The 57748-nt window shown below is 38.0% G+C and overlaps 1 protein-coding gene across 3 annotated transcripts; it reads left to right on the top strand.

Moving 5' to 3' along the window:
• Window positions 1-3229: 3229 nt before the first annotated feature.
• On the top strand, window positions 3230-57338 carry XRCC5 (X-ray repair cross complementing 5). Of its 3 annotated transcripts, none has more exons than XM_061370144.1 (21): window positions 3230-3304; window positions 6389-6502; window positions 7061-7244; window positions 8421-8469; window positions 9975-10097; window positions 13017-13133; window positions 18803-18917; window positions 20595-20733; window positions 23325-23437; window positions 26173-26235; window positions 26924-27061; window positions 28393-28483; window positions 29734-29867; window positions 34679-34875; window positions 39220-39313; window positions 40746-40815; window positions 48461-48570; window positions 49079-49175; window positions 51107-51174; window positions 55017-55088; window positions 55887-57338. In XM_061370144.1, the coding sequence occupies exons 1-21, from the start codon at window positions 3287-3289 to the stop codon at window positions 55899-55901; spliced, it is 2121 nt and encodes a 706-aa protein (XP_061226128.1). In that variant the 5' UTR covers window positions 3230-3286; the 3' UTR covers window positions 55902-57338. The 3 variants fall into 3 exon arrangements, with proteins under 3 accessions (XP_061226128.1, XP_061226127.1, XP_061226129.1); XM_061370143.1 differs by having other exon boundaries at window positions 3231-3304; window positions 12945-13133; XM_061370145.1 differs by lacking the exons at window positions 3230-3304; window positions 7061-7244 and having other exon boundaries at window positions 12945-13133.
• Window positions 57339-57748: the final 410 nt, after the last annotated feature.

Genomic DNA, 57748 nt, shown 5'->3' on the forward strand with positions numbered 1-57748 from the left:
GGACTTACAGCTTCAGTTTTGCTTTAGAGACTGAAGCCTGTGTTTGACATCTTTTCCCTGCAGATGTATTCCACATAAGCAACTAAGCAAAGACTGTGTTAGGTTTATATCTCTTGGGAAGGACCATCAGCAATCACTAAATAGACATCATAAATACTAGGGCTGGTCTGCACCACAGATTTGGTATGAGCTTTCAAGCAGGTGTTTGGAAACACCTCTTGGGAGAAGACAACTGTGCACACCTCATGAAGGCCAACACAGGAAGACACTAACAGCTGTGCTTCTAAGTCTGCTTTGCTCTGGGTGCCAATTTTCTGTCTACTTTGTCTTCCAGCTTGCTGCCAAGCTTGTACTGGTAGAAATACAAAGCTGATTGGTGTCACAGTGTCCTTGCCTTGCTTTGATTATTTCTGTAGGAAATTCAGTTAATAACTCCAATTAGTGCCTACTTCTACATATAAACGCAGGCACAGAATAGGTAATGATTGAGAAATTAACTCTTCTGTGGACAGTTCTGCTCCATGTATCTATTTCAGTGATGCTATTGAACAAGATCCCAGATGGCAATGGTGTTTTATTCCTCTTGGAATGCCACCAGGCATTTATCCAAAATTTTACCCTGTAGGCAATTGCTCCAGGAGGGAGAAAGGCCAAGTCATCTTTCTACTTTTACACTGAAGCCATTTGCATTTGCTCGGAGCAGCCATAAGCAGCTGGGTCTCAGCTGCAATTCTCTGGGAAACACATTCCTTCTTATAATAAAACGCGGAAGCCATTTTTGTTGCTGCCTTGCAAAGGCACAGAGTTAAGCACAAGGCAGGCCCCTCACTGCTATTTTCCAAGAGCATGCTTATTTAATCCAGGCTTAGTTTTCTGAGGGGAAGACAAAAAAGGAGTAACAGCAATGAGTGGGAACCTCAACTGGGACTGAGGTCTGAATCGCTTCATTGCAAATGAGATTACAGCTGATCACCCTGGATGCTGAGTCCTCTGAGATGTCACATATTTATTATTTATGTATTTGACATTCTGCAAAATGGAAATGGCCAATTAATCACAAGCATCTTTTGGCAAGCATTTACAAGCAAAGATTGTCAAATCTTACTCCCAGCTAACGAAGTGCCAGTGCCCCCAGTGGAATTGGTTAGTTGGATCTGATGGCTATCTATAAGGGAGCTCTGTGGAGAGCTGTGAAAGGAAAAGAAATAGGGGCTAAAGTTTCATTCAGAAATTATTAGCCAGTTTTCCTTTGAATAGTTGAAATTGCTCCGAGGAAATCTGGCAGCATGAAGGTGCAAAGGGGGAATGTTTTGTTTTATTGTTTGTGTATTTTGTGATAAGAGTGCTAAGACCCCATTTATGCCAGACCAAGAGCTAATGGATAGGAAGATCACACATAGAGTTTCACGATTACAGGTGTCTTTAGTTTCACTCAAACTTTGTAAGGGAACAGGGCTCCACACCTGGGCTGGGCATGCCAATCTTCCTGCAAAGCCAAGTTCATGCCCAAATTAGCTCCTCTGAGTAGTATTTGCAATTCCAGCTTCAGCTATGAGAGTTTGGCCCAAAGCCTGGGATTCAGCTTTTATGTCAAATATAGGATTCAGAGAGGACTATCAAGGGTTTTACTTCCCAACCCTGGCATAAAAATAAAGTGTTCATTGTTTATGGTGCCTTGCAAAATGTTTCTGCTGGTGTGAGAAAAACCGTTGCTGATGAAGTTGATCAATTTTTGTTTCTCTGTTTTTCACATTTGTATGTGTGTGTGTGCACATCTTTTGTCTCATGCCTAGACTGCAAGATACGTCAGAAATCAGCTGGGGTGGCGGGCTGCCTGATTGCTAGCCCAATGGGAGGCTTTAGGTATGTGGCAAGCACTCCTAGGAACAGAGGTAACATCAGGAACAATAATAATAACCAGACCTGATTTTCTTGGTTGATTAGTCTGAAATCCCCTTAGAGACATTCAGGAAGACAATGCATGCCTTTCTCTCGCAATTGCTGGCTTTTTTTTTTTTGTCTACCCATTTCCCATAAAATGTTTGTCACATTGCCAAGCTGCTGTGTTCCTTTGATATGCAAAGTGCTTTGAAGGGAAAATCCCTCAATTACCAATATTCCCAAAGCATGGCAATGTAGTAAAGAGGGGAAGTCCATTTTTGTCTTAAGACATCACTCAGTATGAAAGGGGAACGCTTGCGTTTGAGGGGTCAGTCTGCTGGTACAAGGTTTTTGAAATGTTCATCTGAGGTTTACCCTTTTGTAGCTATACTGGTATCACCACTTTGCACTGTTTTGAGAATAATTTTAGATGATAATGTGGGTTTTGAGATACACTGAGAATATAAAGAACAGCAGTAATGATATTCTTAAAGGATACAACAAAGGTACTAAAGAACAAGAAGTACCCAATATATGTGATGAAATATTTGCCATTCTCTATACATCTCTGCTGGTGATTTAACATCAAACAGGAGCCAAGATACATGTGATACACAGCAGCTATTATACTTGGAGTTTTTAAGGTCAGCAGGTTTCCATTTAATCAGAGCCTGGATGTAATGCTGTTCCAAAATTCTCTCTGCTGTTAATGCTGAGAGATAGCTAGTGTTGTGTCAATGTTTAATGAAAGAATCCTGTCCCACTGCTGATCCATGGGCAGAATGTGACTTTATCAAACACTTCCACCCCAAAGGTCTGTCCTATGGTGAAGGAGAATGGCTGCTCCCTCTTCTGCAGGACTCCTGGTTGCTGTGAAGAGGCTGGAGTAGATGATCCCTGTGGGGTGGGTGATGGATGGGGTCAGTCAGGAGGTGCTCAGAGGCAGGAGAGGATAGCAGGACTTTGCTTGCCCTGCTGCTGCCTCTCCTCAGGGGCCCCTGTACACCTGCACAGGGCTTGTCCTTGGCTCTGCTCCACTGCTCACCCTATGGCCAAATTCCCAGGGACAGTAGAGCCTGCGAGATGGGGCACTCTTAGGGTGATGGCCTGAAGAGAAAGATGAGGGGCCACCCCACACCTCCCTTTCCTCTCACCCAGCTGTGCCACTTCCAGCCCAGCTTCTACCCTGCGCCCCGCATCAGTCACCCCCAACTCGAGACCATGGCTGAGGCGGCAGCGTCCCGGCAAGGCCCGCCTTTGCCGCCTCTTACCACTGGGTGGCGCTGCCCTCCCCAGCGCGGAACGCGAGGCTCCGCTTCTGTGTTCCCGGGGGGACGTGGAGCGGGCAGGGCGCGTCGCCTGCCGGAGCGCTGAACGGAGCGCACCGCTTCCCGGAACGAGCGCGATGGCGCGCAGCAGCAAGGTGAGGGAGGGGGGGTCTAATAGGATCCCCGCATCCCTTTGGCATTTCTTACCCCGTTTTGTCTGCCATCTCTCCCCGGCTGGAGCCACCGTTGCCCGCCTGTAACGGGAGCGCTGTTTAAGCTTTGGCCCTGGGCGGTGGGTGTTGGCGCGACCCCGTGGTCGCTGTGTGGGGCTTCTTAGGGCGCCGCGGAGTCGTTCCGGTACTGCTGCCTCTCTGGGAGCTGAACGTGGCCGATTCTCTTATGCTCACCTGGGGGAAACGGCTTTACGGCTATTAGGCGGCTTGTCTGTGCTGGCTTGGAAAGGGCGTGGAGCAGCCTAGTTTAGTGGAAGATATCCCTGCGCAAGGCAGACGGTGTGGAACTAGATGACCTTTAAGTCCCCCCCAAACCATTCTGTGATTCCGTGGTACCGCAGTCAGCATGGGGTTTAACTGGCCTGGTTTACCTTCAGTGAGATAACTTCGAGGTTAGTAGCAAACAGCACAACAGCCGCGGCTGCAAAGCCTGGCTCTGAAACCAAGTAACTCCTCCCTTTGCCGACCCCCGAGCTGCTGTGGGTACAAAAGATGTCTATTTCAAAGGAACGTCAGTGTTTCCATCTTGGAGGCAGCTGTGATGTTGAGCGCTGTGCAGCTACCACAGTAGTAGTATTCTGTTCTTGGTAGGATAATAGTAGAAATGGTTTTGCCCTGTTAGAAATGCAGTTTGTTTGGTATGTTTAAGGAATCCTGTTGGTGAAACCTGTGTTAAGATCTTTTTTGATATTCGGTATCTGTAAAGCACAGGTTTCATCTGTATGGCCTGCTAAAGTCCTGCTGTAGCCATGTCTTGTAGCTTAATTATAACTAGCTTCAGCAGTAAGGTTAAAGGCAGCTTGTTCCATTTTCACCCTTATCAGTACTCGAGCAAAACAGATGGAGATTAGCACAGGTGTGACAGTGTTGTCCCACAATCACACATGCTGTGCATCTTAAAAGCTTTGCTTAGTAGGCTGCACCTGAAAATGGCAGCACTGAATGCTCAGGTGAGATGCTCAGAAGTTAATAACAAATGAAAAGACATATGAAGGATTACCAAAAGAGAGACTTGCTGTCTTCGAGAAGGAGAATTCCACATACCTGAATACACACCAGGCTTGGAGTTTTACTGCCTTCTAGAAAAGCGTGTTAGCACTTGACACTTGATCGTTTTCTTCTTAAGCAAAACAGCAGCTCTTGACTGGCTACTTTGCTGTCATCTTTCCAGCTCTGAAGAGCATTTTACCTGTCTGAGACAGCAGAATTAATGCAACTGCCAGCCGTTGTGTGTCTTGAGGCAGGACTGCAATAAGCAAAGGGTCTGCAGTTGCTGGTAGAGTAATTCCTCAGGCTGGCAGGTGAGCAGTAACAAGGCTCTTGTGAGAACGTCGTGCAGCCTCAGTTAGTGTCCCTATTTTGCTCTAAGCTGCAGACCTAGCAGACTCAGAGGCATTAATTCCTAGCTCCCAGTCAAGCCAGCAGCAAAAGCAGAGTGATGAGTAGTGCTGAGAATGAGTGGAACGTGCTGGACATCTTGTAGAACCCTGTTGCTTAGCCTTTTTTCTTTCTTCCTCTTGTCCTGGAAGGATGTAGGGAGTTAAAACAGTGCTTGTTAAAATGACAGGGGAGATGCACAATATATTCTGGTAAAAGGAAGAGGATAAGAAAATAATTTTGGAGCTTTAATACAGAGGATTAGACAGGTAGTCTGGGCAAATTATTCATGTTCATTAAACTTGTTATTTAGAATTATCTATTTGGGTGACAAAAAGAATCAGGTTTTCTTTTGGTTGATGTTTAAAAAGGTACTTGGAATTATTTGACCAGCCATTTGCAAAAGAGCTTAGACCAACATCTTTTCTTTCTGTTCATCCCTTTTGCTTTGCAAAAGCAGACTATACATCTCATATTGCTTGACAGTCTCCTAATTTGATTTATTGCTCACATCTTTTGGCAGCTTCAGTTCTTGGAGAATTGAATATATTTTGTATTTTAAAACAAGGTGACTGTTTTCAGCCTAGGTAATACCTAACTTTCCTGTGTTCTGGCTAACAGTAAGTTTTTGAAGGCAGTGTAATTTAAGTTATTGACAATCCACCAGGCAAGGTTTTGATCTATATTTAAAGAATCTTGGTTTAATTAGTGACAATAACTTTCAGCTGGCTTTTTGTAAGTGTCCTGCAAGATGCAGGGCATAATTTTACTGAATTCTTCTTGCATAATTCAGCTGCATGGTAAAATTACTCAGGTTAATGAAGGTAAGCAGAGTCTGTGGAAGAACTTGAAAGGAACTTAGCAACGGTTGAACAAGAGAAACGGTTGAACATGAAGAAATTTTATTCACATGCTAGTTTATAAATCAGTTAAGGGGAAGACTTGGGCAGTGTTACATGCAGTTACATACATACAGTTAAAGCAATGATCAGAAATGTGAACACATAGATAGCTCATGGGATTTAAGCCCCTAAATTCAAATTGTAATTTATCCTTCCAAGGCATTAATAGCATAGCTGCATGGTGCAGGCACCTGCAGTAGCATAAATGTTGTGGCTGTCCCTGGGAACTATAGGAGCGGTATCATTCTTACTGTGCTTGAGTTAGACCAAAGACTGGTCTCTGCAGCTATTCTGAGCTTACTGTGAGGGGTGGATGTAGCTGTAGACTTTCGGAAACAATCTTTACGTTGTGTCGTGCAGGTATGTTGTATTGTGTTGTGCTTATAATTGTCAACCAAAACATCTCTGCTTTATTTCCTTACTGTAGAAGACCTCTGAAATTGCTAAGGTGTTTGTTAGGTTATACAGAAATTGTCCATCTCAAGAGATTATTGAGAAACATAGGATTTCTTGTATTTTCCACAGAGATGTCTGGAACATCATGCAGGATTAAATGATGCTCAGTTCTGTGCAGTTGTACTGGTTCTGTTCTTCCCTATTGTCTCCTATTAGCAGTTACTGTAAAAGAAACCAGTAGTGATGTAGCTTGATTTTTAGGTTTTGTACGTACCCTTTTAAATAATTATGCTCATATTTACCCTTTGCATGCATTCTGTTTCACTTCTAGGTGGCCATAGTGCTGTGCCTGGATGTAGGGTTTACAATGAGCAGTTCTGCCCCTGGTGAGGAGTCTTCACTTGAACAAGCCAAGAAGGTTATGACAAAGTTTGTGCAGCGACAGGTTTGTGTGACTTTACACGTGGTAAAAAACTTGTTAAAAAGGGAGAGGAAGCAATAACGTGTGAAATATTTTCCTTATTTGCTAATAATTGAAATAAATGGGAAATGAGTATGGATTAGACTATTTTTTATGAAGGAGTGACAGATCAGTGCTCTTTGTTTCAGCTGTACTTTTGTGTGAGATATAGCAGTTGAATTGGTAATTCGTTTTCTTCAGGGCAATAGAAACTTTTAGGGGAAACAAGTGCTCTTTCTCTAAAATGCTTCAACATTTTTAAGATCTGCCACAATGAAGATTCATTTTAAGGACTGTGTCAACTGTATTTGTTTTATCCCAGATATCATCGTATCAATCTGTTAGTTTTAATTATATCTGAATTAGTGACCCCTCTGTAAGTTTACATTTGGGTACTATAGCGCTGAAAACGTAAAAAAAAAGTAAATTCACTGCACTTGACATTGTGTCAAAATTAGTTTCGCTTGCTGGAGTCTGTGTAACATAGTTGTGTATGAATCTACCTGTGTTTTTATACCTATTTTTTATTTTCTGTGTTTCCAGGTTTTTGCTGAGAGTAAAGATGAGGTCGCTGTAGTTTTGTTTGGCACTGATGGTACTAGGAATGACCTTGCCAGTAGAGATCAATACCAAAACATTACTGTACATAGATCACTAATGCTGCCAGATTTTGATTTGCTGGAAGACATTCAAGATGTGATTAAACCAGGCTCTGAACAAGCAGACTGTATCCTTTCTTTGTACAGCATTTCTTGATTCAGCTGCATAGGATAAAGGAAGTTAGTGTTGTGAAATAGGCTCAGATTTGGATCCAAAATTTTAGCTACTGTAATATCCAGCTAATTTGTGGCTATAAGTTTGTTCCAAAGCAGATTAGCTGCTTTTTTACATTTGTTTAGGCTAGCAGAATGGAGTCTTGGCCTTAGAGGGTCATTGCTTTCATGAAATGTTCTGCTAATTAAAAAGAATGAATATAGCAATAATATTTTTTTTTGGCCTCAAATAAGGCATCTTTTTTTAAATCAATGTTGCAGAACTTGGTTTATGCTTATTCATAAAATAAAAATACTGTTTATGAAATACGTTATCAGAAGTACTAGAAGCCATACAAAGCAGAGGAGAAGTTTATTAGATTGATTTCTATATGAAGTATTTCTAACATTGCTGGTTTGAATGTTGTTCATATTTGAACGTATTCTTTTGTTAGTTGCATAAGGTGAACAGTTTTAAAATAAGACAACCTATATAGAGTCCCTTAGTGTGTTTCATTTATGTGCTGTTAAACTTCCATGTGTTGTCTTTCCTCATTCTGGCCATCAAATGATTGTTCTGAGCTAGAGCTCAGAACAGACTGTCAGAGCTGTTTCAGAGAAGTGTGCAGCCAGTCAGCTGTATTATTAGCAGAAGTAGTCATGTTCCTTCTTCAATGGGTGGGCAGGTTTGTGCTCAGTGATAAAAATAGATTCCTCAATGGAAATTTTGATGAGAAAAGAGCTATAAAGAGGTTTGCCAGATGCAGATGTTTTGAAGGAAAACTTGCATGAGAAAACAGTATCATGTATTGAAAGTACAAATAAGTTTTGTTTGTGGATTCGAAGTAATTTTGTGATGATTAGATTGCTCTTTTGTTGTACTTGATCCTCCTCACTGGGCCCTGAGGCAGCCTTTTTACTTTTCCATCAGATAAATAGGGAAGAGACAAGATCTCAAAACCGGCAAGTTAAACAGTAACTTGCACAGTAGATACTTGGAGAGTACTTGTCTCAAAAGATAGTTTGCTTGTTAACTAAAATGCATGTTTGTCAGTATTTGGGAGGGGGTGGAAACAAAAGATTGTTTCATAGGAAAAGGACTTCTGTGCATGATTCATGTTCTAAATGAGATTTTTCTTAAATTTGCTTAGTTCTGGATGCAATTATTGTGTGCATGGACTTGCTTCAGAAGCAAACAATGTGAGTATGTCACCCAAAGCCTTTTACGGAATTCTGAACTTGCACTTTTGAGCTGATCTGATTTCTTGTCAGTATTATATTTCCAGTATTGTATAAATATGAAAAATGCTTTCAAAACAAACTAACTAAACCAAAACACATTAAAACCAAACCACACTCAACGGGAGTCTGTCCCTGAAGAATCTGCAGGAGACGTGTAGCTTCTCTTAAGAGCTGTCTGATGCCACTAGGAACTTTGCAGTAGATTTATGAATACTTATTAATACAGAGAATATTAATACTAAGTCACAAAGACTTCACTTAATGTCACACATTGCGTGATCCGTTTTCAAAAAATATTAATTCATATGTTTAAAGTGCATAGAAAAGGGCTACCAAACTTATCATGGTGATGGCATATCTCACAAAGAAGAGAAAAAGAGCAGAACTAGAAAGGTTTGTTCAGCCTAGCAAATTAAAGGCTCTTGGAGATAAGTTGGCTTTTTGTAAATATGCAGGCTTGGGAGATAAATGTGCAGTAGGAAAAAACACTGTTTAAGCTGAAAGAAAACATTGGCCCCAAGCATTACAAAGTTGTCAGCGAATGTGCTTAAACTGGCAATATACTATTTCTAATATGTGGTGAACTGATGGTCCAAGGAAAGAAAGATACTCTTATTTCCTCTCAAAACAGAGATTGAACATGATGTTAAAGATATTGTATGATCTAATTGTGAATGCAGAAGACTAGACTTAGTGATGCAGTTTGTATTTTTATGAATAAAATCTAATCAGCATGAAAAGCTGTATCAGTTTAATGTCTGAAACTGAGTTGTGAGTTAAATCACTGTATTTGTAACAGTATAACCTTGAATGCCTATGGAGCAACTGCTTTTGTTATCCTGTGGATAAGTTGCTTGTATGCATCAAGCCTTTTGATATGGGGTTTAATGTCAGTTGAGGAAATATTATCAGGTGAAAATTTGAGAAAATCACCCTTATGCTTAAATATCCAGAAAAACAGTATCGGTTTAACTGAACTTTGTTCTGTAGCTGGCAGAACTTTCTGATGCTTATTGTTACTACTTCTTAACATGTTAAGTAGGGTTTATAGTCCATCTTATCCAATGAATTTACTAAATTAGCTTACTAAAATGGAACGGACACCAACACCAGTAATTTAAAAATACATTTTCCATTTTCGTAAGGACACACAGCTGCAAAGGAGATATCCAGTATAATGAATAAAGCACCTAACGTTTTATTAGTATTTTGTCATCATTGGTGAAAATTGGCAGAATTCCGTTCATTTAGATATAGTTAGTGACTTATCCAGTCACAGGGCTAGAGTCTTCAATTTTAGAAGATAGGAGTGAGTAGGGGGATTCCTACAAAGATAAAAACTTATCATAACAACCAGTGACAGGACAACGTCTACCAAGTAGGTTTGTTTGTAGCAAAAAATTAGAAAAAGGCCTTATAGATTGTATTTCCTATATATGTAAATGGTCTTTTTGTATTTCAAGAGGCAAGAAATATGAGAAGAGATATATTGAACTGTTTACAGACCTTTGTAGTACTGTCAGTGAGGATCAGCTGGAAATTATCATTGCTAATTTGAAGAAAACAGGAATTTCACTTCAGTTTTTGTAAGTATGGAAGTGGCTGTTACACACTATACCTTTTGGGTTTTTTTTTAAGGGAAATGTTTATTCTTTCTTAATAATGATCTTGAAGAAGCTGATGATCTGTTGGTGTATTGTTTCTATAAAGGTGTACCAGTATATAATATGATTAAGTACTTCTATCAATTACATATGCCATGAATTCCAGTTATGAAACAAGTCCCTTTTATTACGTGATGTGCAAATACATGGTAAAATGACGGCTTCTTGTTCAGTTAGAGCCAAAGCTGAAAATGGGTGACAAAATTGCTGTAAAAGCAGAGAACTGGGAAACAATGAGCCAGAAATAGAAACAGTAACAGAAACTTGGAAACAGTAGTTTTGTCACAACAGCAGCCTACATACTTTTAGATAAGGTTGTTACTGGGAAGAAATAAAGAGGTAGTGTTGCAGATGTTTATAGCCTGATTCTGGTGTCAGTAGAAAAGCAAGTCTGAACAGTTATAATCACAGTGATGGACTTGGAAAATGGAAGCGATATCTTAAGTGTTATGACAGGAATCCCATGGCTGTATAGGTATAGGCATTGATCTGAAGAATCACTGATGGTGCTGAGATCTGTATTAGATGTTGCACATGATGGTAACATAGGAAGCTGTAAGCCTTCTAGTAGGAGTTTATTTAAAAACAAGACTTTGTGTGAACATTAATGTTTGCTGCTTATAACAATTTCACAGGAGGAAGTTAAAGCCACTGTTTTACTTCTCTCCATTTTAATATTTACTTTCACTTAGGTCCAGCATTCTGTAAGGAGCAATGTTAAGAATTTGATGAATTCATTAAAACCATTTGCAGACCCACCTGCAAGATAACAGAGGGGTTAGATAGGAAAAAGTGACTAAAAATCATGGGCTGATCCTACACCAAAAAGTTCTTTTCTACTTGTGCTTGGGAGAGGCTGAGTGTAAAACAGTCAGACTATTCTCAGGTTCTCTACACAGTAAAAGAAGGTATGCTTGCAACATGCCTTGACATGGCCTTCTAGCTTATTGAGCTCTTGTTGATCCTGGAGGGAGGCAGTGGCAACAACACCATAAATCTGAGTACATCGTGCAGCTACCTTATCTCCGCACCTGTAGATTGCCATGCAGAGTAGCACTAGCTAACACCACAAGTTAACTTTGCAGTTTTATTCTGTGAAATTTCTGATACATCTTTACATTTTTTTGCCTGTAATGCAGCAAAGGAAAAGCCCTGTGGCTAATAGAAGCATCAGAGAAGTTTTGCTGTTATAGCAGTAGCTGCAAATTTATACCGTCTCCCAGCCACACTGGCAGATGATGCTTGAGAAATACATGTACAAATGTAAAATACTCAGAATAGTGGTTTAAAAATAATGTTTTGCTAAAGCATGTCCTTTTGTTATCACCCATGCTTGTAACTCTTATACCCTGTTTATTGATTAGATTATAACTTGTGGCAGATAGTTGATCTTCCTCCCTGTTGCCAAGTACCAAGTGCATGCTGAACACTGTATAGCTTTGGGTATTATACCATTCTCATCACATGAGTCTCTAAGCACTGCATGATGAAAGTAATCTTACTTTTGTGTATCAGAGGTTTGAAGCTTTTTGCTGCCTAACAGCTTTAAAGTAGTTTCTCTATTCGTCAGTGGATGCTGCTTCCTAAAAAGGTACCAAACACTTTGTTGAAGTTTGGTCTTAATTCTGCTATATGTGACACTGTTGTGCATATTGTTAACTGATTATTATGTGTTGCTTCACAGATAAGTTTAGTGAGGACTAATGAGGAGAAAGCATGGTAGAGATCTGTAGGCTGCTTTCTTGAAAACATAATACAAAGCCAAATTTCTTTTACTTTGTGGAAATGTGGTAAAAGGTGTCATGTGGTTCATTCAAAATTGGATTAGATGAAAGATCATTTAAAAAGTCTGCAGGCATTGTCAGGAGCACAGAGTAGAGGATCTTACTCATCTCTTTTCTGTGGTTATTACACTTTGTTAGCTCTGTGTTATTTTGAAGAGCATCAGCATCATTTTATCTATAACCCCTGGCTGAATTTTTAAATCTGATTCTTAAATGCAGGGAAGAGTGTCATCTTCAGTCAGAAATTCACCTAGTGTGTAAGCTATTAAAATCTCAAAGAGTAACATATATTCCAGAAATAACTAGCAGCTCCACTGCAGAGAAAGTCCTGTTTGCTGGCATATGGAGCCGTTACAGAATCACAAGCCTGGAGTGGCTTTTAACAAGTCATCTAGAGCTATCCTCTACTTCAGATAGGGTCATTTGTGTGTATGTCATTGCTGAGTGGTGTTTGTCTAATCTTTATAAGTATTTCCAGTGATGCAGACTTTTCTATCTCCTTAGGGAGTTGGTTTTAGCGATTATGGTTTGAAATGTCTGTATCAGTTTTTGGAATATCTGCCTGACTCCATGATGCAATTTGAGTGCAAGCTGAGTATGTAAGGCTGATTGTTCCCTTACCCTCTGCAACAGCAGGCTTATATTTAAGACTGTCTTGCCCTCTGGCTCCCTTCTCTATGGGCTTTATTTTGTTCAGTCTGTTTTCATAGCTGATTTCTAATCTGCATTGTCTGTACTGCCTAATCCCTTCCCATATGTGGACATCTTTATTGTTGTATGATGCCCAGAACTGTTGCAGCACCCTGGTGAAGATGTTACCAACGCCAAGTAGACTTGAAATACTACTTAATGTGTTTCACAAGCCATGTGGCTCTTTATACATCTGACAGCAGCTAGATAGAAACTTTTCATACAATTTTTGTTTTGGTTTGTTATTTTAATTAAGAAGAAAGTAAAAATTAGCTGCTTCTGCTTGTATTCTTAGTCTGCCATTTCCAGTGGATGTTGATGATGGAGGTAGAGATACAAGTGCCAGTGTACATCCTCATATTCACAGAAACCCTTTTCCAAGAAAGGGTTTAACTGAGCAACAGAAGGAAGGCATTGATGTGGTGAGGAAACTGATGCATAATTTGGATGAAGAAGGAGGGCTGGAAGAAACTTATACTTTCAGGTAAACTTGGCTAATCCTCGTTATCATACTTTAAATTTACTTTCTGATTTCTTCCCCAAAGGATGAAATTAATTAAATAATCAGTCACTTGAAATCCAGTTTCACTGAAGTCAGTGAATTTTATAACTTATTGTACACACAGTACTTTTCAAACAGCTTTTTCTGTGGCTTCATAGTAGGCAGAAAAGATATCAGTAGAAAAATGAATTTTCTATCTCTGTATTTAAAGAAAAAGAAATACATTTTCTTCCATCTGTGGAATTTGGATAAGTTTTGGTAGATTTTGGAGAGAAGGTTTCTATAAATGAGACTGCAAAAGCATGGTTTGGAAAGTACATTTGCATTTAATGGTAGCCTTTGTTCTTTGTTCTTTTAGCTCACTAGTTTATCGAACTCCCACTAATGTTTTGAGTAATCATAGAATCATAGAATAGTTAGGGCTGGAAAGACCTTAAGATCATCTAGCTCCGACCCCCCTGCCATGGGCAGGGACACCTCCCACTAAATCATGCCTCCCAGGGCTCTGTCCAGCCTGGCCTTGAGCACTGCCAGGAATGGAGCATTCACAACTTCCCTGGGCAACCCATTCCAGTGCCTCACCACCCTATCAGTAAAGAATTTCTTCCTTATATCCAGCCTAAACTTGCCCTGTTTAAGTTTTAACTCATTACCCCTTGTCCTATCACTACAGTCCCTAATGGAAAGTCCATCCCCAGCATCCCTATAGCCTTCAGATACAGGAAGACTGTTATGAGGTCTCCACACAGCCTTCTCTTCTCCAGGCTGAACAGCCCCAGCTTTCTCAAGCCGTCTTCATATGGGAGGTGCTTTAGTCCCCTGATCATCCTTGTGGCCCTCCTCTGCACTTGTTTCAACAGTTTAATGTGCTTTGTAATGTTGCTTGTTGAATCATAAAATGATTAGGGTTGGAAAGGACCTTAAGATCATCTAGTTCCCTGGACTTTAATCAGAGACTACTGTGCTGTTGTGCCAAACAATACACTTTTTTAGAGGTTGAAAGATGGTTTTTCACTTCATGTTTCCCCAGTGAAAGAATGCAAATATATGTTTGTGTCTGAAAAACTGTAGTTAATGATATATCCAACACTTTCCCATGGAGGTGTTGTCTCAGTTGGGAAAGAAGCAAAATGCGTCTGTGTGCTTTATAGAAGTCTGATATTACTGTCTTAGTAATTCTGTTCTACAATTATGGAGTGCCATCTTTATGTAATCTGTTTTTCAGGAATCTTAGTAAACCTTAACTGTAATGTGATTATCAAGTGTAATGTTTAGATGAGGTTTGTACCTTGAGGTTTGCATGTTATTATTCATAATTTTATTTGTGGGGTTTCCTTCTCTCACCCTGCCCAACTGATCTGCTTTGCATCTCAGCAGCCAGTTAAACAGATATTTTGCATTAGTGTGGATTAGTGAAGAAAAATGTATTACTGTGTATGTACTTCATATTAGTCAACATGGAATCAGTCTGCAGAAGAAAGCAAGCTTTGTCAGTTGTCAAAAGGCTGCATGGAAAAGCAGTATCTTTCTGGGCCCGTTTATCCATTAGGATAATCCATATGCATGAAGCTACTACATGGCTTGTCACCTTCTTTATATATTTTTTTTGAATCACAGGTCCGTGCTATTGTGTTAGCTGTCTTTGTGCCATGCTTTCAGGGAAAAGCCAGAATCTTTGGATAAATACACATATGACCAATAGATTAAAGCTTTAGTTGTTTAAAAATATGTGAGATTTTAGATGCGCTTAAGTTACTTATCAAGGTTTAAGAAGCGGTAGAGCAGTTGATGTCATCTACCTGGATTTGTGTAAAGCGTTCGACACTGTCCCACATGACATCCTTGTCTCTAAATTGGAGAGAAGTCAATTTGATGAATGGACCACTTGGTGGATAAAGAACTGGCTGGACGGCCGCACACAAAGAGTTGTGGTCAGTGGCTCAATGTCCAGCTGGAGACCTGTAACAAGTGGTGTTCCTCAGGAATTGGTGTTGGGACTGGTCTTGTTTAACATCTTCGTTACTGACATGGACAGTGGGATTGAGTGCGCCCTCAGCAAGTTTGCTGATGACACCAAGCTGTGTGGTTCGGTTGATAAGCTGGAGGGAAGGAATGCCATCCAGAGGGACCTTGACATGCTTGTGAGGTGGGCTGATGCCAACCTCATGAAGTTTAACCATGCCAAGTGCAAGGTCCTACACCTGGATCGGAGCAATCCCAGGCACAGCTACAGGTTGGGCAGAGAAGAGATTCAGAGCAGCCCTGCGGAGAAGGACTTGGGGGTGCTGGTCGATGAGAAAATGAACATGAGCTGGCAGCGTGCGCTTGCAGCCCAGAAAGCCAACTGTATCCTGGGCTGCATAAAAAAGAGCATGACCAACAGGTCGAGGGAGGTGATCCTGCCCCTCTACTCTGCTCTCTTGAGACCTCACTTGGAGTATTGTGTACAGTTCTGGTGTCCTCAACATAAAAAGGACATGGAACTGTTGGAACAAGTCCAGAGGAGGGCCACGAGGATGATCAGGGGACTGGAGCACCTCCCATATGAAGACAGGCTGAGGAAGTTGGGGCTGTTCAGCCTGAAGAAGAGAAGGCTGCGTGGCGACCTCATAGCAGCCTTCCGGTATCTGAAGGGGGCATATAGGGATGCTGGTTAGGGACTGTTCATTAGGGACTGTAGTGATAGGACAAGGGGTAATGGGTTAAAACTTAAACAGGGCAAGTTTAGATTGGATATAAGGAAGAAATTCTTTCCTGTTAGGGTAGTTAGGAACTGGAGTAGGTTGCCCAGCGAGGTTGTGAATGCTCCATCCCTGGCAGTGTTTAAGGCCAGGTTGGACGAGGCCTTGGGTGATACGGTTTAGTGTGAGGTATCCCTGCCCATGGCAGGGGGGTTGGAACTTGATGATCTTAAGGTCCTTTCCAACCCGAACTATTCTATGATTCTAAGTTAGCTTCGCAAATCTGTCATGATAATTTACTAACTGGGATACATTCTCTGTTTTCTTATATATCATTATTCATGCTGGTAAAAATATTTCAACTCTTGTGAAAATAAATTATTCATGCCAAGAAAGTAAATGAGCAATTTTTTATTTTTTTTTTTTAAAGGGTTTGATATTCTGATTGTTGTACAGGAGGTATTTCTGCTGCCTCTGGATTTTGGGGGAAGGGATTGGAGAGCAGAGACAAGACATTTTTTAAAAGCACAAGTTGAAATGTGCGTTTAGTAGGGTTTTATTGACTACATCTTTGATAAGATGGAGCATTTTTCCTCTCGAAGTGTAAGGTATTAAAAGGGCAGAGTTCATAAATTGAGCTTAAATGACATTTTTAGGCATTTGACATGTTTGATTTTCACACATTCTTGAATGTATGTTGAAAACTTTTACTGATGTCGTAACAGGTTCTTTTTAAAAATCCTGTATTTATGTCTTTATTGCTTCCTTTCCATAAGGAAAAAACAAAATACAATGTGGACTTGTGCAAAGTGTTATTCACTGTCCCGCATGACATCCTTGTCTCTAAATTGGAGAGACATCAATTTGATAGGTGGACCACTCTATGGCTAAAGAACTGGCTGGAGGGCCGCACACGAAGAGTTGTGGTCAATGACTCAATGTCCGCCTTGAGACCAGTAACGAGTGGTGTCCCTCAGGGATCGGTGTTGGGACCGGTCTCGTTCAACATCTTCGTCGCTGACACGAACAGTGGGATTGAGTGCGCCCTCAGCAAGTTTGCTGATGACACCAAGCTGTGTGGTTCGGTTGATACGCTGGAGGGAAGGAATGTCATCCAGAGGGACCTTGACACATTTGTGAGGTGGGCTGATGCCTACCTCATGAAGTTTAACCATGCCAAGTGCAAGGTCCTACACCTGGGTCAAAGCAATCCCAGGCACAGCTACAGGCTGGGCAGAGAAGAGATTCAGAGCAGCCCTGTGGAGGAGGACTTGGGGGTGTTGGTTGATGAGAAAATGAACATGAGCCGGCTTCCATGTGCGCTCGCAGCCCAGAAAGCCAACTGTATCCTGGGCTGCATCAAAAAGAGCATGACCAACAGGTCGAGGGAGGTGATCCTGCCCCTCTACTCTGCTTTCTTGAGACCTCACTTGGAGTATTGTGTACAGTTCTGGTGTCCTCAACATAAAAAGGACATGGAACTGTTGGAACAAGTCCAGAGGAGGGCCACGAGGATGATCAGGGGACTGGAGCACCTCCCATATGAAGACAGGCTGAGGAAGTTGGGGCTGTTCAGCCTGAAGAAGAGAAGGCTGCGTGGCGACCTCATAGCAGCCTTCCGGTATCTGAAGGGGGCATATAAAGATGCTGGGGAGGGACTGTTCATTAGGGACTGTAGTGATAGGACAAGGGGTAATGGGTTAAAACTTAAACAGGGCAAGTTTAGACTGAATATAAGGAGGAACTTTTTTGCTGTTAGGGTGGTGAGGCACTGGAATGGGTTGCCCAGGGAAGCTGTAAATGCTTCATCCTTGCCAATGTTTAAGGCCAGGTTGAACAGAGCCTTGGGTGACATGGTTTAGTGTGAGGTGTCCCTGCTCATGGCAGGGCTGTTGGAACTGGATGACCATAAGGTCCTTTCCAACGTCAACTATTCTATGATTCTGTACTGTTTATCTCATGATAAATATCCCAGTGCATTTTCTCCGTTAATTCTGTTTTAAATTCTGTTAGACATTAAAAAAAGTCAGCTAATCCTAAGAAACTTGAAAATACCAAGAATTTTGTACTGATTTTTCAGGTGTTAATCCTAATTTCTGCCAGACAAGTGCTTTACTGAAGAGAGAGGTAGGTTTTGGGTTTTATCATCATGTGCAGAAGAGCGGGTCAGCACCATTTTGTCTTTGCTTCATCGTGCAATAAAAGAGAAGTTGATTTCTTTCTCTGCATTGTAATTGTACAGCAAAATAGCTGATATGGTTTATATTAGCTGGAAGCTGTTCTGTTGTGCAATCCTATTTGATTTCACAGTAAGACAAGTTACAGTAGATTTTTAATTTTTGGACTCCATTGCTTGAAGTTGTGCAATGAAATTAACATTTTTAGTATAAAATCATTACAGTTCTTTTTTTTCTGTCTTTATAAACTTGTGTATATGCTGCTTATGCTAGAAACGTTGAAAGTAACTTGTTTCACTCTAGCAGAATGCCCTGAAAATAATGAGTTCATTAGTACAGTATAAAAAACAGAGTGTCAAAAGTTAATTACCACACAAACAAAATCCTGTTAATTGAAACTGGATTCTTTATTTCTTTACCTCCACTGCAGAAAACGTTTTGCCACTTAGGGAGCTTTTTGTAATTTGGGTTTTTCAAACAGCTACATGCCCTAATTGGGTGAGCAAAGATAATTGTAAACGCTTAATAAGCAATTGTGTGGTTTCATACTGTCTTTAAGCACTAGTGTCACACCATGGTAAAGGCTTGAAATGTGAATAACCTGCTGTACCATCTCTTTTTTTCATTCTCTTTTTCTGACAATAGTTAATGACAAGATTATTCATACAGTTTATTTTCTAGTGCTTTGTGCAGTCTTAAAACGATTGGACTCCTGCATCTCCTTGAAGAGGGTGTATTGTCTGTTATATTTTATTACAGTTTACCAGAGTTCGTTTCTGTTTTCCTGATTTAGAGAAAGCCTGGAGCATCTTTCAATGTTTAAGAAAATAGAAAGAAGACCTATGGCTTGGCCCTGCCAGCTCACTATTGGTTCTAATTTGTCTATAAGGATTGTGGCCTACAAATCAGTAAGTTCATAAAATCGTATGTTTTAGTGTATTTTGGCAGCAAGTTAGGTGCAGCTGCAAGTTTTTTCTTTAAAACGAAGAAAATAAAAGATAAAACAACATCCAAAATAATTATGGCAGAGATTTTATGTGTGTAGACGCCAGTACATCTGAAACTGTGGTTCCCACAGCAACTCTAACTTCACCATATTGTACACATGTTAAAGAACTAAAATTCACGATGTACAGAAATAGAAGTAATTGCTATCTACACTGTGACACTTAATGGTGTTGAGGTTGATGAACCTAATTAAGAATGCTGCAAGTGTAAAGCTTTTCATTTGGCATAAGTGATATGTCTGCAGCTCAGTAAGACTTTAATATATGATTCTTAAGCTCTAGGCACAAGAGGAATTATGCGCATGTGTATGTAAAATGGTGGGCCTAAATGTTTTACCAGCTGTTGTTTCAGATCACATCTGTTGTTACTTCAGACTTGGAAAAAAAGGTGTATTTTTTCAGCTTGTTTGCTTTATACTCTTTGGTGGAGCTTGTGCATAGTCTGTTTCCCTTACAGTTTATGTGGGTCCTTCACACAGTGCCAGGAAGAAGTAAGTGTATTTAAACACAGAAAATGTGCAAAATTCCAGTTATTGAATAATTAATGGGTAACTATATAGTGTGGCAGCATTGACGGGTCTGGTGAAATGGAGATTACTTGATTTGTATTTGAGCCCAAGACCAAGAGTCTGGCCAATGTCACAATGTTTCTGGAAGATCTATTGTGAAGTTGAAATGTATCTGATTTCTGAAGAGACAGGCATACTAGCCTTGAAAGACATCTCTGCTGCCAGCTTTCTATTTATGCTTATTTATTTTTATTGGGATATTTTGCCAGATCTGTACAAATATGCAGTAAGTGTCCTCTCCTGAAGGTCTTTATTTTGTGTGTAAATTAAGCTTCGGGGAGTGAGCAACATGAACTGAGTGAGTAGCCCAAAGGTCATACAGCAGTTGGGTCAGAGCTAGGAACAGACTTGAGATATCTATGGACATAATCTGTTCTGTCTTTTCTGTTTTCTGGGCAGTTTTCCATTTTTCTTCTCATTCACTAAATACACCATTGATTTTACTAAAGTAGTGATTAAAAAAAAGTATTTTTATTTCCCTGTAGTTGGGAAACATTCACTCATTGCAGACATTTATTCCTTCTTTCCTTTCCCAGTCCTGTTATGCAAGTGGGATCTTCTCGTGCCTTTTGGGGAAGTTCCAGTAATATACGGTATTTTTATCCTGAAGCGTAGTAAGCCTGATGCAAAGCATGGGCAAACAAGCTGAATAAGCATTGAATCTTCTTGCATTTAACACATATCTAATTTTTTTGTCAAAAGTGTTTATATAGGTGGAGGAAGTAAAACACATATCAAGTTAGATGCTATCTTGTGACTAAAAGACTTTTACAAATGACTTGGTGCATTACTTTAATGAGTAATCAAGGCAGATATGGTACAGTTCAGGTGCTAGGTCACAAGCAGATCAATCTGTGCTGAAAGCACTGTGTCAGCAGAGATGCATATTTGAGGCTGTCATTATTAGTCCCTTATTGGCAAAATAATGCAACACTCGGTCTTTGAATTTTTTGCATATTTTTGTAAGCAGTCTGAAAGATGTTCCTTTTCTTTGAATTCTGATATAAAGGTCACAGAAGAGAAGGTGAAAAAAGTTTGGACAACTGTGGATGCTAAAACCCTCAGAAAAGATGATGTGAGGAGAGAAACTGTTTACTGCTTGAATGATGATGATGAGACAGAGGTTCCGAAAGACGATACTATTCAAGGTATGACTTCTTTATGTGCACCCTGAAGACAAACCATGATAATGGCTTGTACTCCTAAATCACCTAAACATCTTTCAGTTTTATACTTTGAAGCCTAGCTGTGATCTTAGAATGTAAGCTCTGTAAGCTGATGGAACACAGACACTGTTATGTGAGACTTTGTCTTTTAAAAGTTCCTGCTTTTGCCAGTAATAGGAATAACAACAATAATACCACCAGGTAGAACTTGGAAGGTACTACAGCTTCCTAAACTATATTCTCTGGAGGACCATACCTCAGTTCTGTATTGAGTAGTGCTGCTACCTCTATTCTGTTTTCAAGTCTTCAGTTGTACTGATAACATGTATACTTTCATAACGCTTTCTTTTCTAGATAACCAGCTGCTCTAGATACTCTGAAATTGGGAAGATGAAACCATTATTTCCTTTATGGATGCACTTTGGAAAACCACCAAGCATAGTCTGATAACAGCTCGCTATGTGTTTCCTTTAAAAGGCTTTATGAAGGAGATTGCTTCTTGAGCAGCATTAAGTAAATTGAGAGCTGAAAATTTCAGCATGTTTCAACTTGTTTTCTTACTGTCGTGTTCAGAGACAAATTGCTTTGGGTTTAATTCTCATCCCTTTTTCCAATTCTTCCTCTCATATCTGCTTTTCATTGCCTGCCCTGTCCTCAGTGGCAGTAGAGGAGGACGCAAGATTGTGAGCATACAACAGGATTGAAAGGGAAAAGTTAGTGGAGGGATCTGGAGAAAAGAAAAGGGAAATTCTGAGAAGCAGAATGTTTGGTGCATGCTCCGTCCCTGTCGGTGTTCAAGGCCAGGTTGGACAGAGCCTTGGGTGGCATAGTTTAGTGGGAGGTGTCACTGCCCATGGCAGGGGGGTTGGAGCTAGATGATCTTAAGGTCTTTTCCAACCCTAAGTATTCTATGATTCTATGATCAAAGGAAGGTTTAGTGTTCAAGAGTCTACTAGTTTTGTTTCTTAAATTCTGTAATAGGTTCTATCCAAGGTAGTCTTATGAAGAATACTTCTTTTATAACCTTCAGCTTGTTTCAGAGCAGATTTAATTCCATAGAAGACTGAAGGCCCCAGAAGAGTATGAAATGCTCTAGTTTTAAAAAACTGAGTTAAGCAAATACATTTACATTTTTTGTACTTGTAACCTTATCTAGGTGTTCCTGCTCCGGCAGGGGGATTGGACTAGATGATCTTTTGAGGTCCCTTCCAATCTCTAGCATACTGTGATACTGTGATATATTCCATTATTAATTTTTTTTCTTCTGCTGTTTTTATCCTGCACAAGGGCAAGTGTATTAACTATATAAGGCGGAACTATTGAGATAACAGTGTAGAAAGTGCTCTCAAATGGATAAAGTAAATTTAAAAATTAAGATCAATACTGTTTTGTTTTTTTTTATTTAACATCTTTCAATTGTAGCAATCATAGGTGTCTTGTAGCAGTAGCAGATAAAAATGTCCCAGTGACTGTGATGGGTTTTTTTTGTTTCTTTAAGCAGAAATGATAGGTAAGCAGTAGTAGTCTGTTTATGTTTTATAACTTCAAAACTTGTAACAAAATAAAAAAATCCACTTTTTATGTTACATATATTTTGAAGCATTTGTAACCATTCTCTGCTGATGTCCTTGACCACCTAAGTTGATGAGTGGATGTGGGATATTAATAAAAAGAAGTGATGAACAGCTCAATTTGAACAAAGAGATCAAAGATTTCTCTATCAGTGAACTTTTTGAAAATACCGTAATTAGACAATATTTTGCGTTGGAAGCACCCGTACTGAAATTCCATTCATTCTGCATGTGTGCTTGCTTTTCAGTTTCCAGGAAAATATAGCTGCATATAGTTTTTCATCCAGGGATTTACCTCTATTTCTTCTTCTTTCTTTGCACCTGAGGATATTGTCCTTAGTCTGTTACGGTATAAATAAAGTGATCATGTTACATACAGGGAGGATATTGGAGCTTGAGGTGGCAGAATAAGCAGTTGAAACAGATGATAGATCTGAGAAGCTAAGAACTTCCTGTTTTGTGGAGGTATCCCTGCAATGAAAGGCATGGGAAGTAAAGCACAAATACATACGGACACCACTTCTGCATACAACCTATACCTTTGTATATGAAGGTGTATCTCACTTCCACTGTTAACACATTTTGTTTTCTGGGTTTCTTTTGGTTTCCTGTCCATGCTCTGTGGTATGTTTGGGTTTTTCTCTGTTACATTTGCAAGGAGTGTTGCCGTCTACTTGCTGAAATCTGTTCTGATTTGCTTAAATCTGTTCTGCAAATGTAACTTTGTTGGGCAAGATGCTCAGTTTCCTTATTTTCTGCTCTCTACGAGGGTAGCTGTATTATGTAAAACAATGCACAAGGAGTGCAACTGCTATTCATGAAGTACAAAATGTTTCTTTCTATGGGTGTGTGGTTTTTTTGTTAACAGGGAAAGTAATTCCATGAGTGTGTGTGGAGTGTAGCTGTGGGGCATGCATTTTTGTTAAAATATTCAGAGAGCTAATTTTGGTGTTAGAGTTGTAGGGCCATATGCTTACCAGATGCTCTTGTCTTATTCTCCAGGGTTTCGCTATGGTAGTGATATAGTTCCTTTTTCCAAGGAAGATGAAGAGCAAATGAAATACAAAACAGAAGCAAAATGCTTTTCTGTTTTGGGATTCAGCAGATTCTCTCAGGTACAGTACTAAACCTGTTCCCATTCAACTACCTGGGTTGTTCAAACAATGGATTTCAGTTTGAATTCACTGAAATTGTGATGTTGTACTGTGTTCCAATGTTAGGAGTGGGGCATCTGCAGTCATGTATACAGGAGTGATTTGACTTTGTCATTCCAGTACATGTAAACAATACGTAGTCTTGTGAGGACAGACATTCATAAATGTGGCTGTTGGGCCCTCAAAGTAAGAACCACTGAACTCAGATCTCTGTGGAGACAAGAGGTATTGTGGTTTCATTTCATCTCATGAACTTAAATAGCGATGCCAGATCTGCAACAGAAGATGGTCTCTGTTCAGATCATGCAATAGCCTTTTTTGGGTTTTGTCCAGCCATGAGAGCAGAAGTCTCTCTCTGAAAGAAGAAATTAAAGAAATATCACAGCCTGAGAACTGACTGCGTTTATTCTCATTTCCATGAGGACTAGTTTGTAAACTGTGACTTGCTTCTTGTTTCTACTATAATAAAACCTAAATGTAGCAAAGACTTAATGGAACTTAGATGAAGATAACATCATTCAAAAGCTCTCCATATTTCAGCAAGATGCTTGGTGTTTATAAGCACTTACCTGTACTTGTGATATTAACTTTGCCATTTGTTTTAGCTGGAAGATGTAAGTAACTTATATTGAGCAAGTACCTTAATAAAAGCTATTCCCCCCCCCCATTGGTCAGATAATCTCTTAATACCTTCCAATACATAGTTAATAATTAATTGTAGAATATAATTAATTCTAGGATTATTCTTGATTCACGTAAATATGCCTCAGTTAACAAATTTATATTTTCTCAGTGCACAAAATATTTATTGCTTTAGATAATTTTTTATGATGTGCTTCTCTGGTTTGTAGATTTCATAACACATAGGAATTACATCTTGAGTAAAGCATGCTCTGATTCTGTAACTAGGAGTGTAATTATGCCCAATAATAGTTGTGTAGACATCAGTATGATAAATCAGGTGTGATTGCAGAATTAAAATTACACTGTTTAGATAATGATATCAGGAAGTTTTCAACTATGACTGGGATTTTCAAAACCCATACTTTCCTTATGTTTTGATTCTGGAATTTTATTGTTTGGAATCATAATATTGACATTATTCAAATGTATGTTTTGTATTAAGTTGTTTCTTTAAAAAACGTTTGGGAAAAGATTATTTATTATTAACTAGAGAAACTGGAACAGCTTCAAATACATAATTAAAGAAGGAATAGAACCACCTTATATTATTTTTCTGAGTTATTCACATCCCTCAGGAAAGAAGATCAGAGGCTGCTTAAACTTTGATTTTTAATTTATAAGTAATGCCATATAAATCAAGAAATTATACTTGAAAATACTGCAAAGGGACCTTTTTTTCCCAAAGACAAAAAGGTGTAGTGATATTATACTGAACATAAAATTTCCTGAGTTTTTAAAGACAGAACAGCAAAGAATAATTGCAGGTAGAGTAATTTTAGTTGAAAAATCGTGCAGTAAGATTTTAAACAGTTCTTCTTGATGCAAGTTGTCTCTGACTTCAACAGCATTATGGTAATTTGCTAAATAATGAAACTCCAGGTTAGTTTGGGACAGTAGTTTGAAGAGATTTTTCTGTAACAAAGAAATGTCATTTTACCCAGTGTTCATAGTAGTATGCAGTCTTAGTGACAGGTTTTCTTCTGTTACAGTTTCTCTGGGTGTCTCCCAGCCTCTGTGGTTCCAGCTATTCCAGCAATAACCCTTGATGAAATTATTTTTTATTTCTGGGTGTGTGTGTGTCGTGGTTCAGCTATGTTCATGAACAGCATAAACTCTGCCAGCGGAAGTGCTTCTTTGCCACCACAAGCACATGTGCTTCATGTTGCTGTTGAAGTAGCTTAATTAATTAGGGATGTGACTTTTTCAGCTCCTTTTTGACATATCTTTGCTAGGAAAATCTTGTAGCATAGATGTGGTGTCAACTAGGTTTAGGCCTTTTATTAACTACTTTGGTTTTCCCCACTGACTTCTGAATTACTACAGTATTATTCAGACTGCTAACAGCTGCACATGCCATAATTTTTTATTCCTGCTCATCGATGAGCAGGAATAGAGGCTGAGAAAGTTGGGGCTGTTCAGCCTGGAGAAGAGAAGGCTGCGTGGAGACCTCATAGCAGCCTTCCAGTATCTGAAGGGGGCCTATAGGGATGCTGGGGAGGGACTGTTCATTAGGGGCCGTAGTGATAGAACAAGGGGTAATGGGTTAAAAAACAGGAGAAGTTTAGACTGGATATGCAGAAAAAATTCTTTACTGGTAGGGTGGTGAGGCACTGGAATAGGCTGCCCAGGGAAGTTGTGAATGCTTCATCCCTGGCGGTGTTCAAGGCCAGGCTGGACAAAGCCTTGGGGGCCATGGTTTAGTGGGAGGCGTCCCTGCTCCTGGCAGGGGGGTTTGAACTAGATGATCTTAAGGTCCTTTCCAGCCCTAACTATTCTATGATTCTATGATAATGAAGGTATGAGAGTGTCAAGTTGAATATGACTGAATATCCATATAGAGTGATAAATGGAGATAAGAAGTGTATACAAGGCTTTAACTTCTATGCACAGTCGTGAAATGTTGTGCCTTCTCAAATTAGTAATATGTTATCTGTTTCATAATTTCATAGGTCCAGTTGCATTGTTGACATTTTCTTTAGATCAGGCTAACTTTTGGCCATTTGAATCTATAGATCCAGAGGCATTGTTACATGGGCAACCAGGTTCTGAAGGTCTTTGCAGCAAAAGATGATGAGGTAAGATGAACTGGAGTTTAATGCTAAAGGTGTTTTGCTGTGGAACAGAGAAGAATAATAGTGGCACTTGAGATTGTCCTGTCTTTCTGTGTTCATAAAGTACATAGTTCTAATGCAGGTTAGGTAGATCTTGTTCCATTGCCCATTAGGATGAAAAGAAGTTGGATTAGACCCCAGATGAATACCCTAACTCATGAATAATGAGAAACTGGTAAGTACTGTGCTTGTGTAAGAGCATTTGGAACCTAGAATTGGTGCTTAAGTCCATTCATATGCAGAGCAGCAGTAAGCTCTGTTACTGTGTTGTTTAGACCAGACCTCCAAATTATTTTAAAAATCTGAGATAAAAACCTCACTGCATGGTGCTATGATGTGTTCCTTTAAGGATCTGTCTTCCCTCTCTTTCTCTCTTGTAATACTTCTGAGAGCTCTTTGCACCTAGTGGAAAAGGTGGAATGTGCTAGATCTAAAGTTTGCTCAGCTCTGAATTGGTACACTATCTTGATGAGATTTGACCTTTCTGCTTCATTTTTTGAACATGAAAAACGCTTGTGTTGAAGCTATAGCTGAACTGGGAACTAGTCTTGGGTAAATCAGTGCAGTAGAGTTCACTGTGAAAGATGTATTTCAGCAGGCTAATGGCAGCTTGCAGGACTGTATGGATTTTTTTATTTTTTTCCCCTTCCAGAATGCAGCAGTTGCTTTTTCTGCGCTTGTTCATGCATTGGATGAGTTGAAAGTGGTAGCTGTAGTACGTTACGCTTATGATAGAAGAAGCAACCCACAAATTGGAGCAGCTTTTCCATATATTAAGGATGCATATGAGGTAATATTTCACTCTTACCTTTCTGTAAAGAGCTTCCATACTGATGCTTTGCAAATACCAATTAATAAATGATCATATTTGAACCAGATGCAGTGTTTTGTAATACAAGAAGAAACCAATGTGACTTTTCAGTCATAGTACCAACTGTTAGGGCAAAAAGGTAATAAAATGTAAGAAAATTCCCTAGAAAAAATATGTGGAAAAATAATGTAATATGCTTCCACTGTTAGCCTCTATTTTACAGGTTTAAATGATACTGATTTTTGTTTCAGTAACATAGTAATAATTTCATTTTATTATCCTGGAACTCTCAAGATTTTTGGTATCTAAAAACAGTATAATCCCATAGTTATGTAATAAGTTGCCACTGCTTTTTTGCTGTGTGACTATCTACCTCTCCATACAGTCTGATGTTGTACCGGATTCCTTCAGTTTCTTAAACTGCAGATTTATTTCCAGGTTGCTTGGTAGTGCAAAATTTGAATTTGATAGTTGATGTGGCATTTCAAGCATGTCCAACCAGGCTGTTGTTGTTAGATTTCTAAGTCAACTGGAACTGAGGGGAGGAGCTCACCGCATGTAAAGCTGTTGTTCAGATTCATCTGGAGAGTTTGGAAGACAGTATTTACTTGAAAAGGTTATTTTAAGAAACAGAAGGGAAAAGAAGTGTTTCTTAGAAACAAACAGGAATTCTGTATGCAGCATAATCATATATATAAAAAATTCTGAGACACCCAGAAGCAACACATACCAGAATTTTTGCAGTTTCCACTGATCTTACTTACGAGAGACTGTTGAAAGAGCTGAATACGTATAACATGGTGAAGCAGTGGTGAAGGTGGGGGCGGACATAGCAATCTTCAGACTTTTGAAGGACATAACATAAAGGATGGAAAGGAATTATTTAGGGTGGTATGAACTGGAGAGGTATTTGAATAAAGAAAAAATGAGGCTGAGAATGTAAAAAAAAAAAAACAAACCAACTTTTGAACACAGTAAGCTATGATGAAACCTCCCAAAGTGCCAATTTATGACTTATTTAAAGCTTGGCTGGTTGGAACTCTGTGCAAGAAAAATGATTGGATGACCTGAAAGGTCTTTTTTCTACCAGTAAAAAATGAGGAGTATAGCCGTCACTATATTATAAAATAATTGTGTTTTATTCTGCTTAAAACTGCGTTGCTCTGTAAATATTTTATTTAAATATTTTCATGCACACAGATATTACATCTTTGGCTTTTTCTTATGTTTATATTGCCCTGATAGGGCACTCTGGGTTATTTTAGATTGTTTTCTTCAGGCTCAGTGGTTTCTTCTTTTGCCTCACTTAGTGCCTCATCTATGTGCAACTACCCTACATGGAAGACTTAAGACAGTATATATTTTCATCCTTGAAGAACAATAAAAAATGCATTCCTACAGGTAAGATAGTAATTCTCTGGGCAGCTGGGCAAGGTAACCTATTTGTCTTCATTTGAGATACTCTAAAAGGGAATATTTGGCTTTCCAATGAAAACATAAGCTTCGTCATTACTTTTTCTTAGGAAGAACAGCCCCGTCCCTTTGGGAATACGTTATGGTGGTATCTTGACAAGTAAAGACTGTAGCAAAACTTTGCCAGCTTAGTTGCAAACTGAGCAGACTTGAGGTTTGCCCACAGTCTTTTAAAACGGTCCTGTTAAATGGCTTCTGGTTTGGGTTATGGGATTAATAGTCTCACAGGATCTTCATATAGATAGTGGAGATTTAATCCTCTGTATCCTTTGATCTTTGAACTCGTTTGTGAGGCTAAATGGGCAAACCCTGTGGGAGCTATGATGTGTGATTAGCTAGCTAGAATTAGAGGCATCAGCTCCATTCATTCAAAGCTGGTCCTGTAGCCAGTTGCAGTATGGCCTGTTAATCTAATGTACAAGACAAAAAATGTATTTTCTGTGGTGTGTTGGGTTTTTTTTAAAGCATGCACTTACTGGTGTCCAGGTTCAGATGGAGATTGTCTTCGGAGAGCCACAGAGCATGCAGCCATACAAAGCTTGAATCACTGTTCTGAGAATTTTGCATAGCAATGAGTTTAAATGGATGTAGTTTAAAATCAACTCCCACTTCTAAAATTTGTTATGAGATTCATTAAATGAGTATCTGCACATCAGGGTATATAAAGCATGCTGGGTTGTTTCTGAAAGAGTTTCTGTTTTCTTGTCTCTAATCAGTAGTTTGAGAACAAATCTTAAACCTGACTTACCAAAGCAATAGTTGACTGTTGTGAGCTGTGTTAACTTGCCATTAGAACGTTAAAGATTTATATTATGCCCTTTAGTTATTCAAATCAACTGTTCTTCTTATTTTCTACATGGCCTATAAGCATTCTGTTGCAAATACAAACATCTTGAAAAAGAAGAAAAATGGAAGCAGAAGGGCAGCAATAATTGAGGTCTTGGGGGAAAAGAAAAGCTTTATGACTTTACACTGTAATCCTTAAATAAAACAGGGTGTTTATTATTGTGTCCATTATTCTTTATTGGCAAGTCTATATCTGTAGTATATTCTGTAGCAAGTAATGACTTGGTCAAAATCTCACGTTCTGAAATGAATCTTCATTTAGAAATTTTTCCAAGAAATGCATCCATCTGTAAGCATATTTAATTTTTCTTTGTATGTGATTGCTGCCTTAGCGGATCAGTTATCTGCTGTTGACTCTTTGATTGATTCTATGAGTTTGGTTTATGAAGCTGATGACGGAGAAACTTTTGAGGACCTGTTTAAGCCCAGCAAAATCCCAAACCCTCATTTTCAGAGGCTGTATCAGGTGAGATGAACTACATGGCATTTTTAAAAACCTTGTTTTGTTAAGACTTTTCACCTTTCTGTTTTTGATTCACATCGGAAAGCTGTGTATTGTGAAGATGGAATATAAACTTTTTTGTATCTAAGTAGCAAGTAGGGTAGCCAGTGATTTCTGTGTTGAACCTGACATAAGACTGTATTCTTAAATTTTCCAATTACCAGGGAGGAAAGGAAATAACACCTGTGCTGAGGTGTCTGCAACAGCAGCAGTGATATTTACAGGACCTACACTAGACAAATTAAAACTTGCTTGGGTTTCTCAACACTGTATTGCAGTGATCATAGTGTGGACATAGTCTTCAACTTCTGGACAGAGAGAAACTGACTGCAAATCAGGGATCTCTTCAGCTTCTGTGTCCTGTTAAATCTTGAGCAGTCACTTTTCTGTTCACTGTTGCATCTGGCAATGTTTCCAAAGCAGATCAGGCTGAGTGAACTTGGTCAGTAGTAAATGGTCAACATTGTTGACATTTAATATATTCCATTTGGGTGTCTGAGCTGATGCACTTTACAGGCGAGCTGAACAGTTCACACTTCTTGCAGTTATTGCATCAAGCTGTCTACATTTTGATTTACATTCCTTTCATATCATGACGGTTTTCATTGCAACTGTGAGGATGAGAGACTTAATTATACTTTGGAATTCAAGTGTTCAAAAATGACACAGCAAATTCAAAAATAAGGAAAATTATGTTATAACTTATGCAACTGCAGAATTGTGTCATATACAGAGCCATGGAGTTATATTGAGTGCATGACTCCACTCTGAAAGTTGACCAGAAATGGCGTTAAAGCAACCGTGTTCATTGTATTTCAACAATTCCAAATAAATTTTTTTCAGTTTACAAGGTTTTTTTTGTTTTTTTTTTTTTTAATTAAGAAGCCTTACCCCAGCATCAACAAGCCGTGCTACTGTGCTATTGTCAAAAGAACCAAAGGATCTCAAGGTCATATATATGTTTCAGGAATATACGTAAGCCCACTCTTTTAAAATCTTACTGATTGAAACTTGAGGAACTCAGTGTTCCCTTCAAATTCTGCCAGTCATATTGACAAGAGAATGTGTAACTGAATGCAAGATTTGGTCAATAGAAGGTTATTGCTAGGCAAGAGCTGAAAATGGCTTGATCTCTGCATGGCTAGTATTTTAGAAAGGATTTTAAAGCTTGGGTATTAAAAAATAAATATAGTTTTGCTTGTAAATGAAACACATAGGGGATAGAATATCCTCTGTTACGTTGCTAGATACAATTTTGCATTCTTTTGGTTCAGTGGATATTGCCTGTAAATGGCAGACGTTTCTCTAGGTGAGCCATTTGTCTTCTGGAACAGTGTGAAGGTGTTGTCATAGCAGTTGAGTCAAGGGCTGTTAGAAGAGAGTAACTGTGTAAATCACCAATTTCCTTAGAGGGTATTAGGATTTTGTAAGGGTGAATGCTACTGGTCGAAAAAGTACTGATTGTTTTGATGTGCTGGGTAGTACACAGCTCCCGTCCACAGTGCTTGCTGTTTCTAAAGCCTTAAATTGCCAGTCCTTTTAGTGCTTTCTTTCAGCCATGCACAGCCCCATTTTTTTATTTATTTTGTGGTTACAAAACTGCTATTAATCTGTGTACATTGCAGAAAGATTGTTCTCTCCTTTGCTGCAAGGTTGTTCCAGATTCTTAATATTTTGCTCACAGACCAAGTGGCACTGATGATTCCTTAAGAAGTACAAAGAAAAATTATACATCATTTTTTGAATGTAGCCGGTAAATTGATTAGGCTAAACAGGACCCAGAAATAGTTTGGAAAAATAACTCCTAAGAAAGGATGAACTTCTTAATTTCCTTGCTCTATTACCTTATGAAGATATTTGGGACAGTAAGTGACAAGAGCCAGGATTTAAACAGAAACATCAGGCTAAATTATATCTCTGGAAGTAGTGGTAGGCATCAGGAAATGACAGAGTGGGTGGAAACCAGTTGTTAAGCTTGCTGGAGTGGAAGATGAAGAGTATCCTACATCCAGAGTTTCAGCTTCTATTCCTTCAAGAAAAGCCTGAGTGAACTTCCATTGCTTTTGTGGTAGCAGAGTTCCAACATCACTGTTTAAATTGTTCCTCTTAAATACAGGGGTTTGAAACACGTACGATATTTGGGGAACACAGTGCATTTTATTTGATAGCCAGTAAACCAGTTCCTCTGTACTGAGACAGACCTGGGGGAAGGATTGTGAGCACAGTAGCCTGCAGCATCACTTATTTCATGGGATCCAGCTGCAGAGTCTGCGTCTAAATATGCTGTAATGGCTCTTGTGTAAAGTGTGTAAGTGACCCGAGAGGACTGAACTTGTTTATAAATGGTTGGACTGTATGGTTATGTTCTTTGAAAAAGCAGAACAGAAGGGGGACAGGGGGTTGCTCACAGAAGTCTCGGGGCTTTAAACAAAAAATAATCTTATCTTTGGTTGAATGTAGTGGATCTCTTGGAAGGTCATTTTGAAATTGTCAGAAACTATCTGTAAACTGAACTTTAAGACACTCGTGTTGGAATTCAGTTCACACAGGTTTAACCACCCAAAAGCTAGATAACTAGTGTAGGCTGACTTGTCCAAGCCTGTTCCGTAATCCATGGAATAAGAACTTTGGGCAAGTAATTGATCCTTCTTGTTTTGGAGATCATAAGTACATGATCATTGTGGTGGTGTAGAGATAGGCTAGATGCTTGTCTTTTAGCTAGTGAGTCTGTCTCTTATTTCTAAGGCTTTAAATACTACCAGGTTGCTGTAGGATTTATTATTGATTTGCTAAAATATGTTCTTTACAAAAGTGTGTTTCTAAACGCTGTGTGGAAGGGAACAAGGCAAGATGCTTTCTTGCAGTAAATTCATGACTATTCAGGCATTTATGCCATTTCTTACCATGGAATAAATTCTTTGAAAAGCCCACTTCTTCATTTCATTGACCAGCATCTTTGTATGACCCCTGTTTCTGAAAGCTTGCTAAATCTGTAGGCTAGAAATGTAAGGAAATAAGGAAGAGCAAGGAGGAGCTAGTACGTTGCTGACAACACACATGAAAAGAACAGTGAGTCTGGATGCCAGTGGCAGCGTGGGTTGCTTCTAGCTGGTGAAGGCAGGAGTGGTTCTTGCTGAGCACAGAAGGAAGATGAAGCAAGTTTAAAAGGGACTGTTTGGAATTGGAAGCTCCAGGTTAAGTCTGTTCAACTTCATTTCTAATTAGCACTTGAGTTTTGATGGTACCCACCATCTCAGGTTTCAGAGGTCTAGAAAGAGGAACAAGTGGAGGTTGTGGCTACTCGATCTGCTTAGCTCTTCCAGTTGCACACATAATGATTTCAGATGGAAAACACATTCACAACAGCAGACTTAACTTTTTTGCTTCCTGAGTTTAATTCAATTTTTTAATGTTGTTTTAATACTGTTTTTCTTGAATCACAAGAGCCATTACTGCAGCTTCTAGCAACATTTTTGCTCTCTTTCAAAATAATTATGCCTAAAGTCATTACAAGGCTTTCCAAATCAGTAGCCTTGTATAACTGCCTCCTTTTGACAGTATGCTCTAATATGGATTGGAATCTTAATAGCAGCATGAAAGCACATCAGTATTGATGTGTAGCATATGGTCTGGATTTTCTTTATTGGCAGCCTTTCAGTATGAATAGAGGGTTTTGTTTGCTTTGGCTTTGTTTTTTAAATTAATGGCATGTCTGACAGCCAACAGGGGAGCAAATTTCTGGTGTATTTCTAGTTTACCAGGAGTAGTTACCTTCCCACTTGTGTCTAACACACCCAATTCAACGAGCTTAGAAAAATCATGTACATTATGTCCCTTCCAACCCAAACCATTCTATGATTATGTGGTTTTATGCATGTGTGTGTGCATACACTGGTATCTCTCTCTCTCTCAGTCTCTCTCTCTCTTTATATACATATACACACCCATACACATACATCTCTTCTGCTATTTCACACTTCACAGCATTTAAGGTACCTATTTTGCTTTTAGAGTTCTCAGTGGAATTTCCATAGTCTGCCTCATTAACCTTCTCTCTCTCCCTTTGCTTGGCTCCCTAACTGTGTGCACTGTCTTTACACTTTGGTGAAAAAGCCTTCTCTGTAGTTCCTACCATCTGTTCCAACTTTGATGTAAACTGTCAGGCCCCTTCATTCCCTCACTCTTCCAAAGCTGATTTCCAACCGTACCTGTTTTCTATGCACATTTAACTTCTCTCTTTTCATTTGCTTTTAAACTGGTGAAAATTTCTCTTGTATGCGTATTGAGTATTATTGACCAAGAAGAAATATTTTCTTTGAGGGATAATAAACTGTGACAGTAACTGGAATACATGATTGGGGTATACATCTTGTTGCTAATTCTTAATTTTGGAATGTGTAGAAATCTCTCCCACGTGACTCGTTTATAATAGATCTGCATTTTAAAGACAAAGTGAAATTAAAAAGCTGAATAGATGCAGATGACTGGGGTTTTCCTAATAATTTTCATAGAACTCATGCCAGTGAGTGTGGGAACACTCATCTGCATCACTACTCTTGTTTAATGTTATTTATCTTCTTAAACAGCTGACCAATTGACTTTCAATCCACTTCTGTAATGGAGCACTTGTGAGCTGGAATATTTCTCAGCAATATGAAGAATATTTCTTTAATATGGAAGATATTTTGCATTTACCATATGATGTCAGGCATACAGACATTATATTAAAAGCACATAAACTAAAAGCTTTGCTCTGCTGAAATTGTTTCTTGCAGTGTTTGCAGCATAAGGCTTTTCACCCCAATGAGCCATTGCCACCAATTGACGAGCACCTTTTAGAGATGTTGGAGATGCCCAGTGTGGTAAAAGAAAGGTGTCAGGGTCCTCTTGAAAAAATAAAAGCACTTTTCCCCCTAAAGGAGGTTGTCAAGAAAAAAGACAAGAAGACTGCTCAAGACATCTTCAAAGACAAGTAAGTTGGAGTTGTACTATGGATTTTCTTAAACTTTGTTTTACACTTCAAGTTGTTTTTGCTGGATGAAGCAGTCTCAGGGTCTTTGGAACATAAAATCAATGAGCTACACACTATAAAAAAGCTGATGGGTGGAAATACTGTGGTACCACAGTATGTCTGGGGTATTTTGTGATTAATGGTGGTCTTACTATTATTGGGCAAGACACACAAGGAGGCGTTCTGTAGCTTCCTCATGTCTGTATTTGTTATCACAGAATCCCTCAGGTTGAAAGGGGCCTCAGAAGCTTTCTTTTTCAGTCTGCTGTCAAAGCAGGGTCATCTGTGGTCTAAGTATGTAATTTACAGCTTCATCCAGTCTGGATGGAGACTGCACATCATCTCTGGGCAACCTGTTGCAGCTTATTCTCTCTGTTCTCTACTGGTAGTTAACAAAACAGTTCAAATAAGAATAACAGAGAGTCTAATTTAGCTTAGAATAAATGCTGCAGAGCTTTAAATTAGGTTTAAAGATGAGCCTTCTCAGCATGCTCAATTTAGGTTGTTCTGCAGCTTTCATTTTTGAATACCAAATCAAAAGAAAAGCAGCTTCATTATTATCTGCTGTGCAGTAAATGAGGATGTCTTGAAAAATCAAACTACTACAGACACTTTCTGGAACATCTATTGTCTAAAGAGTTTTTAACATTTTTTTGTTGTTATATATACTATGTTTACTTTATTTGTGTTGCAGATATAAAGAATAAATGTTTAATTGGTACCGCATTAGTACTGTCACTCCAGCCAACTCAATTTGCTCAAATGAAATCTGTGTCTTAGAGCTTAATTTATTGAATGTTTATAATATGACCAGTGGGTTCCCTGGGATCATAGAATGATAGAATGGTTAGGATTGGAAAGGACCTGAAGATCATCTAGTTCCAACCCCTTTGCCATGGGCAGGGACACATTCCATGAGACCAGGTTGCTCAAGGCTCTGTCCACCCTGGCTTTGAATGCTTGAATGGAGCATTCACAACTTCTTTGGGCAAGCTGTTCCATGCCTCACCACTCTCACATGTTGGAGAGTTTTTAATTAGCTCCTTCTCCCTGCCTTTTGTAGTTTTTTATCTTAGTCCTTTCAGTGCTAGGAACAATGTCTTTGAGCCATTTTGAGACCTTTGTTATCTGAGCTGTAGTATATCCATTATCTGGGGATGGCTAGAGCCTTGTCCTCATGTCTTTGGGAAGACATGACATAGGACTTCTCACATTACTTCTGTAGAACAATGACTGCATTTCTGTATACAAACTGGGAAGCACTTTGCTTTTTTTTTTGTTCATTGCTGTGTGTGCCTGTCTTGCTTTGGTGTGTCCTTGAATTCATACCGAGCAAACTCTTCTGTCCATGCTCTGTGCCCCAGTTTCTCTCTGTATGTGTGTATGCGTAAATAGATTTCTATGTATACTTTTAAAAGGTGATAGAACCAGTTAAAAAAACCCCAGACAAACCCAAAACAAAACCAAAGAAAGCAGAACTAGATTCAAACAAGCTAGAGAGAGAATATAAGCAAAAATTTATTGGTAGTTCCTTAAAAACATCACCCCAAAGGCATCAATTTGACAAGCAAGTAGGAGAGCTATTTTGTTTAAAAACCGGTTTCCTTTAGAAGGGTGGTGAAAGCAACTATAAAAATAATTAAGATAGAAATTCATGTAAGGCATTAAAATTGATTTAAAAAAATCTGTAAGGGAAATAAAAGGATACAAACTCAATTATGCAAAGAAGAATGAATGGTAATAGAGCTTTAGAAATGGAAGAATAAGTGATATTGCTGTAGTAATGGATGGGTATAGTGATATTGTCGTTGCTTCAACAGAAATGTTAACTGTATGATTTTCTGTGTGTGGGGAACAGCTGAATGATACCATCTTTTGATAAGAAAGATTTAAATAAGCACTGTAGAGATACATCACTATGACAATGATGAAAAATGTTTAACAAATAACATTCAACTTATTAAAACTATCAGATCTAAATAATTTGCACTAAAATGTCTTGAAAAGTTTGTCTAGAAGCTTTCCTGACCTTTTTTTTTTTTCTAAGCCTAATTTGTGTCTCCTATCATCAAATTGACCAGACTCATCTCCACTTAATTTTTAAGGTCTAGTGGGATTAAGGCAGCATAAATGTAGGCATGCTATCTTAACACAGTTTTTAATATTCAGTATTCATTTGTTTCACTTTTGCTAAGCTTTATGGGGTTTAAAAAATCCAGTAAAACAGAAAGCGTTTTACTTTTTCTTTCTTAGGTTGGCTTTGGAGAGGCTGTTGCCTCATCCAGCTTTGCATACGTGAGAGGCTTCTATATAAACGCAGAAGTGGGTGTTTTAAATTAATCTTGTATTTCATTAATTTTTCTCAAATAGTAGTTGCACGTTTTACAGTTTAAAAATACTGGTAATCAGTGCATTGCCAGTAACAGATTCTAAATGTCAGATCCTTGGCTGGTATAAATGGGTGTGGATTCATTAGTTTCTACTGTACTGAACTGATTAATGACAGCTGTGGATTTGGTCCTCGGCAGTTAAATGCAGCATCAGCATTTATGTTCTCCTCCTTCCTCCAATCTCGAAGCATTTTGAATCAGTAAAAATAATGCAGGAGGAAAAAGATTTGAATACATTGCAATTGATTGCAAAACACCTTTGCAGAAAAATATTCTAAAAGATAATTTTAAGTGTTCTTTGTACCTTTCATCAAAGCACATCAATGTACAAGGATTTTGGTTCAAGTGGAAGTTGTAAACTCACTGGTGTTAAAAAAGTATCAGTTTCTCTCCATTTTACAGACTGGCATATTTGCTGTCCAAAACAATTAAGCACCTTGTTCAAGGTCAGCCAGAAAGTCAGCAGGGTAGAGGATGAAGCGAGGTATCCTATTCTTGTCTTGAGGCATAAGTGAAGTAATAATTTCTGCTAGAGTGATAAGTAAGGTTATGTTGGATGACAGAGGTTGCTGAGGAGAAGGGGTTTCATTTCAGTAGTGACAAAAATAAGTATAGGACAGAGAAAACTGAAACAAAGCGGGATAGACACTAATTGTAAAGTAGGGGAGGGGTGTGCTATGGAAAGTAAAAAGGAAGACTGAAAGTGCCTTCTAATAGTTGATTGTAATGTGCAATGCAGTTTTTAAAAATCAATTTTAACCTCGTAGAATGCAAAGCGGCATCTAGCCTAGGAGCCTTGGCTTTGTCCCTGTAGTCTTTCCACTGTAGTAGCAGAATTTTTGAGAAGAACTTCTTACTTTGTTTTGGGATTCCTTGAACACAGATGCTACCGTTCAGGTAGCTGAGTAGCTTTCAGTCATTCTTAAACTGAAATGGATTCTTCTGTGTCAGTAGCCTGTCACATTAAGTGACACAGAACACAGCATCTGATTTTCTTCCACTTTTGTGATTACCTGATTTTCTTCTGTTGCCAAGATGTACTGTAAAGTTTGGCATGTTTTATTTATTTACTGCAACAAGTTAAGATCCTAGTTTGAATGTACACCTTGGTATATGTTACCTGTAAGGACAAAGTGACAGAGTAGCTTAAATTCAAGATCAGCTTTTTAGAGCAACAACCTTTTGAAAGCATTTTGCAATTAGCTTAAAATGTCCTGAGAGTTAGTTCTTATGTACTTAATTGGGGTGTGTCTAGCAGGTTTTGACTGCTGTATGTGAAAGCTTATAAAGTTCTTGTGTGCTGGTGGAGAGTGTGGATCATTAGAGTCAAAAGCCATCACGTAAACAGTTTTGTTGCAGCTATCAATTCTAGTACAGGAACTAGCAGGTAATTTTTGAAAGGAAATAATTTTTTAATTTAAATGTTAAGGTTTTTCTGCTATTTCTTTTTACAACAAATGTGGCAAGAATACCAAATGTAACATACTGTAATGTATGTAATATATTACTGTATGTAATATACTGTAAATCAGTAAATTATAATCTGTAAATTATCAAGGTTAATGCAGTATACAGGTTCAAAATAAAGTGACTGGAGATAGTCTGTATTTAGAAAAGTGGAAAAGACGTGTGTAAGTAAATTCACTCCTGAGATAAGCATGAATAATCTTGCACCTTCAACAAGCAGTGCCTTTGCTTTATGTCAGGATGAAGTTCGATCTGTGTTTTTGCTGTCTGCTTTGTACAGCCTGTGAGGAAAAATGAAAACTGGTTTAGTGTTAATTTAGGAATAGTTATATCCTGAAGTTTTGTTCAGTGTTCAGTGTATATTTCATTAATTTACTGACTCTCTACTTAGTAGGCAGGACAGTTTACTTAAAGTGTTTGTATTAATTTCCGTCATCCTCATTTGCAGCAGTGAAGATGGACCCAACCCTAAGAAACCAAGAATTGAAGATGAAGAAGGCAGCTTTAGCATCATGAAACTTGCTGAAGGAAATGTCACCTCTGTAAGCCTATTTTTACAAATCTCTTTCTTAAAGAGGAAGTTTAGTTTCTCTATTGTAGTGAATATATAGAATTCCTGATAAAAGGAATGTTTCTAGCTGAAACATGACTGAAATGCTGTCTCCTTGTAGATTTGAAACTCTGCTAGAGATTTGCTGCCCTTAGGTCTATTTTAGCACAAATTCCCATCAGTCTTGGATATTTTTTGACGAAATTCTCCCCCAGTGTCTAGAACTCTAAAGGACAAGCATGAGGATCTGAAGAAAACAGAATCTCGAAATTGGGGTTCAGTAGTTGAATTTTGTTCTTGCTCTCTTTTGTATCATCTGCAACACAGAAGTTGCCTTCTGCATATTAAAACAAAGTCATTGCTGTGATTTTTTGAGACCGTTCTCTGCTGCAGCCAGGACAGGGTTGTAAATCGCAAATTTGGCTTCATCTTGCTGCTAGGTCTAGCTTAACTCCAGAGGTTGTGCACACGGGTAGATGAAGCCTATATCATGACTGTGCACCTTCCTTAACTTGATTCTTTGGATTGAAGGAAAAAAGTGATTTAATATTGAGATAACTTCAATTGTTTTCAAATGTGTTATCTTTTAAGGTTGGTCTTCAAAATGCATGATTCAGATTTTAAAAAATATTTAAAATTAAAAATATTTAAATACTCAGAATACCTAATATAGAATTCTGATATTTCCTGAAAAGTGTCATTTCTAGATTTAAATGGAACACTAACAGACCAAGAAAGATTATTGAAAGAGGTACAAATTATTTTGACAGCTGAGCATAAAAATTTCAGTTATACTCGGGAGAATTTTCATTCTTGAAAGAAAATTTTAAGCAGTGTAATTTTTTCCCCTGAAGTTACTGCATCCATTTTTCAGTAAGTATTTATATTTGACCTGGTTTTAGTCCTTTTGAAAGGCTTCTGCATTTGTATGCCCATTTGGAGCTTCAACTTTAAGATGTCAGACTGGGCCAGAAAGGATAAATGAATTGAGTGCAAGCTTTTAATTTTGAGTGTCCCATTGGAGTGGCAAACCAGTGATTCTGTAGCCACATGCCTGGGAGCTTCCATTCCTCGTTAAGCCCCTGTCAAGACTAGGGAGATGTCTGTGCTGCAGAAAGTCTCAAAGCTGAACTAGCAGGTAACCTGAATTACTGTGCTTCTGACTTCTAAATCCTAGAGAACACATTCATCAACAGTGTGGCATAGTAAGTTCATCTTGCTCATGTCATAACTACCCTTTGTTGGGAGTACTGTGCATTAACACACATTGTTAAGACTTGCATTCTATGAGTCTGCACACAGAAAAGTGTAGAGCTTCTGTTTCCTTATTAAAATGAACAGAAATATAAAGATCCTTGTTGCCTCATAAAAAGAAAGAGATGGATATTGGCTGATGATTGTATCTTTTTTCGGACCTTTTGTAGGTTGGCAGTGTTAATCCAGCAGAAGATTTCAGAATTCTGGTGAGGCAGAAAAATGCTGACTTCAAAGAGGGTAAATGACTTCCATCTGTCTTAATTATATTTAGTAGCATCTTCAGGGTTCAGTAAATTCAGGCTATTTGTCTAAACATAAACTTCTAGTACTATGTGAGATGCTTTGGAGTTTTCTGGTTAGCTTCTAGTGCTACTTACGGAAGAAAGGTGTCACTCAGTTCCCATGTCAGTACTTGCCTTCCTCATTTGAAAGTCTTAGATACCCGTTTGTGTAAGATGGCACTAAACAGCTATATTGAGGCATCTGAGCAACTCCTCAGGTGTTTCTTACAGATCCATGAAGGGTATCAACTTCTCATCTAGCTTCCCAAGATCTTTCTGGCTTGAAGTGGAAAGCTGTTGGCTGTGCACAGTGTGAGAAACCTGTCTTCTGCTGTCTACTTACTCTGTTCAGTGAAGAAATAAGAATCTGGTACCCGTGATTTAAATCTTTACATGCAAAGATCATTTTTTATTTCATGTTGTGAGCAAAAGAATGCATGGATGCATTTAGGGTGCAATGAGCAGGTAGTATGTAACTCCTAAAGATGAGAGGTGATTCTGTGTGCACTCAATTGACTGTGTGCCAGGTTGAACCAGGGCCTTGGGCAGCATAGTTTAGTGGGAGGTTTCCCTGCCCATGGCAGGGGGGGTGTAGCTAGATGATCTTAACGTCCTTCCCAACCCTAACCATTCTATCATTCTATGAATCTATTCTCAGTGTGCAATAAGACAGGGTTTTGAAGCAGAGGCAAGGAAGAATACAAAGCACAGGTCAGCCACTGTCTTACCTGCCCTGAATCTGAAAATGCAACAGAATTATCATTTGTTTGTGTGATATTTCCCTACTGGAATAGCTATACAGAGATATAAGTCATCCAAAGGCATCTTAAAGAGAATGCACAAGATGGATGGGATCCTTTTTTCTTTTAAAGGGTAATTTGAAGGTTGGGGCAAGGTAAATCTCATCTACCAAATAGCCACTAATGCAGCAGTTCTTTTCAAAGAAAAAGATTTGCAGAGGTGCTGAAGTGAGGTGCTAGCTATTTCAACAAGATCTTTGGGCCTTTTAGATATAGCTTGCAGGAGCGTGTTGAGTAGTATATTGATTTGCAATACAGTTTGATAAAGCCTATATAGCTATTTCTCTCCAGAATGTTCAGACCTATAAGCCAGTTAACCAGTTCTTTACTTACAGTTTGTATTAGATCCAGAAGAAATTGCTCGTTGAGCTTTGAGAATTGTGTTCTCAAATGCAGTAAAGATGCACTAAAACCCATTGTACAATATGTTAGAATACAGAAACTGTGAAACAGTTGGCTACTTTGTTATGGTAATTAATTTTATCATGTAGGAAGGGTTTAAGGCAGAAATAAGTAAAGTGATTACCCTTAAAGATGGTTTAAAGAGTGCTTAAATATGTCCACTTGGTAGCTGTGCCAGAGATAGCTGCAGTACATGTTCGGATGGCTTCTGAAATTTTCAGCAATCTGATTTTATGTGTGATCTGTTCTGTAATTATAAGGTGTAGTTAGAATGTAGTGCAGTCACCCATTCAAAAGGAGAGACAGAGCCATTATAAATAGAAACACGTTCTGCATATTTTTCTTTTGCATAATCCTTTTTCTGCTTTAGAGCCTTTTAGGTAGCTTGATACATAAAACATTACAGGCTTGTTTTTAATGGCTTGCTGAATTGCATTCTGGTTATGTAGATAGTAAAATCTGCCTTGAAACTGTTCGGTGGTTCTGTGTGGTTTTTTTTTTTTTTAGTATAATTTCATATCACATTTAATGATGAAACTTTTTTTTTTTCCTTCCTCTGCTAGAACATGTGAAATATCAAATGTCTTTGCAGGAAAGGATGATCTGTGGCATCCAAATAGCTTGTTGAAAAAAAAAAAAAGTTACATTTCTTATGTCACAACACAGACAGGAGAAGTACTAGGTTGCATCCTGTTTTGTTTTTTTCTTGCATAAAAAGAGCGTCCAGTGTAGTGTTCCAAACTGAATAGAGCTTAGATTCTCAGTTTAAAACACAACAGCAACAGAGGCCCTCTACATGGAGGAGAAAGACCATTCAATTGTTTTGTTGAGGTGGGTTATTTTTGGTAGCTAGAAAAGTTGTAGTACTAGGGAGAGTTGTACTTCAAATATTGACAATATAGTGGCTTCTTAATTAAGCTGCAGGTTAATGGCACATGTTCTCTTCCATCCACAGCAAGACTCCCTGCAAAAGGAATGAAGTTATCAAGACATAAGTGTAGCAAGGGGATTTTTAATTTTTTTTTACCAGTTTGTCAGAACTCCTGATGGTATATTTATCACCAAAATGAGTACCACTGCATCTCATGTAGTAGCCTCACTGGGATTTAATGATCAGAGTATGTGCCATTCACGGGAGAAGCCTTAAGTGCATGTTAGACAGCCTGAGTCTGATGCTGCATCCCACAGGAGAAACAATGCATTTGCTGTTAGTGAGAACTGGGTCGCTAATGTGTAAATACCTATTTTTAGAAAATTAGAGAGTTTCAAATTGGTAAGGGTCTTAGGGTTAGATTTTCTCAAACTGGTGGCTTAATTTCTGAAACAGTGACTAACTTTGTTTTGAATCAACATCTATGTAGTTTATTGCAGTAGGGGACCCACTTACAGCTTACATCATGTATTGTGTGAGATGGTGTCAGCTTACTGGTTAATGTTGATTGCGCATGTAGCTAGTATTGTGTTCTCCCTCCAGATATCTTTCTTATTTGCATTCATGGTCAGAGAGATGTCATTTTATGCAGATCTTATTTTGAGCAGGTTACAAGTGCACAGTCATCACAAAGAACAGTTTTCTGATAACAGCTGCTGACATTTTTGTCAATGAATGCAAATCAAATAGATTAGTTTGCCTGAGTAGAATCTAATTATTACTCCGGGGGTGTACAATGTGTTTCTTTGTTGCTGTGGCTGCAAAGACGGTTCTCAAATGCAGTGAGTATTTGCCGTCTTTGTCATGCCAAAGGAGTAGCCACATGACTATCAGTTCATCCTGTTGGAGTGTTTATGGGTTTCTATCCATGTCTGCATTTCTGAACAGCAGAAGGTGTCAGATATTGTGTGTTGTATTTTCATAGGCTTCTGTAAAAGATAGTCTGTCTTAATGGGAAGTAAAAAAAGATATTGGCACATGTATAGTATTTCCTTTGGTTTATAAATTTTGTGAGTTTAGAGGCCGGATTTCATTGTACCTTCCAGGACTTCTGTCTGAGAACATGGTGTCTGAAGTACTGTAGTTGAAAGAGCTTTTTTTTATTGTACTGATTGTCAATGAAGAGAGGAATCTGCAATGACAGCTGTACAGTTATGGACATAAATGTCCAGAGACAAATTGTACCCAACTGTCATTTATAGCCAGCTTGTTAATATTTTTATTACAAGGCATTTCTAGAAAAATAGTCAGTAATTGCACATGTACATTTCAGCAAATACTATTACGCCTGACGTGTCACACTTTTGCTGTGGCATGTAGATAGCTTCTTAAGTAAAATGTAAAACACTGGTTTTGCACTGGATGTTTTGTATGCGTAAAAGAATTGTATGTAAGAGATTGCAGTGGGAATTTATTAGTTGCAATAAGAATTATAATTCATTTATTTTCTATAGAAATGTTTATAGTTAGCTACCCTTCTAGACCTAAGATTTGGTATTTGGTGTTTTTTTTAAAAAGTATTTAGTTTCAGGTTTTGTTGGCATATGTATTTGCAGTTCATCTGCATTTCTATCTTATTGGATGTTTTTGTGTATTGCAGAGACTATTCATGCTCTACTGCTAGGTAGGCCAAATGCAATGACTGATTTGATGAAAATGATTCAGTCATTAGAAGAATATTTGCAAACCAAATATTCAAGTTCATAAAATTACTTTGAAGTTTTCTGTACGTCTGCTTCACAGAGAAGATGAAGCCAGATTTGTCTTTGAAGGGCATAGCGATTGGGTGAGATGCAAAGCTCCGAGTCGCAACAAACAGAATTTGAATTAGATGTTTGCGGGGGGTGGAAATCAGAATTAAGGTAGTCAAACACAGAAACAGGGGCCCAGAGAACTTAGAGACTCTTCATCTTCGGAGCTACTTGGAACTCAAGTCTGTGGAACACTGAACTACCTGATTCACGAAGACCGTGGTTTGAGCAGGGATTTGGGCTGTATGTCCTGCAGATGTCCAGTTTAAATCATTCTGGTCCGTACCAACAGGCCATTTAGAGACAGCATTTCAAAACTGAACAGCACCTTATAGGACACTGAAGTAGTTCAGCAGCTCTTGATGTTAAAATTCTTATTTCTTGGCTTAAAGATGCAGGAAGTCCTTAAAAATTAGGAGGTTTCAGTTTAGAATGTCTTTCTTCTTTTCACTTAGAAAAAGATCATTCTTACAGAGCAGTAGTTTAAAATGAATTATGAGGTGATTTAACTGATTTGTCAGTGACTCTTACTTTAAGCACTGCCCATGAACATAAATCATTACCACCACCAGCAGATAAATCTGAAGATAGACAACAACAGGAGTCTTGCATCTGCAGAAAGAACTGGTTTTTGTAACTGTTTTTTTTTCTTTTTTAAGAAAAAAAAAATCCCCAAGTAATTGAACTTGGACTCTAATACAGTTTTTATCTATTACTATTCTGTAATCCAGATGGCGTAGTAATCAAGAACAAGGACTGAACTGAACCAACATAAGGATATAACTACACTTTTGTACTGTAACTATTCAGAGATAAGAAATGAATATTATTGTTCATGACATATTTAATGAGAAATAACGGCACTGGTGAATGTATTTTAGCATAGGGAATGTATCTGAATGCCAGAGACGAAAGAAATAAATTCTGTTAGAACTAAAAGATGTTGTATTCAGAGATATTTTTTCCCCTGTACTTCTTCAGCCTTTAATCACTGTATTTGTTTTCTAACCAATCAGGTACAGTAGAAGGAGGAAGCAGAAGATTAAAATTTCTTTGGGTTGTTCTGCAGAACATGGTGGTTATTAGGAGTGCTGGAATTTCAGTTTATGTAAAATGTAGAAGTCCATTAGTTCACTTCCTTAAAGGTGTCTATGGGATGATGGTTGCTCAGAGAGAAGAAAAAAAAGTTAGTATTATACAATAGTGTCCTGAATAGGGTGTCCATTTGTAATTCTTGGACTTGCTCTTCAAAAGCCCAGTGTCTGAGATTTGTCTGGGGCACATCAGAGATAATTTTAATATTCACAGTTTAGTTTAATAGAGATCTTTATGCAGCACATGCCAAAAATCAGGGAGATCTGTTTTTTGTAGTACCCAAACCCAAAGATTCACTGTAATAGGCAGATGACAGGCAACAGGAAATCAACAAAGTTCTCAGACCTAGAAACGTAAACAGAGTCCACTTTGGAGGGCTTCCAGTTATAATCCTCATCTACCTTCTTTGGTATTGTCTTTGGCCCCCTGAAATAATTTGATCATCTAATCAGAAGAATTTTATCTATTTTAGATTCATGAATTATTGCCTGTCACTTAAGCAGTGGACAGACCCAGCTTTCACCAAGCTGTTTTAAGACATTTGAAGACTGACTTAAAATAGTGTTGCCTTTAACCCATTTCCTACATATAGTCTCTCAGTGCCTAGTAAAACATGTAAGGTTTTTTTTGATTTCTTAAAATAGATTTCAAAAGGAGGCATTCACAGTCAGTGGCAAGAAGTCTTCTGATGCCTGCCAGTGCAATCAAATGGAAAGGGATTTAAAAAAATTAAATGCAAAAGAAGAAGTAGAGTGTCTGATAATTTCAAACAGTATGCTGGAATCATTCTGACAATAAAGACATTTATTGCACCCTCGTAGTGCCTGAGGTTTTAATTTAACACATCAATGAGAAGGCAGTGTTCAAAAAATAACCACCATCACCACTGAAAAAACCAGCAGGACTTGCTTTATTAGTGCAATTTCTAAGAAATTAGAACATTTAATGAGAAAATCGTTAACCATGGAAAAAAATGGACTGATGTAACTCAGGGAGCTTAAGTACTGAGACTTCAATTTAGTTTGTCAGCTACTGGTAAAGTAAATAAAAAAATGAGCAGATCACCTCTGGAGCAGCGGGCACTTTTGGACACGTTCTTGTGTGACGGCTGCTGTTGGACAGAACCATTATCTGCCTCCTTTTCTGGAAACTCTGTAAAAACCTAGTGGGAAAGAATATCAAGCATGTCTTGTTTCACATCTTTTTCACTCAGAGATGCTGTTCTTCATATTCAGTTAAGCATTTTATGGATGGAACATAAATGTAACAGTTATTGCTGTGTACGCTTACAGTGAGCAGAGTGGAATGTTTCTTGGTGTGCTTCCTTATCCTTGTCTCTTCCATCACTCTGGCAGATTATTTTGTGTTGATGTTTCCATGGCTGAAATACTTGCAGTGATATCTATGCCCATAACTTCTGAACTTAAGAAGGTCTATAGGTTTAACCTATAGAAGGTTAAAGGTTCTGCTAATGTAGGAAACCAACTTCAACAGTACAAGAACACGACAGGCAGATGCTGTGACTTCTCCAGAATCCTTTCCTGCATTTTCTTCCTCAGTGTCAACACCACCTTTAATCTCCCTGATTAAAGAGTTTCTTAAAGCATTTTTTAAAGTTGTTAGAATTTCTAGCATTCTACAGCAGTCTGTGGTAAAGAGGTTAACTGGTTTTGTTTGAAGGGGAACTCTTTTTTTTCATATGTTCTTAACCCAGTTCTTCACTCTTGTTTTGAGAAAGGCTATCAATCCACTGTTTTCACAATGCTTCTGAGTTTATAGATCACTGTTGTATCCTTCACTCGTCTTTTCCCAGGCTGAGGTGTCTGCCAGAGGGTAAAATTGTTTAGTTTTCACCTGTAATTAAATATGAAGAAAAGTAAGTACTAAAATCAGAAGAGCAGAAGCTCTTAGTGACATTTTCACTTGTCACATTTGCAGTGTTTTACAGCTACCTACTTTTTAGGAGCTAAACAGTGAGAATGAATCTGGTGTTCCCCTTCTTGTTGGTACAAGTCTTGTTGTTTGCCTCTGTTGCTCTCTCTTAGGCATGCACATTTTATAATACTTATCTCCATAATCATAAACAGCATTGCCTGGATAAAAAGTCATCAAACTACCTGTACAGAGACAAGGTATATTGTAATGTCAATAACAAGAAGGTATTCTCTATAAGTGTAATCACCCTACAGATGTTGTTTTGACATTATTACATCTTCGTTGTATATTTAACACTTTTATTGAAATATGCATGTATTTCAAAGGATGCTATGGGGATATGCTTGTATTGTAGAACATAACCTCCCTCAGTTTAGGATCCCAAGTGTTCTAGTTTTACTTTCTATCAAACCAGCTAGGCCAGTGCTTTTTATCTTGGGTTTCAGTGAAAGGCTTTTGCTTTGGCCATGCTTGCATTTCTTCCTGGTATATATAGATTTTCCAGAGAGGCTGAAGTAATTTTCAGTACCTTAAGTAACAGTTGTCAGCTTAAGTAGCTTGAGGCAGTAGGGGTATGATTAACTCTTTAAAGATGTCTGTGGAATAGCAAGAGAGTTGTAAAAGAAAAATATTTTTTGCTTTGAAAGTGTGCATTCTTTGATTTATTTATTTCTCTTTGTTCTTCAGTGAGTCAGCAGTTGATAAACCGCATTGATCAGTTCCTGGAAAATAAAGGTTCTCAGTACTACATGAAAGGGATCAATTGTATCAGAGTTTTCAGGGAGGAGGCTGTGAAGGTAATATGTTAAAACTCTCATATCTTTCAAATTAAAGACATGATGAATCTATTTGCTGTATTAGGAACTTAATAATCTGTTGTTACAGCCAAAAGAAGTGATTCACAAATTAAAATCTGTTACATTATTTGAACGATTAAAAATATATTTGCATTTTACGTTTCTTACCAAAATGGGGACTAGCTTCTCTGGTATTATTTGCTTTTGCTTGTTTTCTTCCAAAAGTACAAACAAAAAACCCTATTCTCTGACGCTTGTAAAAGAAAAAAAAGTAATCGTACTAATATGTTCTTCAATAAAGCTTTTTGCAAGAAGGTCTTTCTAGCTTTTTGAAAGGCAGGTTTTGTGGCTCACGTTTCCTTAGAACTCTTGGTTTTAGTAGAGATAAAAACCAAAATCTGTAATGACTTTTGTGTTCACCATGTTAGATGCATTTGTGAAGTATTAGGTTTGCAGTGCTCTTTAGTATTTTTAATCTCTTGTTTATAATTGCTGTAATTTTTTTCAGCTGTCCAAGGTGCAGTGCTTTAATGATTTTCTGCAGGGCCTGAAATCAAAGGTGGAAGATAAAGCCTTAGCTGATTTCTGGGAGATCATGATGCAAGGTAGCATGGCATTTTTCTGGTTTATTATCCCTTATCTAAGAGAAAACTTCTTTTTAGCAATGGGACAGTTTAACAGATGGCTCTGGGTTTAGTTTAAAACAAACAAACAAAAAGCCCAAAATAATCTTTCACTTTGCACTAATAGTTTCATATTTCAGCAATGTTCATAATGCCTTGCCAAGTCTTGCTGAAATGGTAAATTAATTGTGGAAGAAGAGAGACAAATTAAATTTTACAGAGTAAGAAGAAGATATGATTTCAGCTGAATTTCAAAATAAATGGAAAAAACCTCATGCAGCACTGATATAAAAAGATTCTTCCAAATGAAGCTTCATAAAAGGCATAGATAGTATCGAAATGTGTCACTGATCATTTTGTATTTAAGCAACCTGAAGGACAGAATATGTGGTAATGTGACACCTACCTATGATTAAACTGGGAGATACAAGGCAGTGCAGTTTAAAAGGCATTCAGAGACTATGCAAGCGATAAATAAAGGAACACTTGCACAAATACAAAACATGGTGGACTAAAATAATCTTTTACGTCATAATCTTTTTAGTTGGAACCAGTGCTAAGAAAATCTGCTAACTGCTCAGCTGTATCTCTTAAAGGTGCATGCTATAAAATGCAAATATATGCTTTTGTATAACACTTTTAAAAGTAATTAACTGTAGATACTCTGTAATGTCTACTTCATCCAACTTTCTCAAATTATGAGATGGGAATTTGTTTTTCAACCTAAACAGCACAAGACCACACTGAAATAATGTTATATTCAGAAGTGTTGTAGGGGACCTCTGAAGAAATTTGGAAAACAGAAACCAATAAACTTTGGAAGTAGGAAACCTGAATCTTCCAAAGCCATGCTACAATAATTTCACAAACCAGATTTTGTAAAAAAACCTGCAGTATATTATTGAGAAAACAGAATTACAAATATAGAGATGATATTTTCATACAAAATAGATTACCATCTTGTAAGAAGATGATAAAATTGTGATGCTTTATGCATAATCTAGCTGCTTTCACTAGGCAGCTGAGATACCTTTTCATTTGCTGCTGTTTTCCCTTCTTCTTGCCAATGACTCATCCCCTCTTTTCTTCCAAATGTGACATACATTGGGCATTGTCATGAGTGACTGCAATCCCCAAAAGAGGATGGGAGTGAGTAAGTGAGTGAGTGGCTGAAGAGCAAGGCAGATCTGTGACAAGTTCCCTTGTCTCATGAAACCCTGCCGTGTAGTTCTGTGGGACCATTAAGGTGGCGTTATGCTTGTACTGTTGCTGAAACCTTTATGAATTGACTTTTCTTTGCCCTCACACCTACGGCTTCTTTACTGAGGCACAGGCATTTGTGTAGCCAAGTGATGAGCTAAACTGAAGAAAACTATTGGGGTAAAAAGTAATTAAGATTTCTTTTTTTTAAATTTGTTGTTTCAGGGGTCACTGCACAGGGTAGTGGTGCTGGCACAACCAAGGAGTAAAGTGGGGGCAGGAACAGCACTTTGGTAGTTAGAGTGTAGGTAATCACAGCATGTGTTTGTATGTTAGGAGTTAATTTTTCTAAGGACCTAAGAGCATGCTGTGAGTGACTAAAAGTGTAATTTCTGATAGATTTTCAGCATTTCATCTGTGATCTATGATTTCAGTGTCTCGTTAGTTTGATTGTCATAATATTAGCAGTTTCCTAAATGGATACTTCCACAATCTTATGAATATGCTCATTAATTTATTTTTGTATCATAGTTTATATGATAGTTGACTCATTTATGCAAGTCATATTTTCCTTTGAGCAATTTTTTTTTTTTTTCTTCTGCTGACACATTCAGAAGTTGGAATTTGGAAGATGTTTTTCTTTTCTACCATTAAGTATGGGTTTGGGAAGCCTTCTAATGATATTTTTATCTCTTTTTTTTTTTCTTTTTTAGACAGAATTTCTTTGATCACTGAAGATGAAGCAAAGGAAAGCTCAGTGACTAGTGAAGAGGCTGAAAAGGTATCTCTTTTTTTAATGAGCAACTATTTGTATAGAGTTCTTGCTGTGGAATAGAAGATTCTTACGTGGATAAATCTTTAGGTGAATGAAACAGGATCCATATGAAGGAAGAAGAGTGGTCTTTTGCTACACAGTTGAAATTGCCCCAATTCAGAGTTAAAATAATTCCCTGGCATGTCCCACAGCATTTTACTCTTATTGGGCTTTAGAAAGTAGCACGTAGTGATATCATTATTTGAAAATATCCTCTACGAAGAATAGGAACTCTAGGAACTCAGTGGAACAATAACAGACTATTTGTATATGCAAGATTACTATTTGAGCTTCATAGAAAGAATCACGATCTCATTGTTACATGAGTTCAAAAATTGGGATGCTTTTTTGTCTTAAGGTGTTGTGGACTCTAGCAATATATAATTATTGTGGTTAATTTTCACCATATGTGTGATGATACCAGTATTTTCCACTTTATGGAGCTCTTGTGCATTGATGGACTTCATAGATGGTGCTGTTATTATTATTGGTGATCATGTAAGATCCTTTTAGAAACAAAAGGTTTGGAGTAGTTGCAGGTATTATTTCTACAGTAATATGACACTTCAGTAACAGCAGTGATGGATGAAGGATGTCACAGTTATAAAGGAATGAATTCTAACAGGCAGAATGGTGCCTTCTGTTTCAAAGAAAGCAGAATTCAGAGTTGCTGTCAAAAACTGTATTTTTGTGGCAATGGTAATACGGGCATTTTTGTATCAGGCTGCTAGTCATGTTTTTAAATAGTTTAGGAGAAAGAAGGTCCTTGTATTAGAGACCCTGAAGGTAAACCTGTGGCTAAAATCACTAAGTACTTTGCAGAGAAGCAACTTTTCTAAAAGATGTCACACTGATTTTGGCAGCTTCCAGGCTTACATTAGCAATAACTGGAAGGGGTAGAAGTAGGTTCTCCATGAGTGAATTAATGAGTGGGTAAAAGGTTGTATTTTAGAAACTGCTTTTTTCATCTGTAACAATTTACCTTACGGTGAAAGAGGCACAGAAATGTCATGAAAATGAAAAGCTAACAAACTAAGAGACTAGAAAGCTAAGCACATGTGCAGAGTACAAATAACAGAATATAATGTTATTTCTAGACATGAAGGACCTACTGGCTGTTTCTCATCACATGTAATTGTATAGAGCTTTTTTCCCCAGTGGTTGTTTTGAAGAGTTTCAGTTGTTGTTGTGTATTCCAAATGCTATGAATTTACTTGGAAACTTCATAAGACAGTACTTCTGTTGAGAACTTCACTTTCTGGTCTGAAACTACCATTGATGCTCAAAATGTGCTAATGCTATGTGAAATAGCCACTATTCCATAAGGAAATCTCTACTAGCTATGAAGACCTTACAGTATACTGTTGTCTTAACTGTGACCTTGAAGTGACTGAAAAAGATGCAGTACAAATTAGAGTACTGTGGACTATATTTACAGCTGCCAGGCTAAGCTGAAGCAAAGCATTAGTAGACTGACTTCAGAACTGCTTTTCTGCTTAACATCATCCTACAGTCAGCCAGGTGTTGCAAAGCAGAAAATTCTTTTGTGGTTGATTGAAGGTCCTACAGCAGCCATAGCTTCCCTTTAAAATAGTGGAGTAAGAGAGGATGCATGAAATCAGCTCTGCAACAGTGTTCTCTAACACGGCAGTTAGCTTAACTTTCAGAATAAATGCGTTGCATCTCTGCTAACTAGGCAGTTGGCAAGGCCACTTACTTGATAGATAACCACCTTACCATGCATTTCCCAGATCCAAAACCAGAACCCTGATTTGCCATTGGCTGTTGAGGGTTCATATGACTTTTCACTTCAGAAGCTGGAAGACTACTTATTCTTGGAAGAAGCCAGCATTTTTTCCTTTGTCTGTAGTAGATTGCAAAAACAGTTTGATTGTTTCCTATAGTGAAGGTGATACCATTCACTAAAGGCGGTAGATACACAGACATACAGCCATCTTGGAATTCTAATTTCCTCTGGCCCTGTCATCTTCTCATTTTTATTTTTTTTCTTCAGCTGCAAAATCTATATGATGTTTTAACATGCTGAGTGCAAATTATGCATGTTGTCTGTTGTAGAAATAAGCTTTCTACATTTCTACATCCCTCTTGGATGTTGAAGATGTAGGAGTGGTCTGATCTTTGGGCAGTGAGTCAACTTGGCGGGGGTTGTCCACTTCCTCTGTCTTTCATGTTCACCAAAAGCAATGTATTTGCTTTTCATCCTAGTGGATATCTGGTACTTTCCCAGAAATGGGATGCAGCTGGTAACTTCTCAGTGTTTTAGCCCTTGCCTAAAGCTGTCAGTATTGCTCTAGAAAAGGATCAAAATGTTTTATTTAAGTAAAATAATATCTAAGCTTTTTACAGTATATTGTCTCTGAGATTCATAGTGCTCTGATAGAGATCCCATGGCCTTTTACACAGCCTCTGTGGCAGTTACAATCAGAGTTCTCAGGTAAAGAGTAGTTTGCTTTCAGGAGCCTGCTGTTTGCACAAAAAGGTAAACATAGACTCTAAGTGGGTATTTATAGCCTGATTAATGTGGTTATTTTCTAAGTACCTGTTCTTTTCATCCTCTAGTGTTAGAGTGAAGATATTTCTGAATTAAGGATGATGGAACTCAAAGTCATGGACTATTGTTTTTCTTCCTCCTCAGTTTTCATAGCCATCTTTTTATCTGCAGCTTTGTGTACTAACTCTGGTGCATTTATTAAGAAAAAGATAATGTATGATTTTATCATAAAGAGACCATAACTAAAATTTGTAAACAACTGGATACTTTTAAAGTAAGAATCAAGTATTTGTTTTGGGTTTTTTTTTCCTACGATTCCAGATATTTTCCCGCCACACTATTTTAGGCTAAGAGAAAAATAATTCAGAGGTGGTTGTACTCCAGATATTGTCTGTATGTTTGATTTCAGTTGTTATACTATCTGAGCAACTTACCTTTATCTTGTGTTTATGGATGTCATGCTGTAAGTGAAGGGCATATGGCGAGTTGTATCAGCAGCTGTAGCAGTAGAACTTTACATACTGAATTTTCTAATTTTAAAAACTGGCATTCATAGAATCACAGAATAGTTAGGGTTGTAAATATCATCTAGTTCCAACCCCCCTACCATAGGCAAGGATGCTTCACCCTAGACCATGTCACCCAAGGCTCTGTCCAGCCTGGCCTTGAACACTGCCAGGGATGGAGCATTTACTGCTTCTTTGGGCAACCTGTTCCAGCGCCTCACCACTCAGGATGCAGTTTGCTGTCCTTTAATATTTTGTAGCTGCACATAATATTAAATATTACTTTTAAAATTACCTTCTGTAAGCACATAAACATGGCCATACTGTAATGGACAAAATTTCCATCTAGGCCAGAATCCCATGTTTGACAATGGATAAGGAGAAGTGTACAGTCCCAGGCTCCAGACACTGATGTCTCCAGTAGTTCCCATGCTTGAGGTTGTTTCTGTGGACTTAGTACAGAGGATTTCTTTTCTATGAACTTTCCCCATCTTTCCATGAGACTAGGTACTAATATTTGCAGCATCCTTATTGCAGGGTATTCTACAGCTTAACCATAAGTTGTCTGAAGAACCATATCTTTTTGTCTGTTTTCCAATACACTTCACCATAAAATCCTTTAAAAGCAGGTCTTAAGAAATTTCTTGTAGTTCAAAATGACTTTGGAGAGTGGAAACCAGAACAAGCTTCCTTGATAATTCTTAATTACAGGTGGATTTGTTTTGAAATATAAAGGGAACATTAAGGGCCTGAGTTTTGCCAATATCATATAAATATATTTTTATTTTCAGTTCTTGGCTCCAAAAGAAAAGAAAAGTGAAAATTTGCCTCTCACAGATGAAGGTGGTGATGTTGATGATTTGGTGAGTACTGTAAAGGCATTATATGTCTTTAGAATTAAACTGTAACTGAAAGATGAAGTGAGAGTGAGTGCTTCTTAAAGCAGTAGATGTGCATGGCTTAGAAAAAACACCTAAGGAATTGAGTCAGAAAAGAGCCACATGGAATTACTTATTTGCTATTGTAAAACATAACCAGGTGTGTAATTTCATGATGGCAAATACTATGTTATATAGTAACCTGGGTGTTTACATAGGTTAAATGTGTCCTCTAGTGTGTTTCAAAAGAGCTAGTAAGGCTGTTCATTTGATAGCAGTTTGTTATAATTTACTATAATAGCATTTAAAAAAGCTTGTAGATCTAGAACCGCTATTTATGTGGGTTGAAAATTGAAAGTAATTTTTAAAAAGATGTTTTAATCTTCTCAGCTTTCTCTCCATAAGCTTCCTGAAATTTAAGGATTTCAAGAGGGTTTTTTTGATAAATATTTAAGCTGGTTTTCACAGGCTGAGTCATTACAAATCTGTCTCCAAGGCTTAAGCTGATGGTGTAGACAGTTTTAAAGAAGCTTCAATAATAAACAGATTTCTACTTTTGAACTAATTTTTTTAAATCTTTAAATTGCACATATGATTATGTGAAGATGAGGGATTTTAGGTTTGGTTTTGTACTTTATAGAAACCTAGTATTAAGTCCTGTGCCGTCCATTTATGTTATACAACAAGGATTTCCAAATTTGCTTTGTTTTCTAAGTGCTGAACACATAAGAAATAACTTGAATTCAATGCTACTTCTTCCAAATCTGTTTCTTCTGTTTGCAGCTGGACATGATGTGAGTGGATGATATATGGTGCCTATACAAGCAAAGTTTTGGAAGAGATCTCCCTGTGAGATGGGGCACTAAACACACTAATGAGAAGACAGCTTATCCATCTTTATTTTCTCAAATGAGAGCAGAAGTTCCAGAGAAATTTCCAGTTGGTAAAACTGTCATCTGACTTTTCAAATCTAGAACAGAAGATAGAAAAACAGAAGATTGAAATAATCTGAAGTATTTGTGAAGTAGTGATACCTTTAAGGCATTTCCCTTTTTTTTTTTTTCTTTTTTTTCTTACTTATTTTCTGTTCATTAGTTTAGTTAAACACTGAGTTTAGCTTATCCTTTATATTGCTTTCAGCTAAACACTGCTAAATTTAATGACAGTCTGCACTGGTAACTGAAATTCTTGTTACATTGCCTGGGAAGGAAGACAAAAATATCAGTGATGTTACCAGGTAATGATGAATCTGTAGTGGAGGTAACTCCATAGCATTATTGTTACAGGAGGGAAAAAGACTCTACTTTCATGCTTTTTTCCTATTAAAGAAACAGAGCAAAAATATGCACGAAGGCCTGGGGGAAAAAATTCTAGGCTGGGGGGGTCACAAAATAATAGTTTAAAATATGCAACAGAATTCAAAGTACAGTAATTACAGTCATCTCTTTATACAGTTCTCCATCCTGTCAGCTCAGCTAAACAGTCTCTGTCGCTTCATGCGTACATTGTCCTGTTGCATATGCTGGGATTCATTTTTGATTGCTGTACACTGACACCTGTGATAGACAACTGCTAATAGTTATACTGGTAACCAAAATGGAGTGCTGTCTACACAGAGCAATCCAAAGTGGCCAGATACTCAAATTTGAATACAGATCTGGAGACACACTAACGACACCTTCTCAGATGCTTATTTGTTACAATCAGATTTATTCATTTAAAATGTTCATTCATTATTGCAAATGTATAAACATACTGTGCAAAATTATATTAAGATCATAAAACAGAAAAAAAAGAGTTAAAAAATATTCTGGAATATCTGCACTTTATACTGAACAGCAGTTCCTGTGTGGGAAAGAGCGATCGTTTTTAGGCCCTATCTCCCTAGACTGTGACCTGCCCTCTCCTCTCTTCCATCATAGAATCACAGAATGGTTTTGGTTAGAGAAGACCTTAAGGTCATCTAGTTGCAACCACCTCACAGTAGATCACGTCTTGACTGAGTTCATGCTGGCTTTGAAAGGGTTTCTCAAATACATATATCAGGGAATAAGTGATCTTTCCAAGTGTTTAGAGGATTTGTGCCACTGGAAGAAATTTTTTCTTAGCTGTAAATAAGAGATATTTGGCCAGTCCATTGTTTTGAATGTCTTTCAAGGCCAATTTATAGAGTATAACACTAGCTGAGGTTTTTTACTTTTTTCTTTTTTTTAATTAATAAAACATTTAAAAATTTGCTGTTGTCTTCTCCAAACCATGTTTGTTAAATCATATTATTAGCTATCTATGCAGTACTAAGAGAATCTATCAAAAGCCGCTTTTCTGGGCATACAATGCAAACACTGAATAGCAAAATCCCTCTAGAAACTGGGTGTGATTACTTGTTCTTTTCAAACTCTAAACTGTACAACACCCCAATAAAATAATTTTTACCATTTTGGCAGAGATCATGAAAAGTCTTGGTCAAGACCTGACAGGATATAGAATTACTTCACAAATCAAAATAAGGATTAGGGCTTTCTGTCGCTTTTGAAACAGTTGACCATATTTTTAGAGATTTTTGCTTCTGTCAAGCAATAAAGATTTAGTTCATGGAGTATAATTTCATAGATCTTGTTACCTGTACAGCACATTTAGGCTCAGTG

This window comes from Neopsephotus bourkii, unplaced genomic scaffold, assembly GCF_033783945.1.
Source record: "Neopsephotus bourkii isolate Nb327-2 ecotype Australia unplaced genomic scaffold, CSIRO-AGI_Nbou_v1 NB_1526, whole genome shotgun sequence".
In the NCBI taxonomy this organism is placed as follows: Eukaryota; Metazoa; Chordata; class Aves; order Psittaciformes; family Psittacidae; genus Neopsephotus; species Neopsephotus bourkii.

Bases quoted from the DNA above. Each gene is read 5' to 3' on its own strand.
- XRCC5 (XM_061370143.1), top strand. The intron at 10,098-12,944 runs GTAAGTATGGAA...TTGTATTCTTAG, and splicing joins GGAATTTCACTTCAGTTTTT to TCTGCCATTTCCAGTGGATG. The intron at 23,438-26,172 runs GTACAGTACTAA...TTGAATCTATAG, and splicing joins GATTCAGCAGATTCTCTCAG to ATCCAGAGGCATTGTTACAT.